This window comes from Arvicola amphibius, chromosome 3 (genome assembly GCF_903992535.2).
Source record: "Arvicola amphibius chromosome 3, mArvAmp1.2, whole genome shotgun sequence".
Taxonomy (NCBI): Eukaryota; Metazoa; Chordata; class Mammalia; order Rodentia; family Cricetidae; genus Arvicola; species Arvicola amphibius.
The window spans coordinates 89,520,163-89,590,131 of NC_052049.1; the positions used below are offsets into that span (position 1 = coordinate 89,520,163).

General features: G+C 50.8%; 2 protein-coding genes across 8 annotated transcripts; both read right to left on the bottom strand.

Annotated features, from left to right (window-relative positions):
- Positions 1–8,155: 8,155 nt before the first annotated feature.
- Tyk2 (tyrosine kinase 2) lies at positions 8,156–32,284 on the bottom strand. Of its 6 annotated transcripts, none has more exons than XM_038323254.1 (24): positions 32,136–32,277; positions 30,028–30,097; positions 27,228–27,438; positions 24,997–25,120; positions 24,714–24,840; positions 24,235–24,398; positions 22,025–22,391; positions 21,043–21,243; positions 20,803–20,960; positions 17,760–17,868; positions 17,463–17,658; positions 17,268–17,371; positions 16,999–17,175; positions 16,817–16,904; positions 15,721–15,848; positions 13,794–13,929; positions 13,557–13,711; positions 12,971–13,121; positions 12,649–12,746; positions 12,069–12,261; positions 11,649–11,767; positions 10,931–11,103; positions 10,558–10,675; positions 8,156–9,328 (listed from the first exon to the last, which is right to left on the bottom strand). In XM_038323254.1, exons 3-24 carry the CDS (start codon positions 27,433–27,435, stop codon positions 9,083–9,085), a joined length of 3,540 nt encoding a protein of 1,179 aa, XP_038179182.1. In that variant the 5' UTR covers positions 27,436–27,438; positions 30,028–30,097; positions 32,136–32,277; the 3' UTR covers positions 8,156–9,082. The 6 variants fall into 6 exon arrangements, with proteins under 6 accessions (XP_038179182.1, XP_038179179.1, XP_038179185.1 ...); XM_038323251.1 differs by having other exon boundaries at positions 27,228–27,441; XM_038323257.1 differs by having other exon boundaries at positions 27,228–27,441; positions 30,028–30,172; positions 32,136–32,207.
- Positions 32,285–43,252: 10,968 nt separating this feature from the next.
- On the bottom strand, positions 43,253–54,832 carry Cdc37 (cell division cycle 37, HSP90 cochaperone). Of its 2 annotated transcripts, none has more exons than XM_038324391.2 (8): positions 54,625–54,832; positions 48,475–48,753; positions 47,979–48,087; positions 47,780–47,895; positions 47,578–47,700; positions 46,683–46,865; positions 46,521–46,592; positions 43,253–43,827 (listed from the first exon to the last, which is right to left on the bottom strand). In XM_038324391.2, exons 1-8 carry the CDS (start codon positions 54,724–54,726, stop codon positions 43,672–43,674), a joined length of 1,140 nt encoding a protein of 379 aa, XP_038180319.1. In that variant the 5' UTR covers positions 54,727–54,832; the 3' UTR covers positions 43,253–43,671. The 2 variants fall into 2 exon arrangements, with proteins under 2 accessions (XP_038180319.1, XP_038180318.1); XM_038324390.2 differs by having other exon boundaries at positions 47,979–48,234.
- Between the last annotated feature and the right edge of the window lie 15,137 nt (positions 54,833–69,969).

Consider the following 69,969-nt stretch of genomic DNA (forward strand, 5'->3'; position numbering starts at 1 on the left):
AATCTTACTCCTTTTTCCCTTTTACAGATGGGGAGACAGACCAGAGAAGGGAAGTGATTAACCCAAAGACCCTCAGGCAGCCAGAACTGACAGAGCCTGAGTTAGAGTGTGTGTGTCAGGCTAGCCTGGGCTACATAATAAGACTTTGCCTCAAACTGGAAGGAGAGACTAAGAATATGGCTCAGTTGGTAGAGTGTTGGCTTAGGACTCATGAAGAGCTGGATTTCATCCCAGTAACTATTAAAACAGGCATGGTGATGCACATTGTCATCCCGCACTCGCGAAGTAGAGCAGGGGCTAGAGAGATGTCTTCTTTTCCAGAGGACCTGGGGGTGATCTCCAACATTCACATGGCAACTCAAACTTATTTTTTAAATTATTATTATTATTTTGGTTTTTCGAGATAGGGTTTCTCTGTAGCTTTGGAGCCTGTCCTGGAACTAGCTCTTGTAGACCAGGCTGGCCTAGAACTCAGAGATCCGCCTGCCTCTGCCTCCCGAGTGCTGGGATTAAAGGCGTGTGCTACCACCGCGCGGCATATTGTTTTATTTTGAAGATAAGGTCTCACTGTGTATCCCTGACTGGCCGGGAACCCACTATGGAGATGGCCTCGAACTCACAGAGATCCACCTGCCTCTGCCTTCTGAGTGTTGATGCTTGCTGGGACTGGAACATGGCCCTCTCATTCAATTGCATCTTCAGCAGCTTTCTGTTTTAGATGGTTTCCTTCACTGCCTAAGCATGGCTGTTCTGGAACCTGCTCTGTAGACCAGGTTCCCACAGGGGCCACCGCTGCCTGGCTTTAGCTAGGGTTTTATTGCTAAGAAGAGACACCATGACCATGGCAACTCTGTTACATCTTGATCCTACAGGCAGCAGGCAATGATGTGAGACACTAGATGTGGCTTGAGCATAATGAGCCCTCAAAGCCTGACTCCACAGTGACACCCTTCTGTCAACAAGGCCACATCCACTACAGCAAAGCTTAATAGTGCCACTCTCTTTGGGGGCCATTTTCTTTCAAATCACCCCAATGACTTAAGAGATCTGATGTGGTCTTAGTCACACAGATAGTGTAGAGCTTTTAGCTTTTAGCTACCTGAGCTTTTAGCCACCTCCAGTCCTGGTTGTGTGACCAGGACTCTTTTCTTTTTTGAGACAGAGTTTCTCTGTGTAACAGCCCTGACTCTGCCCCGAATGCACTTTGTAGACCAGGCTGGCCTTGAACTCACAGAGATCCGCCTGCCTCTGACTCCCGAGTGTTGGGATTAAAGGTGTACTACCGCCTGGAGAAAAAATTCCGTGGTGTTCTGGTGCCAGAACCAAACCTGCAAGAGGCTCCACCTCAAGCCAGATTTTAAGATTCCCTGCTCTCTCCGGGTGGTGGTGAGGCATACTTTTAGCTCCAGCACTCTAGAGGCAGAGACAGGCAGATGTGTGAGTTCAAGGCCACCCTAGTCTTCAGGGTGAGTTCTAGGCCAAGGCTACACAGAGAAACCCAGCTCAGAAAAAAGGAACAAAAACAAAAACCAAGAAACACCAACCAGCCAAACAAACAACAAAACAACAACAAAAGATTCCCTGGGAATCCAGCCCAGTGGCAGCAGTCAGGGAGGGGCTGAGAGCAACAGCTCAGGAGGCTGAGAAAGCTTCTGAGAGAAGGTGGGTCAGCTGGGCTCACGGTCCACACCTTTGATCTTAGTGCTTGGGAGGTAGCAGCAAGTTGTGAGTTTGAGGCCAGTCTGACTCACATAGACCAGGACTATATAAGACTCTGCCAGCCGGGTGGGAATCCCAGCACTCAGGAGACAGAGGCAGGCAGATCTCTGTGAGTTCGAGGCCAGCTTGGTCTACAAGAGCTAGTTCCAGGACAGGCTCTAAAAAGCTACAGAAAAACCCTGTTTCAAAAAATAAAAAAAGAAGCCGGGCGGTGGTGGCGCACGCCTTTAATCCCAGCACTCGGGAGGCAGAGGCAGGCGGATCTCTGTGAGTTCGAGGCCAGCCTGGTCTACAAGAGCTAGTTCCAGGACAGGCTCTAAAAAAAAGCTGCAGAGAAACCCTGTCTCGAAAAACCAAAAAATAAATAAATAAATAAATAAATAAAAATAAATAAATAAATAAATAAAAAAAGACTCTGCCTCAAAAGTAAAATGAGAGCAGGAGAAGGAGCCGAAGAAAACACTTGAGGCAGGAGGCAGGGGAGGAGGTGAGGCGTGATAGGCAGGCTTGGAGGATTAAGCAGTTTTGCCAAGTGAGCCAGAGCATTTTGGCAGAGGGGACTGCAATGGTAGTGTGGGGTGTGTAGAGGCAATTGGGAGAGAGAAAAATTCAGATGAACAGACTCCACAAACAGAGTGGGAGGCCAGGGAGCTAAAGCTTTCTCCTGGAGAGCCGTTTATCAGAGGTATTGGAAGAGAGCCGTTTATCAGAGGTTGGAAGACTTCCCAGTGACCAGAGTTGTAGGATGTAGGAGGAGGTTCTGCTTTCAACCCATGAACCCCAGCCCTGCTCAGGGGACCATTCTCACCTAGGGACAGCAGATCAGCAACTGGAGGGGGGGGTCATGGTGGCTAAACTGAGAGGAAGGATCCTGTGAGCTGCCCACAGGACAGTGGGGACAGCAGGGAGGCAGGAGGCGAAAGCCTGTGGACAATATTTCACAGGTCCAGAGTTGAATCTTGTTTTGGAGACCCTAGGATTAGGACAAGAGATGCCAGGGCCAGATGAGGATCAGATGAGGAGAGGGTTCTCAGTTGTACAGCTATGTCCCAAATGTGCCCATGGGAAATGCTGAAAGAAGGGGCTGATGGCACAGAGTGTGTGTGTGTGTGTGTGTGTGTAAGTGTGGGGGGGGGCGTACATCTTCTAGCACAACTTAGGTGCAGTGGTGACTTCAGGGTCCAGACAGGAACTTCAAAGGAAGTGGCTACAATGACCTCAGGAGCCTAGGGACTGTTCCTTTTTCTTTTAAATCTAAACTTACAATGTAGAAAAGGCTGGTCTCAAACTTACAGTCATCTTCCTGGCTCTGCTTCCTGATATTGGATTATAGGTAGACACCACCATGCCTGGGTTTTTTTTTTTTCTATTGCTTTTTTCTTTCTTGCTTTCTTTAAAATTTTTTTTTTTGTTTTTCCAGACAGGGTTTCTCTGTAGCTTTGGAGCCTGTCCTAGAACTAGCTCTTGTAGACCAGGCTGGCCTCGAACTCACAGAGATCCGCCTGCCTCTGCCTCCCGAGTGATGGGATTAAAGGTGGGCACCATCATGCCTGGCTGCCTTTTTTGCTGTTACGTTTTTGAGACAGGGTCTGGCTGTCCTAGAACTCACCGTGTAGACCAGGCTGATGTTGAACCCACAGAGATCCACTTGCCTCTGCTTCCTGAATGCTGAGATTAAAGATGTATGCCAGCCGGGCGGTGGTGGCGCACGCCTTTAATCCCAGCACTCGGGAGGCAGAGGCAGGCGGATCTCTGTGAGTTCGAGACCAGCCTGGTCTACAAGAGCTAGTTCCAGGACAGGCTCCAAAGCCACAGAGAAACCCTGTCTCGAAAAACCAAAAAAAAAAAAAAAAAAAAAAAAAAAGATGTATGCCACCATTGCTCAGCTTCTTTTCTCATTTTTTAAGAGAGGTCTCATGCAGCTCAGGCTAGTCTTTTTGGTTTTTTCGAGACAGGGTTTCCCTGTAGTTTCTAGAGCCTGTCCTGGAACTAGCTCTTGTAGACCAGGCTGGCCTCGAACTCAGAGATCCGCCTGCCTCTGCCTCCCGAGTGCTGGGATTAAAGGTGTGCGCCACCACCGCCTGGCTCAGGCTAGTCTTGAACTTGCTATCATCGATGGCCTCAGCCTCTTCAGAGCTGGGGTTACAGGTATGAAAACTTACTGGCTGTTTGGTTTTTAAGATTTAATCGTGTATGTATGACTGTGTATGAGTGTGGGCACACGAGTGCAGGTGCCCGGGGAGTCAGAGTCTCTGGAGATGGAGTTACTGCTGGTTGATAGGCACCTGACGTGGGTGCTGGGAACTAAACTCAGATCCTCTTGAAGAAGAGACACACTTTTAAGCTGTCTCTACATTCCTATGACAGGATTCTTTATTCACCCTGATCTCGTTGTGTTGAATGAATTGAGGTTGAGTGCCTGGACTCAAGGAACCCTGACTCAGCTTGCTGAGAGGTTCAGTCAACAGATGCAGACAGCACCCCCACAGGGGACTGAAGGGGACTGAATGGAGTCTCATACATGGAGCCATGCTCAGAGCCCATAGGTGGAAGATTCTAGGAAGGGGCTCTACCACTAATCACCTTTAGCTCCTCACTGGGAGATTCTAGGCAGTGGGAAATCTACTAATGAGCCATGCCTCTGTTATGCCCAGATCATGGGGTCCCCAAAGACCCCCAGAGTCTGCACTTGTATGTAAAAGGAAAGAGCCTTTATTCATGCTTAAGCTTGGACCCTAGCTCTATCTGACACAGCTCTCTCAAGCAGAGAGAGCCAAGCCAAGTCAGAGTAGGTTTTTTTTTTTTTTTTTATCATAGCAGAGGTTGGGGTGAGGGGATTTCCAGGGTTCAGGACCCTGATTGGCTGATATTTGTCTAGGGGGCTTGGCAAAAGGAGAATAGGTGAGTCTTGGGCCGAGGGACACCTGGTGATCTGATCTTATCTAATGGTTGGAATGTCAGGTACTTCCCTTTAGATGCTGGCCCTCCCTGGATGGTGTCAGCTTATGGATTTTCCTAGAATCCGGTGCTGCCTGCCACGGCAGCTGTGCGGCCTGGGCCCTACATGGCCTGGGCCCCATACCTCCAGCTCCTTCTCTTCATCCACTCTCCTGTAGCCTTGTTAACTATCCCAGGCAGAGGCTCTCTTCTCCAGAGAAGAGCCCAAGGGTCCAGGTGGGCATTCCTCTTCCCCCGCCCAATCTCAGTCTTCTTTGGGCTTTATGAGTCTCTAATTGAGCGGGATATCTGGTGGGATAGTGAACTGTAGGCTATCCCTGGCTACAAAGAGAAAACCTGCCTCAAAACAGAGAGAGTGAAAGAAAAGAAAAGTCAGGCCAGCAGAATGGCTTATCAGGTAAAGCCATTTGCTTCAGAGACTGATGGCCCAAGTCCCATCCCAGGACACAGGTAAAGGCTGAAGAACCTACTCCTCAAATTGTCCTCTGACCGGCATTTGCTCACCTTGGAACAGATACAAAATAAAAAATAAATTTCTCGCCAGGCAGTGGTGGCGCACGCCTTTAATCCCAGCACTCGGGAGGCAGAGGCAGGCGGATCTCTGTGAGTTCGAGACCAGCCTGGTCTACAGGAGCTAGTTCCAGGACAGGCTCTAAAGCTGCAGAGAAACCCTGTCTCGAAAAACCAAAAAAAAAAATTTCTCTCTCTTTTAAAAAAGATTTATTTATTTTTTGGTTTTTTTGAGACAGGGTTTCTCTGTAGCTTTGGAGCCTGTCCTGGAACTAGCTCTTGTAGACCAGGCTGGCCTTGAACTCACAGAGATCCACCTGCCTCTGCCTCCCAAATGCTGGGATTAAAGGCATGCGCTACCACTGCCCGGCTAAGATTTATTTATTTCATGTACACTGGGGTTTTGCCTGTATGTATGTCTCTGTGAAGGTGTCAGATCCCCTGAAACTTGAGTTACAGGCAACTATGAGCTGCCATGTGGGTGCAGGGAATTGAACTCGGGTCCTCTAGAAGAGCAGCCAGTGCTGTTAACCACTGAGCAATCTTTCCAGCCCCTGTAACACATGTTTTTAATTTAAGTGCTTCTATGGCAAAATGGGAGCGGAGTCGGGAGACTCCTAAGAAACTGGCGGGCTACTGAGCCCTGGATACACAGCAGTGATCAAGAGATACTATCTCAGACCAGGTGTGGTGTCCCAGCACTCAGGAAGCAGGAGCAGGTAAATCTGTGAGTTCCAGGACAGCCTGGTCTACATGCTACCTAGTTTCAGGATAGTTGGCTATATAGAGGGATCTTGTCTTTTTTTTTTTTTTTTTAAGGAACCCTATCCCCTGCTCCAACAAGGCAAAAAGTTAGGACTACGCAACACTGTCACAGAGGCAGTACAGCACATCCATGCACATATCACATGCACACCCACATGCACACAGCAGCACACATACACACACCACTCCTGCACACATCACATGCGCACAAGCACATGCATATTATCACATGCACACATTACTCATGCACACACATCCATACAAGCACACAGCAGCACATGCACACACCACACATGCGCACATGCAATGCATATTATCACACATCATGCATGCACAAATCACATGCGTGTGCACATCACATGCACAGAAGCATGCAGCAGCACACGCACATTATTATATATACACACATCATGCATGCACAAATCACATGTATGCACACATTGCATGCACACACACACATCACACAGAAACATTCAGATTAAAGAATAACACTAGAGGGCTGAAGAGCTGGCTCTGAAGTTATCAGCACTAGCTGTTCTTCCCAAGGGTGGGGTTAGATTCCCAGCACCCGCAAGACAGCTCACAACACCCTGTAACTCAAGTTCCAGGGGATCTGCTGCCCTCTTCTGGGCTCATCAGACATAAGCCATTTGTGTGGTACACTTACATATATGCAGGCAAAACTCTCATACACATAATAAAAAATAAATAAATCTTTTAAAACCTCTTGCAGGAGCTGGACAGTGGTGGCACATGCCTTTAATCCCAGCACTCTGGAGGCAGAGGTAAACAGATGATAGTGAGTTCGAGGTCAGCCTGATCTACAAAGTGAGTTCCAAGACAGCCAAGGCTGTTACACAGAGAAACAGTATCAAACAAATAAACAAAAACCTCTTGAAGTTAAAACCAAGGAAGTCTTGGGCACTCCCTGTGGAAGGAACCCTGCCCAGAAATAAGTGAATGAGCCATGTGAACGCTGGTTGGTAGAATGCAGTGTAACAGACATGAAGCTGGCCTGCAGGACACCTGACGCACACCTGGTTCCAACAATAAATACATTGCAATGGAAAAAAAGAAACCAGTGTAACCGAGAAACAGAAGGATTTGGAACGGTGAGGAGCATGGCTTGGCATGAGCAGATCCCAGGCCTTTGGCAAAAATCCTCCATGCACCAAAATACAGCGGGTAAGTAAACAAATGAGTCTCTGAGGAAATTGCCTTGGCACTGATGCAACAGTGATTTTGGTTTTTCGGGACAGGGTTTCTCTGTGTAGCTTTGGAGCCTGTCCTGACACTCCCTCTGTACAACACGCCAGCCTCGAACTCACAGAGATCCGCCTGCCTCTGCCTTCTGAGTGCTGGGGTTAAAGGCGTGCGCCACCACCGCTCAGCAATAGTGAATTTTTTTAGGCAAGGTCGCACTCTCTAGTCCTGGCTGCCCTGAATCTCACACAGACCTATCAGCCTCTGCCTTCTGAGTACTGGGATTAAAGGCACGCTCTATCAAATTCAGCTCTCAAATTTTTTAAACAAGATTGTATGTGACTGGGCTTGGTGATATGACCTTGTCTTCTGGAGGCTGGAGCACTGAGGTAGTGGGGCAGCGAGTTCAATATGTCTTGACAGAACCTGCACTGACAGACATGGTGCCACCCTCTCATGGTACCAACACCCCCAGTCCATTAAACAGCAAGCAATAGCACATATCCATGACAGCTGCAGGACAAGTGTGCTTCCGGCTTTGCAAACTAAGCCATCCCTATGGCTTTATGTGGCTTAAGAACTCATTTCTGGCTGGGCGGTGGTGGTGCACACCTTTAATCCCAGCACTCGGGAGGCAGAGGCAGGAGGATCTCTGAGAGTTTGAGGCCAGCCTGGTCTACAGAAAGAGTTTCAGGACAGGCTCCAGAACTACAGAGAAACCCTGTCTCGAAAAACAAAAACAAACAAAAAACCTCATAATCCATTTGTGGCCCTTGGAACAGAATCAAGGGCCATGTGTGCACAACGGGCAAGAGCTCTTCCTCTGAGCATACCGCCCAAGGCCCATCCTGCCTGCGAGGATTAAGAGTTTGTGTTGCCATGCCCAGCCTCCATGAAGTCTTTAGAAGCCCCTGGGGAGGCTGTTATTTCTCTGCCTTTCACAACTGCATCTACTCCTACTGCCTGTCTCAATCTCACCTCGTCATCAAAAACACCAGAATAGTAATAAACATTTATTAAACACTTATCTGTGTTTCTCTCCTAAGCAATTTAAGCACAACCATCAGTGCTCTTTATCAGTCCTATGAGGTAGAAAGGCTGACCATCCCCATAGTTGAGACATGAGGCCCAGAGATCAAGACATTTTCCTGAGGTCACACAGGACCTCCTGTGAGTGTGTAGGCAAGTGCATATGCAGGTGTGTGGCCATGTGTTTGTGCAAAGGTCAGAGGACAACTCTGGGTACTCTTCCTGAGGCACTGTCACACCATGTTGTTTGGAGGCAGGGACTCTCATTGGCTGAGTGTCACTGAATGGACTAAGCTGCTGGCCAGTGAGCCCCAGGGAGTTTCTGTCTCTTCCTCCCCAGTACTGGGACAAGCTGGGAATTGAATTCACATCCTCATGCTTGCAAAGCAAGCACTTCTGTAAGCGCTTCACTGACTGAGTAATCTCCCCAGCCTCCAGCAAGCAGTTATGGGGTGCCTTCTGTATATCGGGAACTGATCTAGCTAGTGGCTTAGTCGCTAGGGAAGGAACCCAGGTCTTCCCCGCTGCTAAGCACGGGCTTTGCCACACACCCCAGCTTGATTGGTGGTTGAGGGGTGATCAGAAGTGTCCAGCTTCTTCTGAAGTCTCATTCTATCTGTATACCAGCCATGCCACCTTGCTGAATATGGACCCCAAAGCCCTCAGGTGTCCAGCAAAGCAAATAGTTTCCTCCCAGCTGGTAAAGATGATGGGTCTCCACTGTGAAACAATGGACAGACCCAAATGAAAGACTCGAGGATCCACTTGGCCCTTTTGCACATCCAGGGTCCGTTCAGGTTCGAGGTCAAGGAAGGAAAAGGGGTTTCTGGGCAAGAGTGAGGTGTAGAGCGTGTGGAGGCTTCTCCGTGGGGCCCATCTATCCCGACACCCTTGACCATCAGCACACGCTGAACACTGAAGGCACCTGGCCTTGATACTTCTCCTGGGCTGTCTTGAGGATAGGCACAAGGTTCTGGAACGTGGGCCGGAAGGAGGCCTCCGCCTCCCAGCAGTTCTTCATGAGGAGATAGATCTCACACGGACACCTGTCAGGACGAGGCAGCCGCTCTCCTCGTTCCAGCAGCTCTGTGAGCCTCAGCACGGTCATCTGGCCCTGGGTGACGCCGATGAGCTCCATGAATTTCTGTGGCACAATTGACAGCAACTATTGCACCAGCCACCAACCTGTGTCCCAGGTATGTGTGTGCCCGTGCGTGTACATGGAGCGTGCATAGACAAGGGGGGGCTGGAGGGCGACAAAGACGTCCCGTTCCATCCTTCTCTGTCCTAGTCCTTTGAGACAGGGTCTTCCACTGAATCTGATGTTAGTCTGGTGGCCAGCAAGCCCAAGAACTCTGTGTCTACCTCCCACAGTTCTGGGGTTCTATGCTGCATACTCATACAGCCATGCCCTGATCACCATTTCATGTTGGCATGTGTGTGGGCACATGTGTGGAGGGTATGGAGACAGGAGGTTGAAGTCAGGAATCACTGTGACGGAGCTGCCCTTATCCACTGAGGCTCCCTGATATGACTAGTCTGGCTAGGCAGCCTGCTCTAGGGATCCCATCTTTGCCTTCCTAGGCTGGAGTTAAAGCCGGCTACCATGCCCACCATGCCCACCTGACATTCAAGTGAGTTCTGGGGATCCAAACTTCTGTCCTCATGCCTATGAGACAAGTGCTTAACTACTGAGCCTTGTTTCCAGCTCCCATACTTTTTTTTTTCGAGACAGGGTTTCCCTGTAGCTTTGGAGCCTGTCCAGGAACTAGCTCTTGTAGACCAGGATGGTCTCGAACTCACAGAGATCCTCTAGCCTCTGCCTCCCGAGTGCTGGGATTAAAGGCGTGCGCCACCACCGCCCGGCTTGGTGGCTTCTTGGGACCATCTCTCAGTTCACTCTTCTCTTTGCCCCGCCCCATGGCCATGTCTAGTCCTCTGCCTTCTTCCCCTGCTCTGGACTCTTCCATAGGCCTCTGCTCTACTGCCCTCATGTTTACAATTAAAAACCTCCCCCTTGCCGGGGGTTGGTAGCCAGCTTGGTCTACAAGAGCTGGCTCCGGGACAGGCACCCTCACTTTATATATCTGGTACTGAAAACCCCACTTTATCCAACCTCCACGTGTGTGCTGTGGCATGTGGGCACACACAACAACACGCAATAAACAGGCGAAAAACCATTCAGACAAACTCCAAGGAAACAAAACAGTTCCCACACTGCCAGGCAATACAAGGCCTTCACACATCAGGCAAGGCTAGGCTGAACAGGCTAGTGAAGAGCCTGCCTGTGTTGTGGGGCTGAACTTGAAATGCCTGCTTTTCTGGAAACGTCCCCAGCAAACACAAGGGTAGAATGAGGTAGCTGTCACTCACCGTGGGGGGGCTCTGCCTAGAGTCACAGTAGGTCAACAGCTCGTACAGGGTCACCCCGAAGGACCAGACATCTGACGCATAGTAAAATTTACACTCCTTCAGACATTCCGGGGCATACCTGGAGACAGAGGAGGCTCAGAACTGGCTGGCTGGCCCTGCAGTTCACATCCAGTCAGAGAAGCCCTGAGAATCTAGTTGGGACCTCACCCTTCAGGGAACAGCCTGAAGGGTTTCAGACTTAGTAAACCAAGCCAAATTGCACTGCAGGGCTTTAGTTCTGCCCCTTCCGTGCCTAGGCCCCGCCCAGCTTCCCTCTGCATCCCAGAGTTTCCTTCCCCCTCCCTCATCCCCGACTGTATCCACTCCTGATCACCAGAACACCGGGCTGTCCCCGTCCTCGCGAACGCGGTAGTACTCGTGGCCTTCAGGCACTGCCTTGGCTAAGCCGAAGTCTCCGATCTTGACCAGCCTGTCATTGTCCAGAAGCACGTTGCGCGCGGCTAGGTCTCGGTGAATGTAGTGTTGCCCGTGCAGGTAGGCCATGCCCTGGGGTGGGGCAGGGCGAATCAGGCTCTGCTACGGCCTGAGCAAGCAAAAGGAGGAGCCAGAGCGAGGCTTGGGGCGAGGCCAGCAAAGCTAGAGAGGAGGGTGTTGTAAGGGGCGGGGTCAGGCAAAGGCGGGTGAGTTTAGGAATGTGCAAATCTCTATAAGGTTAGGAGTGGGGCTTTGGGGGCAAGTTAGGCTGGGGTGCAACTAAGAAGATGTGGGGTTCGGTGGGCGGGGCCAAGCAGAGCTGGACGGGTCTAGAAATATTCAACCCTCTACAAGGTTTGGGATGGGGCTTGCAGATACTAAGCCAGGCAAGGTAGGCTAAATAGGTGGTGGTGTTGGGGAGGATTAGTGGGAAGAGCCAAGAAAAGGTGGGTGGGTTCAGTCATAAGGAAACTAGGGATTAGGGGTGAGGCTTATAGGGGTGTGGCCAGGTAACCTGGACACAAAGTAAAAGGAGTCCAGTCCAAGAGCAAGAGCATGGACAGAGATAGACCCCTTCAGGACCGACAGAAACAGGGGTGGTCCGCTCTGCATCCCACCTCGCAGATCTGCTGGGCAAACAACAGGAGCTGAGCCAGCCCAACGCTGTGCCGTGGCAGGTAGTCCCGAAGGCTGCCCAGGGGGACGTATTCCATGACCAGCTGTACAGACTTCTCTCCTGTCAGGAAGAGACCACAGGGGCTGGACGCTGACAGAGGGTTGGAATCCCAGTATCCTGGAGCTCTGGGCACTGCACAGATCGGCCTGGGGGAGGGGGGCAGGACCAAGACCCGTGTGCCCCGTGCACAGCAGGGCAGGTCCATCGAGAGGGACCCATGTAGAACCCTGTTCCTGTGCTAGGAAGGTGTGTGTGTGGGGGGGTGGGCTCCTGTTCATCCTGGCCCCTACCTAGCCACACCCCTACGGCAACTGAGCCAGGATGGTTAGGCCCTGCACCCACACACCATGACCTGGCACACCTTGGTCCTCACAGCAGCCTTTGTACTTGACAATATGCTCGTGGTACAGGGTCCGCAGGATTTCGATCTCCCGCTGCCAGCCTGAGCGGAGCTGGGGACCACATCCCTCCTTCAGGGCTTTCACAGCCACCATCTCGCCAGTGCCATCGTTGGTTGGATCATAGCAGTACAGGCTGACCTTGCCAAAGTGACCCTGGCAGAAGTGGGCAGGACAGTCAGAGCCAAGCGGTAGAGCTTGCTAGGCCCAATGAACTCCCTTCTCCCAAAACCGAGGAGTCTCCCCATCTTCCTCTCTCAAAACTATGCCTTCTGTTTGCTTGTTTGTTTGAGAGAATCACACTGGAATTTGATACACAGACCATGCTGGCCTCAGACCCAGAGCTCCACCGGCCTCTGCCCCGACGGTGAGTGGTGAAGGCCTGCCTACCATGATTGGCCCTCGAAACTGTTCTTAAACAAGACTTCCTTCAGATGCATCCCAGCCCTCCCCCTTCCTCCAGCTCTCCAAACCCCACCCAGACATCGCTAACCTATGCCCCAGCCATCCACTCCCACCCCAGCTCCCCAGCCTAGCTCTCACCTCGCCCAAATCCCGGATCTTTTTCAAATAACGTTTGTGGAAAACTGTGGGGTCTGACGCTGCTGAGTCTGAGTTCACAGCCGAGATACCCACTAGATCTGGAAAAGCCAAGGCCTTCAGTTAGACCCTGGTCTTTCCCAAACAGTATCACGTGACTGGCCCCTGCTCGCCAGCATCCCTCTCACCTGGACACCTTTAGGTGAGTCAAAACCTGCCATGCACCATGCCCCATGCACCGTGCCCCAGTGCAGACTTTGGATGGGCAGTGCTTGCACCGTCAGGAACTCCAGCTGCGCACCCAACCCCCAGGGCCCTGGCTCACTCTGTGGCTGCAGCCTGGTGAGGTCCCGCAGAATGGTGCGGAATGATGGCCGCTGTGCTGGTTCGTAGGTCAGGCACTGGCGGGTGAGTGTGGCCAGCTCCGGGCATGAGGGCTCGGGCAGCTGGTGCTGCTTTGTGTAGAATCGTTCTTTCTGTGGGGGTGATTACCCCAGACAGTGAGCCTCCCATTCTACCCACACCTTCCCCAAAAGGCACAGCCAAGTGGTATGGCTAGCTCAGACGAGAACCTGGCCATTTTTATGCCCATTTTACAGAGAAGGCAGCTGGAGCTGTAATCGTTACAGGAATCAGGACCAAGTCCGGCTGGCTCTGCAAAGCTGGAACAGGTCCCCCAAGCCCTTCCTAGCTCACTGCTTCCATTGCTCAATCTTTCCTCCCTACCCTCAGCTCAGCTCCTTTAACGCCCCCAGGCCTCTGCAAAAGCTGTGTTTGGAATCAGGCTGCACTTCCTAGCCCTGCTCACGAGCAAAAGTCTACATTTAATGAAACATTCTCTAGGAAACTTTTCAGCCCCTTAGATGAACCAAGGAACCCTTCAAGAGTCCACAGAAATCCTTAGGACATACCTCGGAGGGGTGACGACCCTGCAGGGGTGCATCACCGTCAAAGCAGATCTCAAGAAGGGTGGCACCAAAACCCCACATGTCTGTGGCAGTACCCAAGCTACTGGCCTCTCCAGACAGGCACTCAGGAGCTGTCCAGGGGATGCGTTCCACCCGCTCTGGGAGCACAGGTTACAGATCAGTAAGGGCAGAAAGAGCAGGGGAAGGCCTCCCTATGCCCAGCACCACTCCAGAACTCACCCTCCCTGGAGAGGGCACCTTGGCCCACGCCAGGATCACTTAACTTGATGAAGGGGCTGGTACCCTCCTCTAGCCCCAGCCGTGCCAGCAGGACGTTCCGGCCACATACGTTCCCGTGAACCAGATTCTTATCCTCCTGGGTGGTAAAGGAGGAAAAGTGCGTGACTCCTAGGGATGGGTCCAGATTCCACCCACCACCCTATCCATAAGGCTCCTCCCCACAGGGATAGTTTGTGAAAATGACAACTGTCAAACTATTGGGATAACAATATAATGTTATCAGTACCAGGTAACACCAGGAGCTGAGTGGGTAGCCAAGGTTCTTGGCCAGGAACAAAAAGGTAGAAAGACCTCACTGTAAGTCTCCAAACTCCCCTGCCCCAGGGCCTTTGCACAGACTGTTTACACACACACACACACACACACACACACACACACACACACACACACACACAATGATCTTCCCAAGATTCCCTGGCAGCAACTTTCCTCTCCTGTCAGGTGAGGCCAGCTCAGTCCCTCTCTTTCCAATTCTGCTTCAGTGCCAAGTGCTAACCATGCCTCACCTCCACGTCAGCTCATGTGGCCCTTAATTCTGTCTGCACTGTGTGTGTGTGTGGTACTCCTGAGGGAGTATGCCTGTGGATTCTGTCTGCACTGTGTGTGTGTGTGGTACTCCTGAGGGAGTATGCCTGTGGAGGCAGGGATGGATGCTAGGTGGTGTCCTCACTTGCTCCCCGCCTTATTCTCAGACAGGGTCTCACACGGAGTCTGGTGCTCCCTGATTAGGTAAGCCAGCCCGACCCTCCTGTCTTTGCCTCCCTGGTGCTAGAGTTACAGACATCTGACTTTTCATGTGGGTGCTGGGGATCACGTCCTCATGGCCGTACAGCAAGCATTCATCATGATCTCCCCAGATCCCCTGCTCAGCTCACACTGCTTCCTAACAGTATTTTGTTACTGCTCTAAGCACAGTTAGCCCTCTCTCAACACAGGCCACCTTCAGATGGAGCCAAGATAAAAACTGAAGTTAGGTGTCAGGCATGGTAATGTAAGCCTGTCATCTCAAGAGGCAGAGGCAGGAGGATCAGGGGTTCAAAGCCAGTCTTGGTTACATAATGCATCTGGGACCAGCCTGGGCTACATGAGACGACTTGGCAGCATGTGCCTGTTTGTAACCCTAGTGCTGGGGAGGTAGAGACAAGGTACATGCTCGGTTCCACAGGCTGGTTACTTTAGTTGTATAGTTGTATAGGCGAGTTCTGGGTTTGGTGAGTCCCTGCCTCAAGAAGTAAGAAGAACATCTTATTCTTCTTAAATAAGGACGACCTCTTGGCTCTCGCCTAGGCACGCACACACTGCTTAGCAGAGGATGGCCCTGACTCCCCAGTGCAGCACTGCAAGCACACACACATCACACCCTCTCTAGACAGAGCCAGGCCTGGAATCCAGGGCTCTGTCTGAGTGAGGCAACTGAGCTCCAGCCCCAGACCCTTTCCCAATGCTTGCAACAGGGTGTTGTGTAGCCCAGGTTAGCCTCAAACTCATTATATAGCTTAAAATAACTGAATTCCAGACTCTTCTGCCTCAGTTCCTACATGCAATGGCATGTCTGTGTTCTGTGTTGCCATGCCTGGCTTCACTGCACCCCATTTTCTCTCTCTCTCTCTCTCTCTCTCTCTCTCTCTCTCTCTCTCTCTCTCTCTCTCTCTCCCTCCCTCCCTCCCTCTCTCCCTCCCTTCCTCCCTCCCTCTCTCTCTCTGACACAGGGTTTCTCTGTGTAGTTTTGGAGCCTGTCCTGGAACTCACTCTGTAGACCAGGCTGGCCTCAAACTCACAGAGCCTGCCTCTGCCTCCTGAGTGCTGGGATTAAAGGCATGTGCCACTACCACCACCACCTGGTTTGTACCCCCTCAGGTCCACATACCAGGTAGCTGAGGGCACTGGCCAGCTGCTGAGCCACAATCATCTTCCAGGTCATAGGCACTCGGCCCCTGTTTCGCCGTAACCACACATCCAGGGGACCGTGTTCTACGAACTCTGTCACAATGATATCTGCAAAGATTCAGCTGCTAGAGGGGCAGTCTCCTGCCTCTTCCTCCAGAGACCAGGACAGATGGTAGGGCTGGGCTGAGTTTGCATTGTGGGTGGGGACTTTAAGAGCAGAGAAGAGGGCCAGGCAGAGGTGGAAAGGGGAATCTAGACACAGAATAAGTGTCCAAGCAGAGGACAAGACGGAGTGCAGGAAGTAGAGAGGAGGTGGGAGGGGGGTGGGCTGAGGTGTGCAGCAGGAGGCCAGGCACAGGCTGGAAAGTAGAATCAGGGACACACATGGGAGCACTGCAGGGTCACAACTGGGGTCAGTCTGTACAAGAAGCTCAGAGGGACAGGCAGGGAAAGAACAGAGGTATCTAAGCAGGGTGGGAACATAGGGTGACTGAGATCACAACAGGTCTGGGATCTGCCTGGGGCCACTGTGCTGAAGGGCTCAGAGTATGGCAAAAGGAATTATGGGATGACTCCGACAGAGCTAGACATCATGGTCTGGGTCAAGGAGACTGGGCAGAGCAGGTATAGAAAGGGGTCAAAGGAAGGGGGAGGCTCAGAGTACAGTACAGCATTCAGAGGCTGCTCATCCGTGTGGTGAGGAGTGGACATGCTGAAGATCAAGGCCTGATCTCGGACTACAGGAGACAGTGACAGTCAGATGGTTTTGGTGTGGCTCAGAGGCAGAGCCCTGCCTAGAATCCCCCAGTGAAGACCTGGAGGTATGGCTCAACGATAGAGCCCCTGCTTGGAATACCATACAGTGAGGAGCTGGGGGCACTGCTTAGGGGTAGTCTTTACCCCACATGCCACATGGTGACAGCCTGGGTTCCATCTCCAGTATCCAGTACCACCAAAAAAAAAAAAAAAAAAAAAAAAAAAGATTGGTGAGTCAGGATATCAGGATACAGGCCAGAGAGAGGGTACAGAGGGGTGGAATTCAATTCAAACCCAGTTGGGTATTGGGGTGAACTCACTCTCTGAGCCACGCACGCAGACACCATGCAGGAAAGCCAGGTGCATGTGTGAAACCTGGCTCATGAGGCTGGCTGTTTCATAGAAGGCCTGTGGGGACAGGGCAGGTCAGGCTCCTGCAAACCCACCCCATCCCTCACAGTCGTCCTCTCCAGACACCCCAGGGCCAGCCTTGTATAATTACCAAGGCGATGTCATGGTGACTGGGGTCCAGGACTTTAAGCACCACTCGGAGCTGCTGCCCACTGCCCCCGCCAGGCTCAGGAGGACATCCACTGTCGGTTTTGCCTTCGTCAGGGCCTCCCACTCTTAGAAGGCCCTCGTAAACATTGGTCCTCGTGCCTTGACCCAAGTGGGACAGCTGCAAGAGGAGCTACTGAATGTAGCAGTGCTGGCTCCGCCCCGCCCCGCCCCGCCCCGCCCCCTCCGCATGCCTTGCCATGGAATACCCACCTGCGTGATTTCATCCTGGTGAACTCTGTGGAAGCTGAGCTGGCTGAGGTTGAGAGGCCGGGTGTGGGCACTAGACCCCCGCATGACCAAGAGGTTAGAGATTTCTAGGCACAGGAGCAGAGACACTGCCCTCGTGGGCTGGCTTCAGGGCACACAGTGTCATCCCCACCTGGTGCCTCTGGGTATCCTACTCACCTCCTGGCCGGGGCAGGCAACAGTGGTGCAAAGGGAAGCAGTCGTCACCGGCCCGCAGCGAGCAGCCCTGCAAGGCGACCCGAAGGTCCCCCACGCTATCGAAGGAGCGACCCCAGCCATCTAGCACAAAGGCTCCAGGTTGCTGGGTGATGGGGAACTTTCGGAGGCGCAAGCCCTTGGGGCCGCTGTTGGGAGCCTGGGAAGGTGGGAAGGAGATATGAGCAGGGGTCGGGCGGGGCTCAGAGCCCGCTTATGATAGGTGCACCTCTCCAGCCTCCACCCCGGCTCCACACCCACTGAGTCTCGATGGGCCACAGTGAGGATCAGGCGGTGGAGGTGGCTGGTGCTCCACTGGATCAGGTAGAGGCCATCCTCCGGCCACAGCTTGGCTTGCACAAATGGATCCCTGGGAAAGGAAGAGGACGGGAACGCCATCAGCCTCCTGTAGTCACTGTGGGACCCAGCTAGGCAATGAACACAGGAGACCTGCTCAGAGACACACACACATCAGCCAGACACAAGTCAGAGAAAGATGTGGCAGTGCATACCTGTAAGGCCAGCTCTCAGGAGGCTGAAGTCACATGATCACTTAAAGTTCAAGTTCAGTCTGGGCTACATAATACGACTATGTCTCAAGGAAAAGTGGAGGGAATGGAGACTTTAGAAGGTCAGAGCTCAGATCTCTGCACCCATGTGGGATTCTGGGAATAGTAGCATGCACCTGTAATCCAGCCCTGAGGCTTCAGCTCAGCTAGTCTAGCCAATCAGCATCTCCAGTCTCAGTGAGAGACCCGCCTCAAAAACTAAAGTGGTAACAGGGCTTGCTGTTCCCGTAGGGGACTAGGGGTTCACTCTTGGCACCCACACTTCACACCACCTGTGACTCCAGCTCCAAATAATCCCATGGGCACCCACATACATGTGGCATACATTCAGATACACATATATAAACATGAAGAATTAAAAGAAACCAATGGAGAGCGACTGAGGAAGACACCCAAGGCCACCTTGGCTGCCATGCATGCACACACATGCAGATAAAACCTTCAGGGAGCCTGCAAGTGGATAAAGGCACTTGAAGCCTGATGACCTGAGCTCGACATCCAGGACCCACGTGGTAGAATCAGAGAACTGACTCCTGCAGGCTGCCCTCTGACCTCCCCATATACACTATGACATGTCTCCCTGCACATAAATAAATGTATAAAACATCTCAGAACTACTGACAATAGGTGAGTACATACATGAATATATACATATGACCACTGACATAGATACATGTAAGAACAGTCACCTGTGCCTAACATCAAACACAGCCACTGACAAAGTGACAGATGCTGAGACAAGAAAACAGCCGTCTGGGGGACTGGAGAGATGGCTCAGAGGTTAAGAGCATTGCCTGCTCTTCCAAACGTCCTGAGTTCAATTCCCAGCAACTACATGGTGGCTCACAACCATCTGTAATGAGGTCTGGTGCCCTCTTCTGGCCTGTAGGCATACACATAGACAGAATATTGTATACATAATAAATAAATAAAATAAAATAAAACAGCCATCTGATGTTACATGGCCGCAACAGGACAGAGTTACTTCCAGTAAAGAGATAGTCATTTGGCCCCAAAACACAGATCATGGATGCAGTTCGTCACCATGAGTCACAGGGCCACGTGGGTACACCATTTCCATGTGTTCTGTCCCCTCTGAGGCTCATGTCAGGTCCTACACCCAGTGAGGACGTGTCAGACATGATGGGCTGCAGAGATGGCTGCTCTTCCAGCGGACCCAGGTTCAATTCTCAGCACCCAGAAGGGGGCTCTCACCTGTTCTGTAACTCCCAGCCATTGTGGGCACCAGATATGCACATTGTGCAGGCAGAAAAACAAAACAATCACACACAAAAAACATACATATAAAATTAAATTACAAAAAAAAACTTTAAAAAAAGGTAGACATAAACCAGGTGTGGCAACACAATCTCTAGTCCCAGCTCTGGGAGGTTGGAGGCAAAGAGACAAGGAGTTTGAGGTCACCCTCGCAGAATTCAAGCCCAGTCTGGGCTAACTGAAACCCCGTCTCAAAAACAAATCAAGGGGCCAGGGAGATGGAAAACTCCAATCTCATGACCTGAATTTGTTCCCCAGCACCAAAATGGTAGGAGAGGATGGACTCCTGGCTGCCTGGTGACCACCACTCACGTGCTGGAGTACTGGTGCACGCCACCACACCCAGTTCAAGCAGTGCTGGGGGCTGAACCAAGGGCTTCATCCACTAGCAAGAACCACGGCTTGCTACAGCTGAGTTACAGCCACAGATTAGACTTTTTACTGTGTCTGTGCATCTGAGTATGGGTGTACATGTCACTGTGCGCATGTCAGAGGTAGCAGTCCTGGTCTTCTGTCCTGTTAGAGGCATGAGCCTCCAGAGAGTCCATGTCTACCTACCATGGCACTGAAGGAGTGCTGGGACTCTACACACAAGCTGCTGAGCCACGTGTCTTCTAGGCCTCATTCAGACCATCACAGTTTGGCAGGCACTCTATCTGCTAAGTCATTTCCCAAGTCCCCTAAACAGTTTTCCTACAACTTAATTTTGAAGGCTGAAGAGATGGCTCAGGTGTTAAAGGAGCTTACTGCCCTTCAAAAGGATGCAAGTTCAGTTCCCAGCACCCACATTGGGTGGCTCACAACCATCTGTAATACCAGCCCCAAGAGGATCTGATGCTCCTGGCCTCTATGGGCACCTACACTCAAGTGTGCAGACATACCACACACATAATTTAAAATAATAAAAAATAAATATTTAAATTTAATTTTGAGCTGGGCAGTGGTGTGATACGCCTTTAATTCCAGCAGTCGGGAGGCAAATGCAGGCAGATCTCTGGGAGTTCAAGACCAGCTTGGTCTATAGAGTGAGTTCCAGGACAGTCATGGCTACACAGAGAAACCCTGCCTCGAAAAACAAACAAAAAAATACAATTTAAATTTGAGATAGGCTCACTATGTAGTCCAAGCAGACCTGCTTGGATTAGGCTGCACGCTACCACAGCTAACCTCTTTTCTTCTTAAGAGTCCAGACTAAGGCATTTTATCATAGTAATGAAAAAATAAACTAGCAGAAGGGCCTTGACATCTCAGAGGTGACAACAGCAACAACAAAAATAGGGACTAAAGGGAGTCATACACAGAGGCCAGACAGTCAGACACAAACATGGTGACACTGACGTGGCCCACAGCTGACTGGGCTGGCGGCAGCTCCCCGGTGTAGTGGCAGCTGCATGAACACACAAGGACACAGCCTCTGGCACAGCCAGCCCTGCCACCCTCAGGCCGCCATCACTCACATCAGCGGCCCATGGATGCCGTTCTGGATGCTCGTCAACAGCCGCGGGGGTGCCACCTCATGGCACAGGTAGTGGCTGGAGTCGGCGGTCAAGCGGAAATAGCCATCCACCAGGGCCACAAAGGACAGGGCTTCAGCCCGGGAACGGAGGCACAGCAACTGTGGGCCGGGGGACATGGTCAGGGAGCCTGGCAGAACAGGCCCGAGCCACCTGCACCAGCCTGCTGCCCAGGGGCCCCACCAAGCACTTGTTGTCCTGAAGGTGGATGCGCACGCGCCAGTCCTGTAGCACCACGTGGGAGATGTCCTGGAAGTCACAGAAGTAGGTCCAGGATGGCTCCCCGGGACTCTTTGCCAGCCGCGCCGCAACCTCGGGGGCCTTGGCTTTCTTCCCAGATCGGTTGCCTTGGGGATTCCCTCTGCTGTTACCTCTCGCAGATTCCTAAAAACCATGCCAGGGAGTCGGGGGTGGAGGTGGGGTGAGGCAGGGGACAGACAGGGCAAGGATAGTTTATAGTTTATTGTATGTGCATTGGTGTTTGGCCTGCATGTGAGTCTGATCTTGGAGTTACAGACAGTTGTGAGCTGCCATGTGGGTGCCAGGAATTGAGCAGTCAGTGCTCTTAACCACTGAGCCGTCTCTCCAGCCCTTGCAAGGTTAGCTTAATTTCCCCTCAAAGGACAGAAGGAAGCTGGGCTCAAGCTCCTAACTCCAAAAGTCAGAAAGTTGCAGGAAGATCAACATGACTGCAAGTCCAGCCTGGGCTACACAACTGAGTTCTGGGTCAGCTGGAATTACAGTACATAAGACACTAACTCAAAAAATAAAAATAAGCCGAGCAGTGCTTGCACACGCCTCTACTCCCAGCACTCAGAAGTCAGAGGCAGGCAGATCTCTATGAGTTCGAAGCCAGCCTAGTCAACAGAATGAGTTCCAGAACAGCCAGGACTACACAGAGAACCCTCTTCCAAAACAAAACAAAACAAAACAAAACAAAACAAAACAAAACAAAAAAACTCCCAAGGGTCAGGAAGATGTCTCAGCGGGCAAAAGTGCTTGCTTCCAAACCTGATGACTGGAGTCTGATTCCCAGAGAAAAACCCGCTTCCCCAAGAGATCACCTGACCTCGATGTGAACACCCTGCCTGCGCCATGCCTCCACAGTCAGACGAGGACAGGGCTCACTTGAGCTACCCGGAGGAGCCCACAGCTGAGTGCTCACCTGGGTCTGCAGTGGACGCCACTGGATACCTCTAGTGCCTGTCACTAGTACCTCGTGGGTGGGAAGCCTGGTGGCCAGCTCTGGGCCTGGGTCCCCAGTAGTCTGCCCACTGTTCTGGATGTAGCAGGGGTCTCTCTCAGGCTGGTCCAGCACCTCCAGATGACACACCGGTATGTGCTCCGAGCCAAATCGAGGAGCTAGGCGCTCCAGGGTGGCCAAGTACTTAACCATCACAACCTGCTGGGAGAGGTGGCCAGGCCGAAAGGCCCTCAGGAATCGTCGGAAGACTCTGCGTAGACGCAGGCGCGTGAGCGCATTGTGCTGATGGATGTGCTGGCGGAAGGAACGAGGGATGCAGTTCTTAAAGCTGAAAGAGGACACAGGGGACATGTCAGAGCCTGGGTAGCCAGAAAGGCTGGATGACATGGGGTAGTCGCTGAACCTCTCTGCTGCCTAATGTAGACAGCAGGCCTCTGTCATGAACGCAAGGATAAAGACCCCAATCCCAGCACTATACAGTGAAATTCTGTCTCAACGGTTTTTATTTTTATTCCTCATGTGTGTGTGTGTCCCCACAATAGTCGGGAGAGGGTGTCAGATTCCTCAGAACTGGAGAGTGGGTGTGAGGCACCGTGTGGGTGCTGGAAACTGAACTCCGGCCCCTCCAGGAGCAGCCGGGAGCACCCAGCCATCTTCCCAGCTCCTTACCTTACCTTTTATATTATAGAATGTAGCCCAGGCTGGCTTGGAACTCACTGTGTAGCCCAGGTTGACCTCAAACTTGAAGTAATCTTCCTAGCTCTACCTCCAGAGTCCAAGAATAATATGTATACCATCATATCTGGCCCTATTTTTTTAATTTATTTATTTGTATTTTATGTGCATTGGTGTTTTGCCTGCATATGTCTGTGTGAGGGCATTGGAACCCCTGGGACATGAGTTATAGACAGTTGTGAGCCGCCATGTGGGTGCTGGGAATTGAACTCAGGTCCTCTGGAAGAGCAGCCAGTGCTCCTAACCACTGAGCCATCTCTCCAGTCCCTGACCCTAATTGTTTGTCTTGTAATTCTTCTGTCTCAGCACATTGGTGACTATGACTACAGATCTATGCCATGTGCCTGGCCAGAGACAGGGCCTTCTGAGCTTCCAGAAACTGCCTTCCAGAAGTCTATATCCTGTACCCACAGGGAACCCCTAAAGGCTGGGCTTTTATAGGGTTCTTTCTTTTCTTTTTGAGACAGGATCTCTATGTAGCCCTGGCTGTCCTAGAACTCATTCTATACATTAGGCTGCCTCAAATGCAGAGGTCCTCCTGCCTCTGCCTCCAGAGGACTAGGATTAAATGTGTGTTCCACTATACTCAGCTTGAAGTAATGTCTTCAAAAAAACTGAGTAGGCTGGGTAGTGGTGGTATACTCCTTTAATCCCAGTATTAAGGAAGCAGAAGCAGGAGGATCTCTGAGTTCAAGGCCAGCCCGGTCTACAGAGTGAGTTTCAGGACAGCCCAGGGCTACATAGAGAAACCCTGTCTCAGAAAAAAAGGGAAAAAAAAACAAAGAAAATAAACAAGCAACATAGATAATTAATGTATACTCTCTGAATCCACTCAATTCCTACTCAATTCTTCTACATTTCATGTTTGTATTTCTTTTTTTTTTTAAGACTGTACTATTTGCCAGGTGGTGGTGGTGCACACCTTTAGTCCCAGCACTTGGGAGCAAGGCAGAGACATGCGGATCTCTGTGAGTTCAAGACCAGCCTGGTCTACAGAACGAGTTCCAGGACAGGCTCCAAAGCTACAGAAAACCCTGTCTCAAAAAAAAAGACTATATTAAAGACTATATTATTTTTTATGTGCACGCTGTGTGTGTGCCTGCGCTGCGCATGTGCGTGCCAGTGAAAGCCTAAAGAGGGTTTGGGGTCCCTTGGGGCTGGAGTTATAGACTGTTGTGGGTCACCCATTGAAAGTGCTGGCAACTGAACTCAGGTCCTCTGCAGAGTCAGGTCTGCTGAGTCTGTGTTTGCATTTCCTTTAGTACCCAATCTGCTTTACCAGATGTAAGCTCCCAGAGGTGGCACTGTGTGTGAGTCCACAGCTGGTGATCAGTGTCTGCTGGATAAACCAAGGCAACACGAAAGGTCCACCCTGGTGCCCTGGGTGTGGGGAGCTCCAGCCACTTATTCCTAATTGACACTCCATTTCCACTCACCTGATCTCTCTGGCCATCTCCTCCAGGGGGACACCGCGGCAGAGAGCAAGGTGGCAGAGGTGCAGAAAGGCCATGCCCAAGCTCTCGTTCTTAAAGTGATGGATCTCCTCCTCACTAGACAGGTCCCGCAGAGACACCACATCATTCATGAACTCATGTTTTCCCTGAGGGGTAGAGGGGCACATAGGAAAGGGGAGGGAAGGTGTTCGCTTTATTGCCAACAAACTCTAACTCCCTGCTTCTAGCACCTTGTGGGGGAGAGACAAGTACTTTCCTAGAAAGAGCAAATGCACATCACAGAAACACCATGTGCACCACCTCCTCATGATTTGGAGACCATGTCAGACATTACTAATCAAACGGAGCACTCATTCACTCCAACTTCTTTTGGACAGCTAAAAAATGCCAGCGAGTAAGAGCTGAATCGTATTAGCTGCAGTGGAGTGGGAAGTGGGAGTCCTCTCCCTCCCTGCTCATACCTGCTCAAAGAGGTATTCAAATGAGGCAGAGTCCAAGAGCTGCACACCCTGCTCTGACCCCGGGGAACCACATCGGTACACAGCTGGCTCTTGGGGACTCATGCCGTGCCAGTTCCGGAAGTAAAACCTGCAAGAAGGGAAGGAAAAGCAGAGCCAGGGAGGAGGCTTGATGGGTCATTAACGTCGTGTTTCATCTGAGAGACTGGCATGGTGGATATCCTGCACTTCCCTCTACACGGTGGCACTCGTGAACACACACACCTTCCAAGAGACCTGCACTTACCTCATTCGGAAATACAGCTTTAGGCTCACATCTCGGGATGTGTCTAGGATGTGGTTTGGGGGCAGCCAAACCTTGGCCTGTGCATCATAGAGGGCAAAGAGATTCAAGCAGGGTGGAGTGATGCCTGGAAGACGGGAGGGATGACGTCAGAAGCCCCATCAGCTGCAGACCTTAGCTCTGAGGATGCTGCAACCCACTGACTCCTGCCACATCCTCTTCCCACGCCTCTCCTGTCTATGACTTATCAAATACTGATAGACACACAAGGCAGTTCAGAATTTTCACCATGTCAATGCTTCCCAGAACTACGTCTCCCAGATTCCTTTGCAGCTAAGATAGGAACATTGGACTAAGTGGCATGTGATTCCAGAACTCTGGAGGCTAAGGCAGAACAAAAGTCATTATCTGCTTCATATAAGTTGGAGGTCAGTCTGAGCTACAGGAAACCCTGTCTCAAAAACAAAACAAAACAGGTGGCACGTGCCAGCACTCAGAAGGCAGGGGCAGGTGGATCTCTGTGAGTTCCAGGTCAGCCTGGTCTACAGAGTGAGTTTCAGAACAGCCAGGGCTCCACAGAGAGATCCTGTCTCAGCATACACTCAACATACAAACAATAAGAACAAAGGTTTCAGCCTGTCAGATAAACACAAATTGTTCTCCAAAGTTATTACACATAACTTCACTACAGGTTTGATAAGGTACCTCGTTTGTGAAACAGCTTTCTTTCTTTCTTTTTTGTTTTTGTTTTCAAGGCAAGGTTTCTCCCTAGCTTTGGTGGCTGTCCTGGAACTAGCTCTTGTAGACCAGGCTGGTCTCGAACTCACAGAGATCTGCCTGTCTCTGCCTCCCGAGGGCTGGGATTAAAGGCGTGTGCCACCACTGCCCAGCTGTGAAACAGCTTTCTAACATGCCAACTGCTTTACTCTCCGCCTCAACTGTTCCATGACTCTCTATTACTGCCCATTGAGAAATCCCAACCCCTTCAGTACTGAGTCACCAGGACCTGGCTTCTGTCTCTGATGCTTGATTTTAATTTTTCTGATTTGAGATGGGCCTCACAGAGCCCAGGGTGGTCTCTAAGTTCATATGTAGCTGAGGCTAGCCTTGAATTTTTTTCTGTGCTTCCTGCCTCCGCTTCCCAGAGTACAGGGATGACAAATTTGCACCACTGAGCCTGGTTCAGCGGTGCTGGAGATGGAAGCTAGGGTTCTGTACGTGCTGGGTAAGTGTTCAACCAGGGAGAGTGCCAACTTCAGCCCTAAGCCTCAACTTTTACTTCCTTTTCCCAGTTCTTAGAGCCGCACCCCAGTCAGCCTGAAGGTCTTTTGGTTCCTCAAACAGGGCGGTCCCTGGGACCTGTGTGGAGGCCATTTTCTCCATAGGGTTCAGGTCCCGTTGATCACATCAACACGACAGAAAGTCGGGCAGTGAGAGATGTCGCAGTCAGATTGCCAGCACACTCCCTGTGACGGTCTGAACATGTCCTAACGTTCACAAGCTGGGATCTTAATCAACAAAGCCTGTGTTAATGGAATGCAGGGCAGAACTTTGGACGCGTGACTAGGTCTAAACGAGGCTGGGGGTGGGGCCTAATGACAGCTTTAGTGCCTTTATTTGGCGAATACTGAGGATAGAAATTAGAACTTTGCACAAACTGGGCAGGTTCCACTGAGCCACACCCTAACACCTCACTGGGGGATTCTGGGAAGGGGTTGTAACACTGGGTCATATGCCAGCCCCTCACTGGGGGGCTTGTTTTTTTTTTTTTTTTTTTTTTTTTTTTTAGAAAGATTTATTTATTTTTATATGCATTGGTGTTTTGCCTTGTATGTCTATGTGAGGGTGCCAGATACCCTGGAACTGGAGTTACAGACAGTGTGAACTGCCATGTGGGTGCTGGGAATTGAACCTGGGTTCTCTGGGAGGGCAGTCACTGCTCTTCAGCACTGAGATGAGCATTTCTAGGCAAGAGCTCTACCACTGAGCCTCAGACATATTTTGAGACAGGGTCTTCCTGTGTAGTTAGTTTGGCCTGGAACTTGTGATCCTCCTGCCTCAGCTTCCCAAGTCTGAAATCACAGACACCCCCGGCTCAGCAGTGTTTTCCTTCCTTGCCCCTCTGGAATAAGAGCTCCCCACTGCCCCCAACTTAAGCTGGCACTCAGACTCACTCTTCTTTGTCCAGTGAGTGCGAAACACACCACCAGCTGCCCGCGAGGCTCCACACTCACCGACTTTGTGTGCAATCTGGATACAGATGTCCTCGGCAGTCAGGGGCGTCTGGCTGATGGTGACCCAGGGCTCCCCGCCCTCTGGCCCAGCCCAGTGCAGCAGCACCATCAAGCTTTCCGTGGGTGCCAGGGGCTGAGCTTCCGCGCCATCTGCCTTGCTGTCTTCTGACATGGTTCTCCACCCACACAGAGGCATATCTGCCACCATTCACTGCTGGTTAAGGACAGGCCGTTAGATTCCAGCCACAACCCAGAGGACTCTTAACTCCTCAGCTTCCCACGCACCCAGGCTGAAGCCCAAAGGAAAGAGTGGGGGTCTTGCCTTCCCTCAGCCTCAGTACATACAGTTGTTTGCAGGCAGGAATACTGATTGACTTGAGACTGCAGTTTTTAACTGTAGCAAAGCCATCTTATAGTTTTGTTTAATTTTGTGTATTTAGACAGTTTCATAGACAGGTTTGCCTCCAACTTAATGCTGGACTTTTTCTTAGAGATTTGTGCCGTATGTGGGGGGTGCCCATGGGTGTGGGTGCCCAGAGAAGACATCTTCTCCCATTGACCTGGAGTTCCAGGCAGCCATGAGCCACTCGATGTGGGTGCTGGGAACCGAACTCCCGTTCAGCCTCTGAATCGAACCATATAACTAGGCCCCATTTGTGTTCTTTTTAAACAATTCTCACTCAGGAGGCAGAGGCAGGCGATCTGAGCTAAAACCATCTGGTCTACAGGGCAAGTGCCAGGCCAGCCAGGCCTACACAGAGAAGCCCTGCCCCAAAACAAACAAACAAAAAGCAATTCTCAGGCAACTCAGGCTGGCCTCAAATTCACTAAGTAGACAAGGATGTTCCTGAAGTCTGATCCTAATGTTTGAATCTCAAATGCAGGGATTACAGGTGTGCAACTGCTTCTTTGGCTTTTTAATGTCCCCTTTTAAAATTAATTAATTAATTTTTGAGGCAGGGTTACACTGTGTAGCCCTGGTGGTGGCCTGGAACTCACAGAGTTCTGCTTAGTTCTTCCTCCAGAGTCTGACCTGTGTGTCAGCCCAGAATATTGGAGCATGCCTTGAATCTCAGCACTTAGGAAGCAGAGGCAGGCAGATCTCTGTGAGTTCGAGGCCAGCCTGGGCTACAGAGATAGTTCCAGGAAGAGTTAGGGCTACACAAAAAAGTCCTGTCTCTAAAAACCAAAAATGAACAAACAAATAAACAACAACAAAATAAAAACGTGTTACCTACCACCCAGGAAGTATTTATTTAGTTTGAAACAAGAGCTCATTATGCTTTTTCCAGACTGCTTTTCAATCCCTACATTCATGCAATCCACCTGCCTCAGCCTTCCAAGTAACCGGGACTACAGATGTACAGAGTGCCAGCAGACCTACCCCTCCTGTCTTGTGTTTGGGAGGGCAGAGGCTCACAAGGTCTGCCTACAGCTGCTGGGGCCTCTTCCTCCAGCCTCCTGACTGCTGGAACCGCAAACACGAGTCACCACAGCCCGCTTTCTGCTTCAGTGATCTTACAGCAATGTGAGCAGCCACTCTGAGGTGCACGAGGAGGGGAACATTCGCCTGCTATCCCAGTACTTCAGAGGGATCAAAGTCATGCTCACATACCTAACTATCCCTGGCTGGTCAGCCAGGGATACATAAGATTCTGTCTTCACGTAAGTACACAGGGGCCTGGGCGAGGGTTCAGTGGGCAAAGGCACCTGCCACCAAGACTGATGACCTGAGCTGTATCCCTGGCCCCCACACGATGGAAGGAGACAAGTGACTCCTAAAATTGTCCTCTGGGCTACACAAGTGCTATATATACTTTTATAAAAACAGCATAACAGGGCTGGAGAGATGGCTCAGTGCTTAAGAGCACTGGCTGCTCTTCCAGAGGACCCAAGTTCAATTCCCAGCTCCCACGTGACAGCTTATAACTGCCTGTAACTCTAGTTCCAGGGGACCTGACACCTTTACACTGATATACACACAGGCAAAACACCAATGCACATAAAATAAAAATTAAGAACATAAAAATACCATAAGAATACTAAATAAAAATAAGATAGGGGTGGTGGTGGTGCACGCCTTTAATTGGAACACTTGGGAGGCAGAGACAGGTGGTTCTCTGTGAGTTTGAGGCCACCCTGGTCCTATAGCGTGAGTTCCAGAACAGGCTCCAAAGCTACAGAGAAACCCTGTCTTGAAACAAAACAAAACAAAAAACCAAAACCAAAACAAACAAACAAAAAAACTTTTTAAAAAAGCCATTTTGCCAGGTGGTGGTGTACACCTTTAATCCCAGCACTCGGGAGGCAGAGGCAGGTGGATCTCTGTGAGTTTTAGACCAGCCTGGTCTACAGAGCTAGTTCCAGGACAGGCCCCAAAAGCTATACAGAGAAACCCTGTCTCAAAAAATCATAAATAAATAAATAAATAATAAAATAAAACCATGCAGTGGTGGTGCATGCCTTTAATCCCAGCAATTGGGAGGCAGAGGCAGGTGGATCTCTGTGAGTTTAAGGTCAGCTTGGTCTACAGAGTGAGTTCCAGGACAGCCAGGGCTACAATGAGAAACTCTATCTCAAAAAACCAAAACGAAAAAAAAGTAATAATAATAAAATAAATTTAAGCAAAGCACATTAGTGCATGCCTTTAGCCTCAGAACTCTGTGAGTTTGAAGCCAGCTTGATCTAAGTAGTTCCAAGCTAGTGAGATGCTGTCTCAATCAATTAGTCAATCAACCAATCAATGAGTTTCTGCTCTGAACAAAGTTCCCAGAAGGTAGGTGGGCTTGATGCAACAAACCTGGTGGTGTGTCTTGGAACTTTCGTATGACCTCAGGCAATGCACTTAACCTCTCTGGTACTCCATTTCCCTGTGTGAAGCGGAGACGTTGAGACATAAAAAGATGTTCCAACCTGGTTCGGCATGGTACTGGGCCAACAGGAACCTGAACTAGGCAGGAAAAACAACCACCACCAAATATGACCCAAAGAGACTGCACTGGGGTGGAGGAGCAGCCAGCAGGGGCAGAGCGCAGGCATCCTCCATGCTCTATGCCCCGGCTTCATCCCAATACCACCAGAAAAGCAGTGCTGAACAACAGGGCCAGGGTCCAACCCTTCAACTCAAAGCGTAGAAGAAGAGCACCAACTGCTCTGAGTTGTCTTATGGCATGCACGCACACACAAATACAGTTAAAGACATGTGACTTAGCCAAATCCAAACGAGCTTCACCATCATGACTTTTCTTTCCATGCCTGAGATCCACCCCAATAGGTGACCAGGGCTGCTCTCACTTCCCATGGGGGGATGCTCACCTGGGTCGCCACATTTCAGGGACGACGTTCCACAATTTAAAAAACAATTCTGTGAGCATGGTGCACGTGTGTATATGTATAGGCATATATGTACATGGCATCTGTGTGTGCATATCTGGCATAAACATGTATGTACATGAGCATAAGTGTGCACTAATAGTGTATGGGTATATGAAGGTATATGAGTGTGTATATGCATGGTATATGTTAATGTGTGTATGGTGTTATGGATGTGTGCATAGTGTATGCAGGCATATATGTGCATGGTATATGCATGTGTGTACATGCATAATGTATGCGTGTGTGTGCACCTAAGTGTGAAAGTCTGCTCCCTGTATGCACACATGGAGGCCAGAAGTGTACATCAGGTCCTTCCTCTATTACTTTCCACCTTAGTTTCTAAAATGCGTGTGAACGTTTTGCATGGATGTCTGTGCTCTACCTCATATGTGCCTGGTGTTGATGCAGGCCAGAGGAGGGGATCGGATCCCCTGGAACTGGAGTTATACATATGGTTGTGAGCTGCCATGTGGGTGCTGGGAACCAAGTCGGAGTCTTCCGAAAGATCAGCCAATGTTCTTAACCCTGAGCCATCTCTCCTGCCCCTTCACCTTGTTTACTGAGACAGGGTCTTACTAAAGCTAGGGTCACTGTTTTGGAAGCCCCTAGGACCTTCTTGTTTCTATCCCCTAGTGTTGGGGTGACATGTGATGGTTGCCACACTCCACTTTATGTAAGTTCTGGGATTCAAACTCGGATCCTTCTGCTTGCAGGCACTTTACCAACTGAGGGAATATTCATCCTTTATCTGATTTTATATTGGTCTGTGTAGCCCAGGCTATCTTGGAACTCACCCTGTAGCTCACACTGTCCTCCAACTCATGGTGATCCTTCTGCCTCAGTCTTCTAAGTACTGGGATGATACACTACACTCAGCATTTCATGATATATATGTACATATACACATGTGTACATTTTTTGAGGCAGCATTTTACTATATAGCCTCGGCTAGCCTAGAGCTCACAGAAATCCCCTTCTCTGCCTCCCGAGTGCCGAGATCGCAGGCATACATATGCCAGCACACCCAGCCTTGAGCCCACCAGCCTTAATGATTTATGTTACTGTAAGAGCTCTGAAAGTCAGATCTGCCAGTACTTATCTCCTCTCATGGCCAGTGTTCTCATGCAGTAAGAAGAGTAACCAGTGGCTACTTCAAAGGCTCAGTGGAAAGTGTTTGACAAACAGTAAACGTTTAATAGATGTTACCATAATCTATTCACGTTCAAAACGCCATCCTGGGGACATGGGGCCTTTGGGAGAGCCTACTTCCTCCTTCCCGGTTCCCAAAGATCCTGGCCCAGCTTTGAAGAGGAATATGGGGTTTGTACTTGCAGAAGCTGCATCTGTCCCCACCCATCGCCCGAAAACCTGCCGACCCTTCTGGCTCAGGCAATAACTGCACTGTGCACTCTCCAGGAAAACGACAAGTACGGAGACAGAGGGTGCTCCCGGTCCAACTCCGGGGAAGTGCTAGTGCTGGCAAGCCCCCCGCCTCCTCCCGCCTGCGTCCCAGGGGCGCCCCTCCGCACTCACCCTTTGCAGGGTACTCAGGCTTGGACCCTGGACCCCGCCCCACTGCCGCGGGGAGCAGCTGCAAATCCACAACCGACGCGCCGCGGGCCATTGGCCGCCTGAATCGCGCATGTCCTTTGGCCGCAGTCCGTCCCACTAGGCCTATGATCCTACGTTCCTATTGGCCATCGTACAAGAATAGCCTCGCTCTGAATGGTCGTGGTGGAGGAATGTCCTAGTCGTGATTTGTTGGAGCGGCAAGCGGAACCGCTGAGGCCTCTGCGATTGGATGTGCGAGATGAGGGCGGAAACGCAGAGCAGGACTGCAGGGCCGGGCGGAAGAGTGCGGTCTGTGGGGAAAGGGCCTGGAACCGGCATTGCTTAAGTTTCTGCAGGCACCCAGACTTGAAGCTCTCGATCTCATGTAGCCCAAGTACCCCCCCCCCACACACACACACACAAGCCTTCCTTGAACAGTACTGTTGAAAAGACTCAGCCTTCGGCTCAGTTGGTAGCGTTTGCCAGCATGCACGAAGTTCTGGGCTCCATCCCCAGCACCATCCTAACTGTGACACCTGCCTGCAGTCTCATTTGAGTGGCAGAGGAAGGGTCAGAAATCCGACATCATCGGGGGTGGGTAGGTCGAGAATAATTTAGGCAGTAGGAGACCCAATTTTTGTTTTGTCGAGACACGGTTTCTCTGTGTAGCCCTGGCTGTCCTTGAACTCAGATTTACCTGGCTCTGCCGCCGCCACCACCCAGCCAGAGACAGTTTTACAAAACAGTGAGAAAAAGTTACTCCTCAATACTCTTCTCCATGAGACCCCCACTTTGACGCTGGTCCTGTCCTTGGTCTGTCCAACCCCATATTAGCCAAGAAACCTACTAAATCATATCCCAACCCTTGATCCCTGACCAAGTCTCCTCACTTCTGACATGTGCCTTTGTCCTTCCCTCCAGGAAGGTCTGGCTCAGCGCTAAGGACACTTGCGCTTTTCCAGGTGACCCAGGTTCAGCAGGTTCAGTACTCACCACAGCAGCTCACAACCATCCAGAACGCCAGTTCCAGTGGATCGATACCCTCTTCCGACCTCCGCAGGCACCAAGCACAAACGTGGTACACAGATATATATGCAGACAAAACACACACGTTTACTTACAAAAACAACACCAAAAACTGGCACGGAAGCACATGCCTTTAATCCTAGCACTTGGGAAGCAGAAATAGATGGATCTCTGAGTTCAGTACCAGCTTGGGCTGCATAGCAAGTTCAGGCCAGCTTGGGCTACCCAATGAGACCCTGTCTTGAAATAGAGATCTCTCTGGTCGATATTGGAGACTTCCTTCCTTCCTTCCTTCCTTCCTTCCTTCCTCCCTCTCTCCCTTTCTCCCTCCCTCCCTTTTTCCCTCCCTCCCTCCTTCCCTCTTTCTCTCCCTCCCTCTCTCTTGATAGCTCAGAAGATAGAGGTATTTGCTGCCAAGCCTGAAGACCTGAATTAAAACCCCACATTCCACATGGGGGAAGGAGAGAACTGACTAACTCTTGCAAGTTGTGATCCGACAACCACATTCAGGCTTCACATAAACACATACACACATGTGCGCGTGCACACACAATGTATGTAAATAAATAATATCCAGGAAGCGACATGAGACCTCTTTAAAAAAAAGTCTATGACTACTTTTATCTGCATGTATGTAAATGCACTGTGTGACTTCAGAGGCTAGAAGACTTTTGATCCTCTGGAACTAGAGTAACAATTGTGACCCACTGTTTTAGGGTTTCTATTGCTGTGAAGAGACTCCATGACCACAGCAACTCTATTTATAAAGTAAAAAAAAAAATTGGGGTGGCTTACAGTTTCAGAGGTTTAGTCCATTATTGTCATGGTGGGACATGGTGGTGTGCAGGTAGACATGGTGGTAGAGAAGGAGGTGAGAGTTCTATATCTTGATCAGCAGGTAACAGGAAGTGAACTGTGTCCCATGCAGGGCATAGCTTGAGCATATAAGACCTCAAAGCCTACCCCTGTGGTGACACACTTCCTTCAACAAGGCCACACCTTGCGCATTCAAACACATGAGTCTATGGGGGTCATGCCCATTCAAACCACTACAACCACCATGTGGTTGCTGAGAAACTAACCCTGGTCCTCTTTGAGAGAAGCCAGTGCTGTTAATTGCTGGGCCATCCCTACAGCCTACTTCTTTTTTTGTTTTTTTGTTTTTGTTTTTGTTTTTTTTTTTTTTTGAAACAAGGTTGCTCTGTGTAGTCCTGGCTGTCCTGGAACTCACTCTATAGATCAGGCTGATCTCAAACTCAGTGATCCACCTACCCCTGTCTCCCAAGTGCCTTTAATAGGTGTGTGCTACCACCACCTGGCTGAGATGTTTTCCTTTAATTTAAAAATAAAATCCAAGACCAGTGGTCATGTTGCACACCTTTAATCCTAGCACTCGGGAGGTAGAGGCAGGTGGAGCTCTGAGTTTGAGGCCAACTTGGTCTACAAAGTAAGTTCCAGGGCAGGCTCCAAAGCTACACAGAGAAACTCTGTCTCAGTAAAATAAAATAAAATAAAATAAAATCTAATCTAATCATGGTGGCACATGCCTATTACCTCAGTATCCAGGAGGTAGGTAAAGGAAAGAGTATCAGTTTTTAAGATTGGCCTCTCTGACAGTTAAGGATGTTTCTCATCGTGCTAAAAATATCTCGGTCCAATCTACACATTCTAAACAAAAGAAAAATGCTCAATCATTTTAACCCAAATCCATAGCTTTTGCTCTTATTCAAAGGCATGATTCTACTCCAGCTGTTTTAGAGACACTCGCTGACTGCTTTTTCTATAATATGGATTTCAATGTACAAGCTTCCAAGAGTCAAGAAAGTCTTAAGACTTGGGTCCAGGGCTGGAGAGTTGTCTTAGAAGTTAAGAGCACAGGCTGCTCTTCCAGAGGACCCAGGTTCAGTTCCCAGCAGCCACATGGCAGCTCACAACTGTCTGTAACTCTAGTTCCAGAGGACCTGGCATTGTCACACAGACAAACATGCATAAAAAAGATGACTTGGGTCCACCTCTCACAGAGCAAATGGATTCCAGGTAAGTACTCTTATCAAGCAATAGCCTAAGCTTCCCTGCCTATTGTTCATTCTTGAGGGAAAGTTCTAAATTTAAGTTTTCTTTAAGTTCATTAACTCCGGTCCCCATTCTGTATCTATCTCAGAAGAGTTCCACTTGGCTGGTGGACACCATCCAGAAATTGGCTGCAGACCACAAAGGCTCCAGAGATGAGCTCTAGCCTTGCTGAAAGCTGATGTGAATCAGTCCAACTGATGAGATTACTCCCGGTCTCTTCAGCTGGGTCAGCAAACCAGATGCTCCTGATGAATGCCCCACTGCCCTAATCCCCTTCTGACCTCTGACTAATACATCCTTCCTGGGCCCTAACAATGGTGTCTTAATTTCAGCAGGAAATAGAGTAGAGTACTTCACCCCTACTCCTCCAAAGGGCTGGAATGTTAGATCCAAAGGAAAGTCCCTGGCAGCCGGGACAAATAGCTACCTGTAATACCCATTGTCATACCAAGATTGTATGTGCTTAAAAATTTGTCCATTCAGACAGGCAATAGTGGCACACTTCCCAGCACTCGGGAGGCAAAGGCAAGCAGATCTATGTGAATTGGAGGCCAGCCTGGTCTACAGACTGAATTCCAGAACAGGCTCCAAAGCTGCACAGAGAAATACTGTCTCAGAAAAAAAAATGCTAAGACCCTATCAAAGATTTGACAGGGACACATAAGACACAAATCTTATAATAAAAACAAACTAGGTTCGTTCCTGTTTATGATTAAACCTCTTTTTCTCAAGGATTGGGCTATGCCCAACCTGTAACCTTAACTAAAAATAATTCTGTACTGCCTGTTCCAGGAAATGGCAATCACGTCTTTGTTTCAAAAAGTTGCTGGGCGGTGGTGACACACACCTTTAATCCCAGCACTTGGGAGGCAGAGACAGGTGAATCTCTGTGAGTTCAAAGCCAGCCTGGGCTACAGGCTAGAGAGTGAGTTACAGGATAGCCAGGACTGTTTCACAGAGAAACCTCATCTTGAAAGAATCTGAAGAAAAAGTCATAAACGTCTTGCAAACCTACCATCGTGCCAAAGGCCTGTTAAGACTACCTGCTGCTAAGATCGCCTTGCAGTCGCGTCTTAGTTTGAGGTCATCATGACTAACTTGCTAATGCTTATGTTCTGCTCTTAAAATCCTGGCTATTTTGCCTGCAGACCCCCCATTTGGAAACCCCCTTACGCTGAGCTGTAAAGACCTTGTCCTCCTTATGTCCAAGGTTGACCCCTCAAACCCCACCTTAGGGAGAGGCAGCCTGTGTACACAAATAAAAAAGCTTGCTTTAATTAATTTAGCCATGATGACTTGGGTTTTGTTCTCCCATCTTTGAGATTAACATCCCATTTTGGGGATTAACATTTTTAGTTAGTTTTCTGTTTGTCTTCCTTTCTTTCCTTTTCCCTCTTGGGGCAGGGTTTCTCTGTGTAGCCCTGGCTGTCCTGGAACTCACTCTGTAGACCAGACTGACCTCGAACTCAAGAGATCTGCCTGGGCAGGGCAATGGTGGCGCACGCCTTTAATGCCAGCACTCAGGAGGCAGAGGCAGGCGGATATCTGTGAGTTCGAGACCAGCCTGGTCTACAGAGCTAGTTCCAGGACAGGCTCCAAAGCCACAGAGAAACCCTGTCTCGAAAAACCAAAAAAAAAAAAAAAAAAAAAAAAAAAAGAGAGAGAGAGATAGAGAGATGTGCCTGCTTCTGCTTCCCAAGTACTAGGATTAAAGGTGTACATCACTGCCTGGCTTTTCTTTCTTTTTAAGATTTATTTATTCAGCATGTACACAGTGTATACTGTCTATCAGAACTCATTATAGATGGCCACCATATGGTTGCTAGAAATTGAACTCAGGACCTCTGGGCCTTTGAAAGAGCCAGTGCTCTTAACCTCTGAGTTATCCAGTCTCTTAAAGTACACCCTTGGTGATGTACTTCTAGCAAGGCAACACTTCCTAAGCTTACCCAGATATCTACAACTGGGGATCAAGTATTCAAATAGTAGCCGGGCTTTGGTGGCACATGCCTTAATCCCAGCAGACAGGCAGATCTCTGTGAGTTCGAGGCCAGCCTTGTCTAGAGAGTGAATTCCAGGACAGGCTCCAAAACAACAGAGAAACCCTGTCACAAATAAAAAAAATTAAAAACAAAAAACAAAAATTAGAAAACAAACTATTCAAATGCTCAAGGTAATGGGTGACTTCATTTAAACCACCAAAAATAATAAACCAGACATCAGACTAAGACATAAAAGCTCAGAGCTTTCTGTAGCTTTGGGCTGGAGCCTTGCTCTTCTTTTCTTGAGCCCTTATCATAACACGGAGGCCTTTTCTTCTCCACCTCTACTGATGCTACAGAGTGGACCCTGGACCCAGAGCCCCGCACTTGCCAGCCAAGCATTTACTGCTTACAAACATAGTAAGCTCACTGGGAATTTCTTTTCACCTCCTCCTCCCCTCTCCTTTTTCTTCTAAGTTATACTTTTAGATTTGTGTGTGTGGGTACTTTGCCTACTTGTGTGTCTGTACACCACAAACATGCTTGGTGCCTATGAAGGCCGGAGAAAGCACTGGATTCCCTGAAACTGGAGTTATAAAGGGTGTGCACCATGTGTGCTGAGAACCCAGTCTAGGTTCTCTTCAAGAGCAGTCAAGTGTTCTTCACGGCCGAACCATCTCTCCGGTCCATAGCCATCTCTTCTTGAGACAGTTTGGCCAGAAATCCCCTATGTAACTGAGGATGACTTTTTTTTTTTTTTTTTTTTAAATTTTCTGGGTGTTTATTTTTTTTTTTCCTCATGGTTTATTTTTTTTACTGAGGATGACTTTGAACTCCTGGTCCTCCTGCTGAAATGGGGTGTGGGTGTGTGTGTGTGTGTGTGCGCGCGCACGCACACGTGAAGGTGGGACCTGACAGGCAGTGATACCAGGTTCACCAGTGCTGAGGATGGAACCTGGGTCTTTGTATACACTAGGCACAGGCAAGCACTTTACTCATTGAGCCCTGGCCACTACAAATTTGAGTACCTGTACTAATACCTCTTTCCTATTCTAGAATGTCTGACCACCAGGGTAGGGACATTGAGTAGTGTGAGCTGGAGACCCAGGCTGCTGCCCTTCCCTGCTTCTGAAGGGCTGGATGTCTTCTCCCTGCCTGACCCTCTGTGATCAGAATGAGAACGGCCCCCATAGGTTCATATATTTGAATACTGGCCCCCAGTTGCTGAATCTGCTTGGGAAGGATTAGGAGATATGGCCTTTTTTGAGGTGTGTCACCGAGGGTGGGCTTTGAGATTTCCAAAGGCTATGCCATTCTCAGGGAACTCTCCTTCCGCCACCTCCTGCTTGTCTATATCAGGAGTTCTCAGCTATTGCTCCAGCGGCATGCCTACCTAATGCCATGTGCTCCACCATGATGGCGAGGGACTCCAGCCTTCTGGAACTCTGACCCCCCAATATGCTTTCTTTTATAAATTGCCTTGGTGTATGCCTTTAATCTCAGTAGTGAGGAGGCAGAGGTAGGTGGATTTCTGTGAGTTAAAGACCAGTCTGGTCAAAAGAGCTAGTTCCAGGACTGGCTCCATAGCTACTGAGAAACCCTGTCTCGAACCCGCCCCCCCCCCCCCCCCCCCCCGCCAAAAAAATTGCCTTGGTCAAGGAGTCTCTTCACGGCAATAAAATTAAGACAATCTCTTCTGTCACTGCCCAGGGCCACCAAGAGCTCAATAGCAGGAAGCAAAGTGTGCCAAATTCAAGAGCCAGTTCAGATGGGCGTAGCCCCCCCTGGAGTTCTGAAGCTAAAATAGAGCCTGGGATCCTGTATCCAGCACTTCAGATGGTGACTCATAGCAATAATGATCATAATAGTCACAGTAATAATAAACAATAGCTCATGCCTGCCAGGGGATGCTGAGTCATGGGCCAGAGTTTGGCATTCTCCAGTGGTCCTGAGGTTTGTCCTTTATTGGTATTTGTGTGTCATATTCATGCAGGTGTGTTTCTACTTGAGAAGGGCAGGGGAAAACCGACTGTCATTCTTTAATCGCCATTCACCTTGTTTTTCTGCGACAAGGTCTCATTGGCCTGAATTGTCCCTGTTGGGTAGGGAAGCGGGCTAACATTCTGCCATGGCCAGTCCGTGTCCGCTTCCCCACACTGAGCACTGAGTAGGAAGCACTCCACCTGGCTTTTTGGTGTGTTCTGTGGCTCAAACCTCATTTCCTTCATAGTTCATGTTTTGGACTGAGCTACCTGGCTTGGTTTCCTCCCTCCCTTCCATTTCCTACCCCCCCACACCCATTTTTTGGGGGGGAGGCAGGGTCTCTAAAAGTTCACTTTGTAGGTTGGGCTGACCTCAGACTTAAAACCCTCCTGCTAGCTGGACAGTGGTGGTGCACACCTTTAATCCCAGCACTCGGGAGGCAGAGGCAGGTGGATCTCTGTGAGTTCAATGCCAGGCTGGTCTACAAGAGCTAGTTACAGGACAGGCTCCAAAGCTACAGAAAAACCCTGTCCCGAAAAACCGAAACAAAAAAACAAAAACCCTCCTGCTGCTGTCTCAGCTTCCCAGATGTGAGTGCCATCTCAAGCCTGAGGTTTATTCCAAGCAGGACAAACGCCAATGACTGGGAAGAAAAGGTACCCTAGGCTACTGGAAGGGCCTATGTTTACTGCTCAAGGACCAGAGGTCTTGTAGATCTTCTGCATCCTAAATCTGGCCTGGCCAGGGATACCCAAGGGGTTTCCCCAACAGGGACTTTCCACCCTAACAGCGGACAAACCCAGGTTAGACAATTTTCTGAAATGGCGTGGGGGGGGGGCTTCCCCCTAAGCAGGGCAGGCTTTTCAGGGAGGGGTTTCCCTAAAGTTACCACCAGGTCTGGGAAAAGCCAATTTAAGAGATTTAAAACAAAACCCTGTCTTCTGAACTGGGGAGGTTAGGGGACACTCAGGCCTCTCTCCTGAGAGCTGTGAGGTGACTCGCTGTGAGACTGTTTCATGTTGGACACGAGTGTGAAACCACATTCTCCAGAAACTGCACAGCAAGCACAGAACAAGCTACAGGCAGCAGGGCCCGCAAGAGACAGCTCACGTTCCAGCCATTCTGCTCTGTGACCCCCATGCAGCATCTTGACCTTGCTGTGTTCTCCTCCCCATCTCTGTGAAATCAGAGGTATAGGTGGGAGCAGCAACTAAATTAGAAAAGCTTGGCATGGGGGAGACGGCTGTCAGCAAAGGGTCTGCTCTGCCCTGCAAGGACACCCAGCTCAACCCCCAGGACTGCAGTAACGTCTACCTTAGTGCTAAGGCGGCAGGGACAGGCCAGAGGCTCAGTGACCAGCCGCTAGAAGGTGCTAAAGTGGCCCAGAGGGTAAAGGCACTTGTTACCAACACTGACATCCTGAGTTCACATGGTGGAACCAGACAAACAACTCCACACGTGTGTGGCTGCATGCATGTTCACAGGCACACACAGTAGATGCCAATGAAAATTTTAGACCTATATTTGTGGAACTATTGTTATGAAAAAAACATAGGTTGAGACAAGATACCTAGCCCAAGCTGGCCTTAAACGGTTTCCATGTTCTTGCCACAGTCCCCAAGTGTTGGGATTATAGGCATGCACCCCTTACCCAGTTACCCGGTTATGATAGCTCACAGTACTAGGATGGTGACACAATAGAGCAGCTCAACTCATGCTCATCACAGACCCTGCAAGAACAAGGTAGGATTGCCACAAGTTCAAGACTAGCCCATGTTACAGTGAGTTAGTCTCAAAAAAAAAATCATTGAAGGAATTGCTTAGTGGTTAACACTGATGACAGCTGGTCAGCAGTGGCACACACCTTTAATCCCAGAATTTGGGAGGCAAGGGCAGGCGGATCTGTGAGTCCGAGGACAGCCTAGCCTACAGAGACAAGTTCTAGGATAGAGCTATAGAGTAACCTTGTCTCAAAAGACCAACACTGATTGCTCTTAACCTGGCTTGATTCCCAGCACCTACATGAGGGCTTAGAATCCTTTCTAATTTTATGTAAATGGATGTGCTGTCTGCATGTGTGTCTCTACATGCATTTGGATCCCCTGCAACTGGAGTTTAAACACAGGCTGAAGAGCTGTGTGGCTCACTGCTACCCCCTGGTGGAAATTCACTTGGACAACAGCATTCAGGCTAATTGATCCTTCACTGCTTGGCCAATCTTTGTTGCTGGCCTTCTGTGGCCCTGGCCCAGTGCTGTCTGGAGGAGAAGTGTGTTAAGTGCTGAAGCTGCCTATAGTCCACAGGATGTGACAGTACCCAGGTTGGTGAGGGCTATCTGGATGACTAGGTGTTGGCAGGCTCAGAGAGGTTCTGGGACATTACTGGAATGTGGTGGCACGAGCCTCAACCAGTTAAAATGTTCTGGATTTTTTTTTCTTTTCCTGATATAGGGCCTTACTGTGCAGCCCTGGCTGGCCTAGAACTCATCATGTAGACCAGGCTTGCCTCAAACTCAGAGATCAGCCAGCTGTTGACTCCCAAGTACTAGGATTTTAGGTGTGTGCCACTACATGGTGCTGAACTGGGTTCTGAGTGTCAAGCAGCTCCCAGAGTGCAATGTACCCTGGAAAGGAGGATGAAGGGGTCAGACATCAGTCATGCCTGTTGCTGATGTCAGCTGAAGCAGCTCACTTTACCATTTTTTCCTGTTTATTCATTTGTTCATCTATCTCCTGGGGTATGTGCACGTGTGTGGAGCTCAGAGGACAACTTACAGAGCTGGTTCTCTCCTACCAGGTGAGTCCTGGCAAGCGAAACTGTGTAAGCCTGTGATGTGCTGTGTTTATTTGTAGGGTCCAGAGGATGCTGGATGCCCTGCTCTGTCATGCTTTTTATTTCCTTAGACGGAGTCTCTCACTAAATCTAAAGTGAGACTAGTAGCCAGCATGCCCCGTCTCAATCCACAACAGCACCAAGGCGACATAAATGCACACAGTCATACCCAGCATTTTCTAGTGGGTGCTAGCATCTGAACTTAGGTTCTCTCAGGCCTCTGCACAATAGTCACCTTCCCAGTCAACTGGTCCTTGACCTTGGGTCCTGGGGTTTCCAAGTGTACACCACACCCAGTTTATGCAGGGTGGGGCTAGAAGTCAGAGCTTCCTGAACCAGGCTCAATTTCCACTGAGACAGGGTCTCGCTGGTCAGCCCAGCCTGGCCTTGAACTCAGGACCCTTCTGTTTCATACTCTTACCTGCCGGATGATAGGTGTACACTGTTTTTTGTTTGTTTGTTTTTTAACAATGCTGGACTGGAAACCACACATTAAACTAAGCTCTGCCGTAGAACTGCAGTCTGAGTCCCATCATGCTCTTTCAACAGCAGAAACACTTCCCAAATCCTTTAAACTGCTTCTCCAGTGGACTCGGACAAGGCTCGGGGCTGCAGAGGACACTGGTTCCACCGGAAGAAGCCATGTGGTGGGCTTCCAACACCTGTAACTGCAGTTCTGCAGTCCCAGGAGACACCCCATTTGCTCACAACACTCACACACATAAAGAAATGAAAATTTAAGCCAGAGGTGGCTTGTGCTTTTGATCCCATCACTTGAGAGGCAGAGGCAGGTGGAATCTCTTTGCGTTTGAGGTCAGCCTGGTCTATATAGTATGTTCAAAAACAGCCAAGGTTACGTAGAAAACCTGTCTCAAAAAGATACATGCATGCACACTCTCATGAGCACACATATGCACACACACAGAAACATACAAATCAATATTTAGAATAAGAAGCTACCCTAGCAGAGGCAAAGGCTACATATTTCTCATGGAGCCCAGGTTGCCCTCAAACTTGGGCCCTTTTGCCTCCACAGAATGCTTGCTAGGTGAAGAGGGGAGGAAGAGGGAGGAAAAGAGGAAGGACAGGCTGAGAAAGACAAGGAGTTGGAGGGACACCGAGGGCCAAGAGCTTGGCTGTCAGGACTCTGGTCCTCCCCATCTAGTTTCACCCTCTGCCTCAAACAGCACTGAGCCATTGGCATCCAGCACCTGGAACTGTTTATTAGACATTGTTGCCAGTTGCAGGATAGAAAGCTAGACAGAAGAAAAACAGTGATCACAGATCCATAGGGACAGACCCTGCCCATCTGGGGACACGTGTATACCCAACCCAGTGGACCAATCTGGCAACTGTTGCCCCTCCCCAGACCCCCAGGACTTTGGCATAATGCTGATGGGGGGGAGGGGCTGCAAACAGTAGAGCCCCTCAACCCGAAGCAGGAAGTCTGATGAGTGCTGGGGACAGGCTGGAGGAGAGGGGACATGGGGCAAGCCAAGGGTTGGGATGTGAGGGGCAGCAGAAGTGAAGGAAGTCAGGAGCTAGGAACATGGTGTCTAGGTTTCCTTTTCTGGAGAAGGGCCCACAGAGGCCTGCAGGCCAGTGGCAGTGGCTGGGGCAGGTCACGCACTGATGTCTTTCTCGTTGCCCGCTTTGGGGACGGCTTCCAGCAATGGGTCCCCGGGGCCCGCCTCCTCCCCCTCCTTGGCCTCACCAGACTTGGAGTTGGGGACCCAGAGGCCAGAATCGATGCAACGTTGCATGTGATACTTGGCATCCTGTGGAGATAAAGCACAAGCAGATGAGGCTATGCCAGCACCATGGTGGCCCCACTATCTCCGGCACCTCCTTCCAAGGTCGTTCAGCACCTACTCTACCCAGAATTGTCTACAACAGAAAGGACTGGTACTGTGGCTCAGCTGGTAGATCACTTATGTTCCTGAGGCTCTGGGTTCCATTCCAGCACCACACAGACCGGATATGGTGGTACGCACTTGTCATTCACCACTTAGGAAATGGAGGCAGGAGGGTCAGGAGGTCAAGGTCATCTAGCCACGTAGCATATCTAAGGTCAGCTTGGGCTACATGAGACCCTGTCTCAAAAAAATAAACACATGCACACAAAAAGGAGTAAGGGTAGCTACTGAGTAGGTGGCTCAGCAGTTAAGAATGCTTTCCCTCAAATCATTAGGACCAGAGATCAGATCTCAGCACCAAAGTAACAAGTGAGGCTTCCGGAGCACTCAGAAAACAGAGGCAGGTCTGTGAGTTTGAGGCTAGCCTGGCTTAGATTTCAAGTGCACACTCCCTAAGCTGACCAATGCTGCAACCCATTCGCTGTGAAGCGCAGCTATAAACAGAAAGGATCCAGAAGCTGGAAACAGACAAGATGGGACCATGTCTCAGTAGACATTTATCTGTGGTGCTAGGCATAGAGTCCAGGGCTGCACAGAAGCTTTCTAAGTGTCTACCACTGAGCCACAGTTTGTCAAAAAATTAGTTTTTACACTTCTTGTCTGTGCATGCATGATGAGGTCAGAGAGAACTTGTGGGAGTCAGTTCTCTCCTCCACCATGTAGGTCCAAAGATGGAATGTGGCTGTCAGGCTTGGGGGCAGGCACCTTCTTCTGCTGGGGTATCTTGTGGCCTTCACTTGCTTGCTGAGGCAGGGAATCAGAATGGAGCCCACACTGGTCTCAGCTCACAAGACTCCCACAGCTTGAAGAGTGTGGCAGAACACCTGTTTCCTAATGAACTATGCTTCTCTTTCAAACAATTTTATATGCTTTGCTCACATCTCTGTCTGTGCACCAGCTGCATGCCTGGTGTCCACAGAGACCAGAAAAGGGCACAGGATGCCCCGGGACTGGAGTTACAGGTTGTTGTGAACTGCCATGTGGGTGCCAGGAATTGAACCTGGGTCTTCTAGAAGAATAGCCAGTGCTTTTAACGACCAAATCATCTCTATAGTCCTTCTCTTTTTGTTTTAGTGACTGGCCTTAATGTATCCCAGGCCTCAGTATGTCAGCAGACTTCATTCCCAATTGTCCTGAGTGCTGGGACTGCAGGTGTGCACTTGTCACTGGCTTTATGCAGTGCGAGGGACAGAACCCAGAGCATCCTGCAGGCCAGACAAGTGTTCTGCAACTGAACTGTAGCCCCAGTCCTGGCCACCAAATTTTTCCTGTCTGTTTTTTCGAGACAGGGTTTCTCTGTATAGTCCTGACTATCTTGGAATACGCTCTGTAGACCAGGCTGGCCTCAAACTCAGAGACCTGCTTACCTCTGCTTCCCAAATGCTGGGATTAAAGGAGTGTACCACCACTGCTGGGCCCCAGAGTTAATAGTTTAGATTCTGTCATATAGTGTTGGTCATAGTGACTCTGAGGTTATAGCAGAAAAAATCGATTGTAAATGATGTACAAAGAAGCATGGGGGCAGCGTGTCAATCACATTTGCTCTACAAACGTAACTGGCAAGTCTTCCACTGCAGTTTGCAAACTCTGTTCTACATATGCATTCCCATGGAAGCTTCTAGAATCCCTAGTATTGGTCCTGTGTATAGAATGTTTCCACAGATAAGAAAACTAAGGTAGCTAAATTAGAAGCCAGCTGACAGTATTGGCAACAAACCAAGCTATTAAAATTCAAACCTGATTTGGATACTTGGCTCAGTGGTAGAACCCATGCCTAGAATCCCCCAGTGAGGGGGGCTGGGGTGTGGCTCAGTGGTAGAGCCCCTGCCAAGAATCCCGCAGTGAGGGGCTGGGGTGTGACTCAGTGGTAGAGCTCCTGCCTAGAATCCCCCAGTGAGGGGCTGGGGTTGGCTCAGAAGCAAACTGAGTGTGTGGGAAACATTGGCTTACATTATCAAGAGTCACTGAAAAGAAAGAATAAAAGAAAAAAAAAGCTCAACATTCACTACTGATGACGGGTGTACAGCAGGTACTCAACAAATTGTGCCTGTCAAGAGTGCGCGGCCTCTCCTGTCTTAAGAGAAGCCCAGGAGGGACACTATCCAGAGCCCCAGATATAGGAGGCAAGGACTCTACTCCTGAGCTACACCCCCATTCTTCTTTTTTTTTTTTTAATTATTTATTTATTTATTTATTTATTTATTTATTTATTTATTTATTATGTATACAATACTCTGTCTGTGTGTATGCCTGCAGGCCAGAAGAGGGCACCAGACCTCATTACAGATGGTTGTGAGCCACCATGTGGTTGCTGGGAATTGAACTCAGGACCATTGGAAGAGCAGGCAGTGCTCTTAACTGCTGAGCCATCTCTCCAGCCCCACCCCCATTCTTCTATTGTCACTCTGAGATAAGGTTTCACGGAGCTGCTCTGGCTCATTTTGGACTCATCCTGTCTAATTTTGGCCTTGAACTTACAACCCTGCTCTTAGCCTCTTGAGATGACAGGCTTGCACCCCTAGGCCCAGCCTTCAGGACCACTCAGGGGAACTCACAGTAGGATCCATCTTGCTGATGGCGTCTTGCAGCATCTGCACGTCCTTCACATCAAAGCATTTCTGCAGCTCCTGGGGTACAGAGAGGCAGAGTGAGGCATGGGGGAGGGGATGGAAATGCTCACAGATCACTCCCTCCTCCCGAGCCCTGGAGAGTCGCACCTCGGGCAGGGACTCGTAGACCTCCACGGGGTCCAGGCCACCAGGGCCCAGCCTCTTCTTGCGCTCCTCCTCCTCATATTCCTTCATGGCCTTCTCTATACGCAGCTTGGCGCGGCCCCGAACACGCTCCTTAAAGGCCTCCAGTTCATACTTGAAGCCCTCCATGTACTGGTGGTCGGCAGTCTGTGGAAACAGGTGGGTGCTGTTCACTGGACAGTTGACACCCAGGTGTTTGGGGGTGAGGCCTGTCTGCAGCTCTTGGAAGCCTTCTGTAGCTCTCTGAGGCTTTTCCTGAACTCCCCATGCCTTGCTCTCCTGTACTGAGAGCCCCTTCCTACTACTTTATGGCCCATCTCCTTGTGGCCAAACAGCGCAGGCCTGGTACCACACCCACAGGCACCACAGTTCTGGATTATTCTACCCTGCCCTGCTTTCAGGAGCCCCACATCTTTCAGAGGACCATGTTCAGTTCCCAGCATCCACATGACAGCTTAGGAACACTAGTGATTCCAGCTCCAGGGATTCAACACCCTTTTCTAGCTTCTGGAGACACCTGCATGCACACAAACTCGTTCAGGCATGCACCGTCAACAAGAAATAAAGGAATACCCGGGCGGTGGTGGCACATGCCTTTAGCCCCAGCACTCGGGAGGCAGAGGCAGGTGGATGGATCTCTGAGTTCGAAGCCAGCCTGGTCTACAAGAGCTGGTTCCAGGACAGGCTCCAAAGCTACAGAGAAACCCTGTCTCAAAAATCCAAAAGGAAAGAAAAAGAAACGAATACAATGACCATATTCAGTCACTGTGTTCCCCACACCACCCTGAGCCCTCCTGATAAAAGATCCGACTCCAGGTCCCTATTCAGTGTGGACACCTGGTAGTATGGGAGCCCATACCTTGATCTTGGTGAAAAACTGCCGGAAGCAGGCACGGGGGTCGACCTTCAGACTCTTGGCTAACTCCAGGATAAACTGCATCACCATGGTCTGGTGAGCCACCTGCTCCATCAGTGCACACTTCTGCCAGGACAGAGAGGTAGGGTGTCACCAGGCAGCAGTGCCTGGGACTCTCTCTGAAGCCAGGTCAGGTTTTACGTACCTCCTCCACTTCCAGGTCGATGCACCAGATAACCAGGTAGTTGGCTGTCTCCTCGCATACCAGGTGGACGTTGTCCGACAGGTACTTCTGGCTATCATCCCAGCGGTGGAGCATGCCTGCAGGGAAGGATGTTGCAGAAGCCACTGGAAGCCCTCCTGTGGTCTTGACTCCCAGCTGGAGTCCCTGTGCAGGAACTTACCAAAATGTTTGATTTGTTTCTCATACTTTTCAACGAAGGTCTTGTGTTTCTGCTCTCTTGCCTCCTCTGAGTCTTCCTCTGCCTTCTCAGGCTTGGTATTGACCATGCTCTGTGACAGGGTGAGAGGGCAAGTGGGCTGGGGCAAGGCAGGGGTGCGCATGGGGTGCGGGGGCCGCGGCCGCCGCGCCCATCCTGTCCACATCGGAGGCGGTGGTGTCGCTAAGTGCATCAAGGTGGCAGAGGCGTGGCCGCGGGCCTTCGGGCAGATCAGAGGGTATGGGTGGGCTTCACTGGGCTCCACCAGCCAATCCCAAGCTCAACCTGTCCCCCTTGTGGCTTTGCCTGACTCTCACTATCAGAATTCTTCTCCTAATTTACAGGGATGGGGAGACGAGGGGACGGGGGGGGGGGGGGCCTTCACAGCTCACAGACAGGTCTAGCCCCCACCATCAACCCGCGCCTGCCTACACTCCGCGGTGCTCTCGCCGTGCCCCACCTTGCTGAAGCCATCTTTGCTGAGGGTGTCCACGTTCCAGGGCATGTTCTTCTCCTTCTTACGCATGTCCTCCAGCTTCTGCTCCCAGCTTCGCTCCTCCTTGCGCAGCTGCTGTGCCTCAGCTCGCAGACGCTCAAGCTCCACTTGGCCACTGCCCTCCACCACTTCCAGCTCCCTCAGCTTGCGCTGGCACTCAGCTACCTTGCGTTTGCATTCACGGCAGCCCCGGTCCAGTTCCTCCTTCTCCTTCTGAAACTGCTCCATGCGCTCCACTCGGGCCTGCAGGCAGGGACAGGCAGCATTTGGTCACTTAGAAAGAACAACTTTGGGAGCCAGGCATGATGGCGGTCACCTTTAGTCCCAGCACTTGAGAGGCAGAGGCAGGTGGATCTCTGAGTTCTACAAAGAGAATTCCAGGACAGCCTAAGTTACACAGAGAAAAACCCTGCTTCAAAATAAACAAACCAAAACGAGAGAGAGAGAGAGAGAGAGAGAGAGAGAGAGAGAGAGAGAGAGAGAGAGAGAACAAACAAAAGAACAACTTTATCCCCTGACCCCTGTCCAGCCCTGTGGTTTCAATCTCTGCACTGGATACAACCCCAGGATATATATGACCAAAGTCTAAGCCCTGGCCTCCCAACTTCTACCCTGCCCACCATGGAGGACTAGACACACCCTAGTCAGGGGACAAAGCCTGAGTCCTTGCTGCAGTCCATATAGCCCTGTGTGCTACCTGCTGGTGCCCTGATGCCACATTTTTAGTTTTTTGTCTCATCAGCATCAACTTCTCTACATAGTTGAGAATGAATATAAACTTCTAATCTTCCTGCCTCTCCAGTGCAGGTGCCAGGCAGAGAAACAGGAACTGGTCATGAGAGGGGAGTACTCAGCAGTAGAAGCCTTGCTCAGCATTTTAATTTGAAAAATAGGTTTAATCTATTTATTTATTTATTTATTTATTTATTTGTGTGTGTGTGTGTGTGTGTGTGTGTGCGCGCGCGCTCGCGCAAAGAGAAAATGTAAGGGTTCCACCATGTGGGTGCCAGGGATTGAACTCAGATTGTCAGGCGTCACCCACAGAGCCATCTTGCTTTGTTGTTAGCCCTTGCTTAAGACATCTCGGGGGCTGGAGAGATGGCTCAGAGGGTTAGGAGTATTGTCTGTTCTTCCAGAGGTCCTGAGTTCAATTCCCAGATTCCTAGCAACCACATGGCAGCTCACAACCCTCTATAATGAGACTTGATGTCCTCTTCTGGTATTCAAGCAGACAGAGCACTGTATATATAACAAGTAAACAAATCTTTTTAACAAGACATCTTGGGGGCTGGAGAGATGGCTCAGCAGTTAAGAGCATTGCCTGCTCTTCCAATGGTCCTGAGTTCAATTCCCAGCAACCACATGGTGGCTCACAACCATCTGTAATGAAATCTGGTGCCCTCTTCTGGCCTGCAGGCACACATGCAGACAGAACACCATAAACAAAATAAATAAATAAATCTTAAAAAAAAAAAAAAAAAAAAAAAAAAAAAAAAAAAGACATCTGGGACTGCACCAGCACCATAAACAAAACCAAGAAAACCCAAGTGGCCACTGTGGAGTACTCTGGTGACCAAGCACTCAGGGAGGTTGAAGTAGAAGACTGAGTACCTACCAAGCCAGCCTAAGCAACTCAGGAACACCTGTCTTGAAATAAAAATTAAGGCCAGATATGGCAGCAAATGCCTTTAATCCCAGCAATGGGCAGATGGAGGCAGGTGGATCTCCACAGGAAGTTGGAGACGGCGACAGTGAGAACGCTTTAGCAGGGAGACAGTTCCCAGGGAGGAACACTGCAAGGATAAGCCCGAGTTCAAGTTCCCAGCATTCAAGAAAAAATTGTGCTGCCTGTTGGGAGTAATGACAGGAGGATGGCTGGGACTTGTTGGCCCCAGCCCAGCTCCAGGTTTAGTTAGAGACCCTGTCTCAAGGGAGTAAGGCATAGAGTGATGGGGCAAGACCCCGACATCCTCCTGTCCTCTGCAGTGAACCCACACTCACGTTCACACACGACAACAAAAGTCCCCTTCTATGGCAGCCCTGGCCTGTGTCATGTTCTCCTAGGGCTCAAAGGTAAGCACCTCACTAGCCTGACAGCGGCAGGAAACTAGCTGCCAGGCTGCTGGCATTCTGGAGGGTAGCCACCATTCTCCCTAGTGTCCTCTGAGTAGCTGCCAGGGAGGCTGAAGCTAAAAAAAAGTGGGGTGTGTGTGCGATGGTAATAGCAATCACCTGCCCCACCAGGCTTACACCTTCCACATGGCAAGGACGGCAGCAGGCTGACCCACGCACAAGCAACAGGGTGGTGAGAGTGTCCCTTACAGAAGGGACACTGAGGGTCTCAGAATTTTGACAGCATAAAGCTCACTGGAAGGAGCCAGAAGAAACTCCACATGGCACATGTCTGGCCACAGAGCCTAGGAAGTGGGGCTGGGAACTCACCTGCCCCTTTCTCAGACCTCCACATCTGTTTTTTCTGGGTAGTTCTACCAGGGTCTGCACCCAGCGCCCCACACCTGAGCCACAAACAGCCTGCTACTGAGCTGCACACGGCTTTTTTGTATTTCATAGTCTGACATGGTTGTCTCCTTACATCGCTGAGGCTGGCCCTGACCTCACTCTACATTGTTGAGGATGGCCTTGAATTTGTGATCTCCTGCCTCAGTTTCCCCAATAGCTGGAAAAATAGGCCTACACCACTGGACCAAGTTGGGATTTTTAAAATTTCCCTTTTTAGTTCACTGTGTATGGTGTGGGAACAGATGTGTGCCATGGTGTGTGTGTGGAGTGTGGAGGTCGGGGGACAACTCCAGGTGTCAGCTCTCTCTACCACGTGAACAGCAGGGATCAAACTCGGGTTGTCAGCCTTGCTGACCAGTGACTTTACCCACTGAGCTATCTTGCTGGGCCCTTACTATTCAGTTTTAGACAAGGGCTCATGTAGCCCAGGCTGGCCTCCATTTGCTATGTGGCCACAGATAGCTTTGAACGACAGCCATGCACCTATCATATCTGGCTTTGAATATGTTTGGAAACCACAAGGCAGACCAAAACAGTGATGACAGTAACTATTACTCCTCAAGACACACCTCAACAGCAATGACAGGAAATACTAACCCAAGGGAAACCTTGTTAAATAGTAGGAAACTTACACCAACCCTCTGGGTCACACAAATCCTACCCTCGTTCTCAGACTGAGGCACTGAGCAGTCGAGGAGAGCCTGCAAGACACAGCACATCAGAACCACAGGCTGGGAACGCAACCTGTCGGCTTCTCTGCTCAGAGCTTACGAATCCAGCCCCATCACAGATGGATGAGGAAGAGCCTGCCTGTCCTCTCCCTGTGCAGGGGCAGAAGACCCCACTTCTCTCCTCGGGATTACAGTCATAGCAGGAAGACAGGAAACAGGCTCTGGACTAGTCAAAGGAGGCCTCCTTCCTACCCAGCAGCCCCCAACTGTTTCCCACACTGTAGGAAAATGAACCTCTTCATACATCAGAAATAGGTGTTCCCGAGGGGGTCTTCAGGGCTTCCTCACACAATGCTGTGCTGGCACCTGATGCCATGCACTAGCAGCCTGTCTGGAAACTGGAAGGAGTACATGTGCACGTGGGGTGGAGAAATTTGGGGAAGATGGGAAAGACCTTCTAAGAGCTTCTAGATAACAAGCAAGAGCTACCCTCAGGAAGGTGGAGTGAAAAATTCCTACCTGGAAAGGACCTGCCCTCAGCTTGAGAGAATAAGCAGCTAAGGAGCCAGTGAGAGGACACAGTAGGTACAGGCCTGAAAGGTACCATGGCATATACATGTACATTTACAGACATGCATATACACAAATGAATAAAATGTAATTTAAACACAGAGTATATTGCTGGGCGGTGGTGGCACACACCTTTAATCCCAGCACTTGGGAGGCAGAGGCAGGTGGATCTGTGAGTTCCAGGCCAGTCTGGTCTACAAGAGCTAGTTCCAGGACAGGCTCAAAAGTTACAGAGAAACCCCGTCTCGAAAAAACAAAGGAAAAACAAAACACAGAGTATAACACACACAGGTACGTAGACACAGATGTTTTGACTTGGGAGGGTAGGTTAGGTCATCTCTCTATGGTGTGCTAGGGATGGGATCCAGGACCTCCTGCATGCTTGGCAAGTGCTGTCACTAAACCACATCTCAGACCGCCCTTAGGTCTAGGCAGTACACCACTGTCCTGGGCAATGCCGGGCAGAAAGGAGGAGTGGGAAACATGGCTCACACACTTGGGATTCTAAGGTCTGAATCTGGGGGAATCTGTTCTGGACAGATTTTAAAAAAATGTTTATAATCTTATTTTATTTGCTTGGTTATTGACAGGATTCCATGTAGCCCACGTCAGCCTCAAACTTACTGTGTGGCTGAAGGCTCTGAACTTCTGATCATCCTGCTTCCACCTCCCCAGTGCTGGGCTACAGGGCTGTCCCACCATGGCGAGCTTTCAAGCAGTACTGGGGCAGAGAGCAAGGCAATGACACACAACTGAGCGCCAGCCTATTTGGTTTGCCTAGAATTTGCCATCCTCCTACCTCCATCTCCCAAGACCCGTATTTACAGGTGTCTGCCACCATGCTTGGCAGTAAAGTGACATTGGTATAAGATACAGGAGGCCCCAGTTAAGTTGGGTGATCTGAACCCCGGAGAGAAGCCAATGAGGTTGGAGGGGACAGGATGGGTTTGGGGTTCTGAGTTTGGTGAATTTCTATCTTTCTTTTTTCTTTTTGGTCATTTGTTTTTTGAGATAAGGTTTCTCTGTGTAGCCCTGGCTGTCCTGGAACTCACAGGCCTCACTGTTTCCTGTGTGCTGCCCAGCTCTCAGTTTGATGAGTTTTCAGTGATGACCAAAGTTCATGCAGAAGCCAGGGTGGACATGATGGGGTCTAGTTACTATAAAAGACCAGAGGATGTGGCCGGAAGTTGAGTGGGTGGGGTTTCCTGGAACAATGGGAAATAAGAGTCTACAGGAGGTGAGAGTAAGGAAAGGCACTGGAATTGGATGGTGGGCAGGAGTGGAGCTGGAGGTCAAATGAAGACAAGGGGGCTCCAACAGTTAAGTCCTAGGTAGGACCGAAGTCCCTAGTGAGGCTCTGGTCTATACTCCAGGGAAACGGGTCCTGGGTAGCAGCGGAATCCCAGTTGAAAGCTAAGATCGGGAGATTAAGGGTAGAATGCAGCCCTCATTCAGTCTGGGGGGTTGAGGGTGTTTCTGGGCCTTAATGGAAATTCATGCTTAAGATCATGGGAAGTAGATGTCACAATCAAATCAAAAGTATTGTGCATCCATATTCTAGGGAGTGAGGAGAGGCCGAAGGGAGACGTGCAGTCAGAAGTGGGTGCACGTAAGGGAGAACCTAACAGAATCTGAGGTCTGGACTCCGAGAAAGAATTCTGAGGAGGATAAAAATGTTCCACACTGGACGATGGGGACCCTACACACAGGAGTCAGCATTGGTGGAGTGTAGACTCTGATGAAAGTATTAAGAGCTGATAAGACGGAGCAGCATGGGTGCTTGTGGCAAAACTGAGGTGACCTGAGTTCCATGCCGTTTCAACGTGGTGCAAGGCGAGGCCTGCCTTCTGCCAATTGTCCTTTAATCTACAAACGCATGGTGTGCCGCACACACACGAGACACACACAATAAATAAACTAAAAAACAAATGTACAAGTAAACTAAAAGAAACAGCAGAAGTGGGTGGTGGGTATATTCCTGTAGTCCTGGAGTGGAATTTAAAGGTCCAGCCCCACACGACCCCCCACACGATAGTGCACGTCTTTAGTCCCAGCACTGGGGAGGCAGAGGCAGGAGGATCTCTGTGAGTTGGTGGCCAGCCTGGTCTACATAGCTAGTTCCAGGCCAGGCAAGGCTATAGTGAGATCCTGTTTCAAATTAAGAAAGAGAGAGAGAGAAAGACAGAGAGAGAGAGACAGAGAGGCACCAGATTGTGGAACAAGAGGCTCCAGATGTCAATAACTGAGGTTCCCCAGACCCCATCCAGGGCCAGGGCGGCCAGGGTAAGAGGTCAGAACTCTAGAGCGGGGGTCCCGGGAGTGGGGGGAAGGGGAAGCGCGCGCACAGCCCCACCTGGTGCCGCCAGCGGAAGAGGCTGGCCGTGTCGATGTTGGGGTGCGTCTCGTCCTCATCGTCCGACACCTCGATGTGATCCCAAACGCTGTAGTCCACCATCTTCGCCTCGGAGGCCCGGATTGGCTCCCGGCTCTACACACGGCCGGGCGCTGAACAGGGACCCACAAGGGATAGAGAGTCCGCTCGCGGAGCCCCGCCCCTTCCGCTTCCGGCCCAGGACACTGCGCATGACAGCCCCGCCCCAGCATCCGCGCCTGACGTCACGTCCTTAGCAACGGGAGTCGGCGGCACTGACAACCAGCGGTGATTCTTAAAGGGCCACGCTCACGTGGTGCGGCCTTATGGGAGTTCCCGCCGAAACCCAACTGAGCTCACTTGGGAACAAAAAAGGTAGTTGCCTAGGGTTTTATGGCCCGGGTAATCCCAACACTTGCGAGGCTAAGGCAGTTCTAGGCCAGCCTGATCTACATAGTTCCAGGCCAGCAAGGGCTACACAATGAAACTGTGTCTCAAAAAATCACAATTGAGGCTTCAGGGGTGGCTCAGTAGTTAAGTGCACTGGCCGCTCTCCCAGGGAACCCGGATTTTGTTCCCAACACCCACATGGTTGCTCACACCATCTGTAACTCCTGCTTAGGGGATCTTACGCCCCGCTCTGGCCTCTGCCTACACTAGGTATGCATGTGGTGCACAGACATACTTGTAGGCAAAACAGCAATATTCACTATGGTTTGTTTTGTTTTTTTTTTTTTTTGATCTTTACTCTTAATTTTTTTTCCGAGTCAGTGTCTCACTATATAGCCCTGGGTGTCCTAGAACTCACTATGTAGACCAGGCTGACCTCGACCTCACAGATCTGCCTGCCTACCAATGCTGGAATTAAAATCATGCCCCACTACGCCAGGTCTGCCCTTAAATTTTTTTTTAAAGTTATCTTATAGGGATTGAAGAAATAGCTCAGCAGTTAAGAGCAATGGCTGCTGTTCCAAAGGACCCAGGTTCAATTCCCAGCACTCACATGGTAGCTCACAGCTGTAGCGCCAGCTCCAGATTTAATACCTAGATGCAGACAAAACACCAATACATATAAAAATGAATAATAAGTTTTATAAAATTACATTTTATTAGTTGTGTGTATGTGTACACATGTGAACGTCAGGACAACTTGTAGAAGTCAGTTCTCTTTCTCCATGTTACAGCCCTGTCCTCGCTTCGGGATCAGAAGTGGATGGTCTTTAGACTCCAACACCATCTCGCCCCACTTGTAGGCAGGAACCTCAGCACCTGCAGCCCTCTGGAATCATCCAGAATCCCCCACCTGAAGTGTCTCCTTGCACAGCCTCTGGGTGTCGCTGATGTCTAAACCAGCGACAGCGTTACCAGTTCTGAACCCAGAATTGGAAGGCACCAGAGGGGGCTTTCCTCACCCTCTGGGGCTACCCACAGCCTCTTCCGGCTCACCTGAGCCCCCTGAATTTCTGCTGGCATTTGAGGGAATCCAGTTTTTCTGAGCTTCAGATACTTCCCATGCTTTGATACAGGATCTAGAAACTGGCGCTGCAGCCGAGGGCCAGCATTATCTCAGATTGAGGGGTGCTATTTGAGATGGGGTCTGGTGGAAAGAGAGGAGCATTATATATATGGCTTGGGGGGAGGTCCTCTTAACAGCTCGGGAACTGTTGGGAGAGGGGCTGTCTGGAGCGAATAAAGGTCTGCAGATTGGGGGGTGTCCCCGTTCATGGGGACAGTGGTGGGACAGAGGGGGAGAAGTGGTGGGCATAAAAGCTTCTTCCCGCTGTGACCCTTCCCCCTCTCGCTTATTCAAACTCCATAGTGGGCGGGGGCGGGGCCGAGGGAGCCCCGTTTCTCTTCCCCTCCTCCCACAGCTTGGCAATCCACCACACCAGCAGTGGTCTATCCCAGCCCGGGCACGCGCAAGACGGACCTATACCCGAAGGGTCTCCCATACACCTACGCACACCAGCAAACAAAGAGTCTGGGCACTGGTCCCCTCCCGCTGTCCCGACCCCAGGTCCGAGAGGGCGGGCCTCCTCTCTCCAGCCCCTTTTCCCAGCAAGGTAAGTTCTGGGGTTGCTAGCTGTGTTGGGAAGAGGGGGGAACCCGACTCCCGGGAGGAAGGACATTAAGATCATGGGGTTCCCCTAGCTCTCCATGAAAGCTGTGATCCCTCCACCTATACCTTGGCACGTTCTTGTAGGGTCTCCATCCCACCACTGACTCTGTATGTGTGGTGTGGTGTGTGTGTGTGTGTGTGTGTGTGTGTGTGTGTAGGAAACCCTAGCTGCTGAGAATTTTCTGGTAGGTGAGGGGATGTTCTCCACTAGGCTTCTGACGATGGGGGTGCCTTATGACAGGGGACCTGGGACCAGGGCTCCCGGAATTCTCATCAAGCATTCCTAATCTGTTACCAGCTATGCCCAGCCTCTGGGGTCAGGAAGACACCCAGCCCCGCTTTACTGAGAGTCGTTTCTTAATCTCATATCCCTGATAACCAACCTTCCCCACAGGAGAACCCTTCTCTCCCTCCCCCTTCTCTCCCTCCCTCCTTCCCTTCCTTCCTTCCAGAGCCTTCAAAACCCAATGTATTATCAGCCTCTCTTGCAGCTACACATTCCTTCCCTTCCTTTTTTCTTCTCGAGCCTTTAAATGTCAAAACTAGGTGACTAGAGAGATGACTCAGCAGTTAAGAGCACTTGCTGCTCTTGCAGAGAACCCAGGTTCAATTATCAGAACTCACACGGCAGCTCACAACTTCCTGTAACTCCAGAGCATTGGATGCATGCACACGGTACATTGACCTACATACAGACAAAACACCTACACACATAAAATGTAAATAATAAATCTGACTTCCATATGTATCCCCAAGTGAATGTACCCCCCACAGGTTCACACAAATGAACACCAAAATGAAAATAGAACATCAGTGCCAGATGTGGTGGTGCATACCTTTAATCCCAGCACTTGGGAAGCAGAGACAGGTGGATCTCTTGAGTTCAAAACCAGTCTGGTCTACATAGGGAGTTCCAGGATGACCAGGGCTACATAGCAAGACACTTTCTCAACACCCCCCCCCAAACAAACTATTCTACCAGGCTTTCTTGAAAGTTCTTCCCTCCCTCCCTCCCTCCCTCCTGTCCTTCCAAAGCCTTTAAAACCCAAAACTGTACTATCAGAATCTCTTGCAGTTACACTACATTCTTCCATCCCTCCCTTCCTTACTTTAGGAATCTTTGAGTCTGTCTGTTGGAGCACAAGGAGTGGGAGTCATTTCCCCATACAGTCAGAAGATATTCACATTCAACTCTTCTAACAGTTCTTGCATCAAGGTCTCAGCCATTGCAACAAGACAAGAAAAAAAAATAGAAAGAATTAATTTTGGTGTTCTATAACATGGAGGGGAAATGACAGTGTATAACCATGTCTGACTGGGCACCATGGCCCTTGACTGTGGTCTTAGAAACTTGGGAAACCAAGGCAGAAGAGCTTTTTTGTTTTGTTTTGTTTTGTTTTGTTTTGTTTTGTTTTGTTTTGTTTGGGGGACAGGGTTTCTCTGTGTAGCCCCGGCTTGGCCTGGAACTCACTCTGTGAACCAGGCTAGCCTCGAACTCACAGGGATCTGCCTGCCTCTGCCTGTGCCCGAATGTTGGGACTAAATGTGTGTGACACCACCACCACCCGACCTCAAAAGGGCTTCTTTTTGTTTTTGTTTTTGTCTTGTTTTTTTGAGACAGGGTTTTTTTGTAGCTTTGGAGCCTGTCCTGGAACTAGCTCTTGTGGACCAGGTTGGCCTTGAACTTGCAGAGATCTGCCTGCCTCCCGAGTGCTAGGATTAAAGGCATGTGCCACCACTATCTGGCCAGAAGGGCTTCTTGATCCTAGGAGTTGGCAGTCAACTGGACAACATAGAATAACGAAATCTCAAAAGACAGGAAGATTTAGGCTTGTTGGTTCACATCTGTAGCCTCAGCACTTGGCAGGCTGAGGCAGGAAGACTGAATTTGAGACCATCCTGGGATACATATCAAGAGTTCTCTCTTTCTTACACCACATCACACACCGCATACAAAGCAGGGAGGATCTCATACCTTAGTAGTAGCATGCTTGCCTGGCATGCAGGAGGAAACCCTGGCATTAATACTTAGCACAGCACTGCCCCCAATAATCTCATTTCTGATAGACTGGAAATTATCTCAATGAGTCCCAGCACACGGAAATAACTTAACTGGGTGTGACAGGCATAAACAACCCATAGAAAATGGAGGTACACTGGGCAGATGGCACTCACCGCTCAGGAGGCAGAGCCAGGCGGATCTTTGTGAGTTAGTTCCAGGGCAGCCAGGCCTACACAGAGAAACCCTGTCTCAGGAACAAACAAACTTGGAGACAGGAAGATCTGGAGTTCAAATTCAGCCTGGACATCATAGCAAGTTTGAAACCAGCCTGGGCTATGTGGAATTCTGTCTGGAAAAAAAAAAAAAAAAAAAAAAAAGGTAATCTCTTCTTGCTGTCCTATAGCGGATGCTCTATTTTCTTTCTTTTTTCTTTTTCTCGAGACAGGGCCTCAGTGTGAGTCCTGGCTGGCTTGGAATTCACTATGTAGACCAAGCTGGCCTCACACTCACAGAAATTGATCAGCCTGTCTCTGCCTCCCAAGGGGTAGGATTAAAGATGTGTCCCACCAAATCTGGTTCTGATAATCCATTTTTCATTTTGGTGTTCATGTGTTTATACCCGTGTGTGTGTGTGTGTGTGTGTGTGTGTGTGCATTCACATGTGGGTGCATATGGCGGTCAGAGGTCAACAATAGATGTGTTTATTGCTTCCTGCCTTATTTTAATTTTAGAGACAGGGTGGCACTATGTAGCCCAGGCTGTCTGCCAACTCACAGATGAGATCCCCTGTGTGCCTCTGACCACAAGGATTAAAGGCTTGCACCACAAAGCCTAACATAATTTTTGAGACGGGGTATCTCACTGAACTTCAAGATCATAATTTCTCTAGGCTGGTTGGTCACTGATCCCCACAATCCAGATGTGCACCTCCCATCCCAACATGGAGAGTTACAGGCATACCCCACCCCACCCAGCTTTCACGTGGGTTCAGGGGATCTGAATTCAGGTCCTCATGCTTGCATAGCGAGCCCTTTTCTCACTCCATCTCAGCCCAGGCTGCAGCTGATATTCCAGTGTAGGCAGATTATGTCATAAATGTAACACAGCAGCATTGTGGCCGTCCCTGTTACAGAAGCAGAAGAACAGGAGTTCCAGGTGGGCTTGTAATCGTATATGAAGCAGAAACCTACTCGATGAATGCTTATAATCCTAGTACTCAGGAGGCAGAGCAAGTGGATCTTTGAGTTCAAGACCAGTCTGGTCTACATAAAAAGACCTTGTCAAAAAAAAAAAAAAAAAAAAAAAGGTCTGGATATGTCTCAATTGATAGTGCACTTGCATAGCATATTGTGCAGTCCTAAATTGGATCCCTTAAATGGGCTTGGTGTTGCAAGCCTGTAAAATCCGGCACTGAAGTGGAGGAATAAGGACTAGATGTTCAAGGTCATAGGGAGAAGTCTGAGGCTAGCCAGGAAAGAAGAGGGGAAAGTGAGGCTCAGGGAGGTTAAGTCGGAGACCCATGCCACACAACCCACATCTTCAGTGTCAGGGTGTGAAGGTAAAATGAGCCAGCCTCTCCCTCCCCTGTCACCGCAAGCTGCGTCTGTGTCCCTGTCTGTCTGTTTCTATTTCCACCAGTCCCTGTCTGTCTCCGCGCCTCTGCCTTGCGCGTCCCCCATCTGTGCCCAGAAGCCGCCGTCTCTCTCCGCGCCAGCCCCCGCACACCGCAGCTATTTTTGGGCGTTTGGGGTGTAGCAGAAAGCCCAACAGCTCGCAGGAACGCTTCCTCCGGCCCCCGGCTCGGACCACGCGCAGCACGCGGCCGGCTCCTCTGTGGGATTCCCGGACGGGGAAGTCCCAGCGTGGGGCCGCGAAACGCGAGCCGAGGGACCACCGCGCCCCCAGTGGTCAGCCGTCGCACCTGCACCCGCCCGAGCGCGCGTGCGTCACCTGTCATCATGGTAACTGGAGGGCGTCATCTCCCGCAAGCTTTGAGTCAGCTGCTTGCTGACGTGCGCCAACGTCACACACACCCTTGGGAGACATGAGTGATAAGCTAAGGGTCTGGGAAGGTTCCAGACCTGGTCTTCAGGGGGAACCCGCGGGTTCTATGGGAAGTTGCCCCTCGTCCTCCGCACAGGCAGGTGACCCTCAAGGGATGAGCTAAGGGAAACTGAAGAGCAGTGGGGAGTCAATGGTCCCGACCCAGATCCTCGGAGGGGGCGGGCCTGGGCGTGGGGCGGGGCTTAGACAATAGTCCCCCCCCACACAACCCTCTAGGCACAGTAGCGGGGCGTACTTATGCCTCAGTTCACCCCTTTGCACTTACACACACACACACACACACACACACACACACACACACACACACACGCTTTCCAGATTTACAAATTCTCAGTCCAAAGATAGTAGACAGGGAGAGGCGAGCGGTGGTGGCGCACGCCTTTAATCCCAGCACTTGGGAGGCAGAGACAGGCAGATCTCTGTGAGTTCGAGCCTGGTCTACAAGAGCTAGTTCCAGAGAAACCCTGTCTCGAACCCCCTCACACACACACACCCACAAAAGGTGGGCCGGGAGCCTTTCTTGTGGCTTCTCAGGTGCCGAGACAGTTTTGGCCAGCTGGTGAAGGACAGTCGCCCAGGGTGAGGGTTTCAGATGTAAGGAAAACTAAGGTGGGAGGGGGAAACGGCTTAGATCACTTACGAAGGGTGATACTGAATGCAGAGACATAGGTCTTTAATTTCAGTTCTTGGGAGGAGAATCAGGCAGTGATTTCAAGGCCAGCCTGTGCTACATAGCACACTGTCTAAAAGAAGGAAAGAGAGAACTAGGGTAGAAAAAGATGATGAAATAGGGGCGTAGAGGCGCAGGACTGTAGCCGGCAGGTGGTAAGCTGAGGCAGGAGGCCAGCCTAGGCTACATAATAAGTTCCCCCACACTTAAATTATATGAATTAAAGAGGCTCTTTCACACCTAAGTGTGGGAGGGCACTCTCCAAGGGAGGCTCAGAAATGAGAGGCCTGTATGTGCCCATTAGCTGCTCCCTGGGGTAGTTAAGTAGTTGTGTTCCTGGGGGCGGCATTTAGACCCGCAAGACACACCCCAATTCCACCCATGTCCCTCCACAGAGGCCCAGGGGAGCCACAGAGTCCTGCTGTGTCAACATGCTAGGGGCGGACCTGCGCCCTCGCCACCATCTTCTGGTCAGGGCTGGGCTCAGTCCGAGTCCTCAGTTCCTGGGGTCCCTCCGATGCCAAGGCCCAAAAGGCTACTGCCGCCGCTGATCCTGCCTCGAATAATTATCCGCAGATCGGAGGCCAACAGGTAGGCAGGAGGGGGATCGAAGTGGAAAGTGAGCACGGAGGAGTAAGCCAACCAGGAGTCCTTCCTGAGTTGCTAGCATTTTGTAAACGCCGCTGATTCTGGCTGGGACAGCTCTGTTCCGAGGTGCCCTGGCAGCCTCAGCAAGCATTTTTTTCCCCAAGCCGCCTGAGTCAGCAGGGGCCTACATAGAGGAAAAGGGTTTGCACACCTCCAGAGCCTTCAGGACGCCCCTAAATTCGCAGAGCTGAGGGGCTGGCCTTTGGCCAGCGTGTGGTGCAGCTGCTTCAGTTTTCCTGCTGGCAGCATTCAAGATATCGTAGCTTTAGCCAGGATGGTGGCAGCTTGGAGTAGGTCCACAGCTTGTGTTTTTCACGGGGGTGAGGGAAGGACTATGAAAAAGGTCTAAGTCCTATCTGTACTTTTTTTTCTTTAAAAATTTTTATTACATTTATCTATTTTTATTTGTTTATTTATTGTGTGTATGTGTGTGTCTTGTTCAGAGGACAACCTTGAGGGTCGGTTCTCTCCTTCCACCACGTGGGTCCTGAGTATCTGACTCACGACGTTAGGCTTGGCAGCAAACGCCTTTCCATGCTGAGCCATCTCAGCAGCGCACTAGCTGTGCTTTCCGCTATTTCTCATGGGGGTCTTCCCAGGGCAGCCTCACTCCTACTCCCACTTCTTGGCTGGGAGCTCAATTAGAGAGCCAAACGGCTGAACTGGCTGGCTCTGTCAGCCCACCCCTGCCCAGACCTCACTCCCTAGCCTCGGTCTTTGTCCTAGTCCCAGCCCCCATCCACTCCCTTGGAGGGTCTCTGCTTAAGTCAGGATACTTCTTTCAGATGAGAGGAAAAAGTTCCTTCTCCCACCCTTCAGGCTGTGTTTGGTTCAAGTCCACCTTGATTCACCTCAGGGCTTGAGTCTTGGCTCACAGCTTCGAGCCTTCCACCTGCAGCTCCCCTATGCCCCAACTCGAGAATCACAAGACCTCGACCCTCATCATCCAGAGTTGGAGCCAAGGCTACACCTCTCAGCCCTATTCCCAAAGACTTTGGTACAGCTGGGCATCCTCAACACTTGCAAATCCCGCTTAGATGCCTGGGGGAAGGTTCCTGAGAAAAGTGGCTTCGCGGAACACCTGGGGCTCTTGGGGGGGGGGGCAGTTCTTTGGCCGCGTTCATTAGCCCACGCTTGGAATCCCCTCCAGCTAGAGAAAAAGTGGTTGAATAAGTTGGAGACTGGAAAAGATTTGTTGTTGCCTGAATGTTAAAAGGAATGGGGATTGAGGGGGGTAAGAATGCAAGGCTTGTCCCCCCTAGGCGATCGGGGGGGGGGGAAATGTACGGGGGCGAGGGATTGTATGGGGACACTGCAGCGTCTGAGCATGGATCCAGCCTGAAAAGGAGGTGGGGCACCGGGGATAGCAAGCAGCCCCCCCCCCCCCCCAGCAGCCATCAGGGCTCAGCCAGAGTTGGGAGGAGGGATAGGGATGCGCTTGAATCCCCGCTCACTCTTTGCTCGTTCGCTCGGCACGGCGCTGAGGGAGGCGGGAGCGTGAGTCACGGCGACTCCGGATTTAGGTGCCGGAAGGGGGGTTCTGAGGGCGGGGAACGAGGGGAAGAGGCTTCGTTTGTTTACTCGCCTAAAAACGACAGAGGTGGGGTGTACCCTCCTAGGCTCTCGTGTCCCAGCTACCCCTCTCATCTGCCTCAGTTTACCTTCCGCAGAAAAAACTTTAAAGTTTTTAATAATTAAAAGAAGGGGCCGCATTTGGGCCGGCGAGATGGCTCAGTGGATAAAGGCATTTGCCTCCAAGCTTCCCGGGGCCCACAAGGTGGAAGGCGAGATTTGACTCCTGTGGATTGTCCTCTGACCTTGCCTCTCCGAGGCCTCTAACGGATATTCGCAAGGGTTAAAGGTGCACAGCTGGACCAAATCTTGCTTCAGGAGTTGAGTTACGTAGCATTTGAATGGTGAGGTGGGGGACACGCGTGCCCACACGCATACACACACAAATAACGTAATACATTTTTTTCTTAAAGATAAAAAAAGAGGTAGCGATACCTATTTTTTTAGTCACAGGGGACCCAAAAGGACACACCCCCGACACACACCTCAAAAGACCGACCACACAGACTTGCACTAAAATACACTCTCGGGAGTTACAGACAACAGAGGAGAAATTCCGTGGACAATTCGTACCAGCATCCTCCCATCATAATCACAATACAGGGCCACCGGAACAGACCCCATGGGACGCTCCGCCATCCCGACGGGCCGCACACGTGCGCGCGCATCCTTACACCCCCAGACAGCAGCAGCGGGAGCAGCCACCACGTGCGCGCACACACTTCTAGGAGACATCGAAAACACTGACAACCCTCGGAAGAAGCCACGTGCGCTCACATCCCGCCAGGCTGTGGGGGAGCCACACGCCGTCACTGTCCTGTGCGCAACACAACTGGCTTGCAGACACTGCTCCATGGAGGCACGGGGACCACTCCCCGAAAAGGGAACCTGGGAGAAAGGGTGACTGGGGTTCTAGAGACGAGGAAACGACAGCCCCTGACTCCGCCCCAGCCTTGATGGATGCGGCTGAGTGACACCCCGCCAACCAGTCGGATGTCTCAGTCCGAATGCCATTAACCCTTTAACTCTTCGGTCCCTGAGCGTGCCTGCTATTCTAAAGGGCTCTCGGAGATAGGCGAGCGGCGGCACCCCCTCCCCGGCGGGATTGGGCCGTGCGTGGGTGCGGAGGGCCGCCACCCTCCTCCTCTTGGAGGAGGAGGGGGTAGTGCTGTGACAGTCGCCGGGCGGGTGGTGGGGCAGGGAGGGGCGGACCGGGGCGGGGAGTCGCGGCTGGCGCCGGGTTCCGAGAGCGTAGCGGGCTCCAAGCGCCCGGAGGATTCCGGCGCCGCTGCCGTCCGCGCTCTCCGCCCTTGGGCGCCATGGCCCCACGGAGGCCAGGAGCCCCCGTGGGTCCCCAAGAGCCTGGGCCGTGGCGCCGCTGATCTCGGACAGGTCAGGGAACGCCTTGCCCCCCGAGCGTCCCGCGAGACAGAGCCGGAGCCATGGAGCCTCCGGCCGCCCCCTCGGAGAGGAGCCTATCTCTCTCTCTCCCTGGACCTCGGGAGGGCCAGGCCACCCTGAAGCCACCCCCCCAGCACCTGTGGCGGCAGCCAAGGACCCCGATCCGCATCCAGCAGCGCGGCTACTCGGACAGTGCCGAGCGCTCAGAGCCGGAGCGCTCGCCGCACCGGCCCATGGAGCGCGCCGACGCCGTGGACACTGGCGACCGGCCAGGCCTGCGGACTACCCGCATGTCCTGGCCCTCGTCCTTCCACGGCACCGGTACCAGCGGAGGCAGCAGCAGGCGGTGAGACTCCCCAGCGCGCAGAGCGCCCAGGCGCGCAAGGGGCGCCACGCGCAAATCTGGCCAAAGGGGGCGCTGTGGGGCGGGTGGGGTCAGCGTGACCCGTGTGGGTGTTGAGAGGGGGAGCCGCTGCACCAGAAGCTCTTCTACTGTTGAGGGTTCCAGGGTGAAGTTGGGGTTTGGGGATTTCGTGTAGCTTCAGGGCTCTCTACAAGCTTAGCTAGTGATGGTCCAGAGCAGCTGCCGGAGAGAGGGTACCACTTGGAGAGACTTCCTGGGGGCTGGGGTCATTGTGTGATACCCTAGCGATCACTCTGTAGGGGTGCCTGCAGAACCACGCTGGTTACTTCAGGTGGGCTAGCACACTAGGTGGAGTGGAGACATACATCAGAGGAGCCCTACAGTAACCGGTGTTAGGAATCCAGGGGGTCTTCTGGGGAGCACTATCCAGTTCTGTATTAAGATTTGGAACAAGTCCCCTTCCAGACATTGAGGGCTCATTGGAATCCCAAGATGCTCCATAGACCAGTGCCAAGAGCATTTGAGGTCCCATCAAAGGGCAGTTCCCACCCTTTGAACTGACAGGTGAGGGTGTACAGTGTGGATGGATCACTGTTGTGGTCGTCTCAGAGAGAGAGGGTCCTTAGGTATGTGACTGGCTTGGGCTGCCTGGATTCAGAGCTCTGCCTGACTTTGCTTTGGGAACAGTTATTGTGGCAGAGTGCTTCTGGCTGTCATATGCATGGCTGTATTGCACCCAGGTGACAGTGATAGTTGTCTGTGGTAGTGACAGAGTAACTGTGTCTTCATGAGACATGGTTAATGTGGCATAGTGGCTATGTGCTTCCAGAACAATAAATGCATGATGGTTTCGTTTCCATGTTCCAGGGGACACCTCTTTGGTGTCAGGGCTGTGATGTGTGCCTATGACCTGCGATCCTATGAGACAATGTGACCACCCTTGTTTGCTTTTTTTTTTTTTTTCAAAGAAAGTAGCCTGGCTAGCCTAGAACTCACTTTGTAGCTCAGGTTGGCCTTGAACATGTGATATAGTCCTGCCTCACTCTACCATGCACTTGAGTCTAGTGACAGTTCTGACAATCTGGTAAGCCATGCACCATCTGCTCTGGGTCCCCTAATTACTAGTGTCTTCTTGACCTAGGATAGTCCAAGAGATTGAAGCCACTATAAAAGGTACCCCCGACTCAGTCTCTTAGGTGATTGACAGCTAACATTTGCCACCATTGGCTGTTCCTTTGGAGCATCCGTAAGATGTCATATCTGGCTTTCTCATGCCTGGAGTCCCCAAGCAAGGCCCCTAGATCTGCAGCCTTCCTAGGTCTTTCTGGGACACCCCCTCCCCCAGTTCCTGCAGCTCTTCAAGGACCTCCCCCTTTCATTTTCCCCAGTCCCAGCTGCCTGAACCAAGAGTCAGGCTCCTGAGATTTGTCAGAGGAAACTAGGAGAGGGAAAATGAAAACAACTCTCTCTCTCTCCTCTCTCTCTCTCTCTCTCTCTCTCTCTCTCTCTCTCTCTCTCTCTCTCTCTCTCTCTCACACACACACACACACAAAACTCACATCAACAGGAAATGCCAAGCCAGAGACTGGGAGCCCTTGAGATGGCGCAGGGGGTGGAGCGCCAGGAAACCAGGCCCTATTCTCTTTTAAGGCCCTAGGGACTTCCTGGCCCCCTGTTGTCTGATGAACAGTGACTGAGTGGTAATAATTATAATTCATGTGCCCTTTCCTTAATGGCTAGCTCTTGGACTCCAGGCCTGAGGCCTTTTCTACACACACACACACACACACACACACACACACACACGCGCGCGCGCGCGCGCGCGCGCGCGCGCACGCACACCCCTTTACCTATTTACCCCACTACTTGCCCGTAGCTGGGATCCCTGTTGGACTGATGAGGAAACTCAAGCTCAGACAAATAGCTCCGAGTTTCTGGTTCGGATATCCCAGGCACCTTTGCAGAAGTTAGGCACTACCCAGGAGCGGTCAGATTGAGAGTTCTGAGCTCCCGGTATGTGCGAAGGATTTTGCAGGGATTGTTGATAAGAGCCCCTGAACTTGGAGGAAAACGGAGCAGGCTGCAGTGAAAGCGGCTTGTCCTGTAGTGAGAAATCAGAAACAGGAATCTCAGCCCATCCCTGAACCAGCTCGGGTTTTGGTTTCCCTGCGGGAAGTGTGTAGCCTGCAGAGGCCACAGCTGGGACAGCTGAGTGCCTTGTGGACTGAGAGATGGCATTGGTGCCAGCGCCCTGCACAGAAAGAGGAAGGGGACCGAGAACAAACGCAGTTGAGCTGGGGCGCACACACGAGATCCCCGACACTCTCCTTCGTGGAGTCCAGGCAACTGGTGCAGAGAAGGTGCAGCCACCCTACTAGGCTAATAAGAACCCCAGAAGAGAGGCACTTTTCCTCTTCGAGGTGTTGTCTGCACTAGGTCCTCAGATCTGGCGGAGGGTGCGCGAGACGGCACTCCTGGCGCGGCCTCTGGGGCTGAGTCACATTCCCACTGCTATCTGTCAAAAGACAGATGGAGAGGAGAGGCAGAGGCAGGGGAGAGAGGGGGCACTGGGTTGGCCTCTTACCACACATTGGACCTTCCCACTTTCTCTCCTCCAGAGGAACTCTTTCTGGCTCCCAACGAGGCATGTGCACACAACCAGGCTGGTATCTCTCTTGTGGGTGATGTCTGTTTCCATTGGGGTCCTCTGCCCTTGTGTTCCCTGCTGCGCGCCCACAGGCCTAGCCCAGAGCTGGGAGCTGGGCTCTCGGAGCGCCCTCTGCTGGACTGTGAGAGACGTGCAGCGATGACTCTCATTATCATTTCATGCCTTTTGAAAGCCTCGGGGAGCTGGGCGCCAGACTGGCCAACCGCAGGCTGGGACAGGGTTGTGTCCCCTAATTCCACGCGCCTTAGGCCACTGCAACAGGAACAGCCTCTTGGCCGACAGTCTTGAAAGAAAAGCTGGCCCAGGAACAATTCCCAGCCTGTCCTGCCTCTGAGCCTGGGTCCCAGCAAGCACCAGAGTCCTGACTCCAACCTCTTCGGTACAGCTTGCAACCTCCTTGGCTGCCCACCTTTTATTTTTTGGAGGGGGAGGCAGGTTCTCACTATGTAGCTCTGGCTGTCCTGGAACTCACTGTTAATACCAAGCTGGCCTTAAACTCTAAGAGACCCACCTGCCTCCGCCCTTGGGAGTTCAGGGACTGAAGGCCTGAATCACTGTGCCTGCCTTTTGTTGTTTTTGTTTTTTACTTTTTGAGACAGTGTCTCTCTGTGTAGTCCTGGCTGTTCTAGAGCTGGCTGTGTAGACCCAGCTGGACTTGAACTCATGGAGATACTTCTGCCTCTGCTCTGCCTCCTGAGTGGTGGATTACAGGTGTATGGTACCATGCCTGGGTGTTTGAATTTTTTAGATTCTATGTGTTGGGAGGTAGGGTATATGCATGTTAGTGCAGGTGCCCACAGAGGTCAGGGGCGTGGGATCCCCTGGCGTGCAATCCCCAGAGGGTGCTGAGATTCAGTCTCCTTTTCTCTGCAAGACGAGTACCACCTCTTCACCCCTGAGCCATCTCTGAGAGCTTCTTCCCAGACAGAGGTGGCCAAGGTCCCAGAGAAACAGGATTGAAGTTACAGACAGAACCAGGTCTCCGCTCCAGTACTTCAGGGAGATTTGAATGGTGTCTTCCCTTTGTGATCTAGAAACAAGGGCTGTTTCTCTCTGAGCCTTAGTTTTGGTGTGTTGCTTTTGTTTTGTTTTTCGAGACAGGGTTTCTCTGTGTAACAGCCCTGGATTTCCTGAATTCACTCTGTAGACCAGTCTGGCCTCAAACTCACAGAGATCCACCTGCCTCTGCCTCCCAAGTGCTGGGATTAAAGGCGTGCGCCACCACCACCCGGCGTGTATTACATTTTATATAAGATTTTTATTATATATAATATATTTTTTTATTGTGTGTGATCTGGGTATGACTTTGGGCACAGTGCAAATGTGGAGGTCATAAGACAACTTTAAGGAGTTGGTTCCCTCCTTCGATCATGAGTTCTGTGGATAACATTGGGTCCATAACCCTGTGCGTGTGTGCATGCGCATGTATGTGTTTGAGCATTCAAGTGACAGCCAGAAGACAACTTGCAACAGTTGGTTCTCTCAGTTTATCACCTGAGTGCCAGGACGCATCCTCAGGCTGGGACGCAAGCTCCTTTACCCACTGAGCAGTCTTACAGGCCCTGTCTTATTTTATATGTGTGGTGCATGCATGTGTGTGCACGTGGAAACAGGGGTCAGTGTTGAGCACGTTGCTCTATTACGCTCTTCCTTTTTTATTGTATTTATTATTGTGTGTATGGTTGAACATGGTGATGCACACCTCTAACCCCAGGACTTGGGAAGCAGAAGTAGGTGGATCTCTGTGAGTTTGAGGCCAGCCTGGTCTACAGAGTGAGTTACAGGACAGCCAGGACTACACAATGAGACCATGTCTCAA

Excerpts from the sequence above, each read along its gene's own strand:
- Tyk2 (XM_038323253.1), bottom strand. The coding sequence starts at position 27,435 with ATGGTGGCAGATATGCCTCTGTGTGGGTGGAGAACCATGTCAGAAGAC. Across the intron at positions 25,121-27,227 it reads CCAGATTGCACACAAAGTCG|GCATCACTCCACCCTGCTTG; the intron begins GTGAGTGTGGAG and ends CCCGTCTTCCAG. Across the intron at positions 21,244-22,024 it reads GGCGTCCACTGCAGACCCAG|GAATCTGCGAGAGGTAACAG; the intron begins GTGAGCACTCAG and ends CATGGTTTTTAG.
- Cdc37 (XM_038324390.2), bottom strand. The coding sequence starts at position 54,726 with ATGGTGGACTACAGCGTTTGGGATCACATCGAGGTGTCGGACGATGAG. Across the intron at positions 47,701-47,779 it reads TCGACCTGGAAGTGGAGGAG|AAGTGTGCACTGATGGAGCA; the intron begins GTACGTAAAACC and ends CTGTCCTGGCAG. Across the intron at positions 43,828-46,520 it reads TCAGCAAGATGGATCCTACT|GATGCCAAGTATCACATGCA; the intron begins GTGAGTTCCCCT and ends TTATCTCCACAG.